General features: G+C 42.5%; 1 long non-coding RNA gene across 1 annotated transcript; it reads right to left on the minus strand.

Annotated features, from left to right (window-relative positions):
* Positions 1-39,464: 39,464 nt before the first annotated feature.
* LOC147362730 (uncharacterized) lies at positions 39,465-42,432 on the minus strand. The gene is made up of 4 exons (XR_015135777.1): positions 41,534-42,432; positions 40,780-40,885; positions 39,860-39,939; positions 39,465-39,743 (listed from the first exon to the last, which is right to left on the minus strand). It is a non-coding gene; the product is annotated as an uncharacterized LOC147362730 (long non-coding RNA).
* Between the last annotated feature and the right edge of the window lie 29,657 nt (positions 42,433-72,089).

Here is a 72,089-nt window from a genome sequence, read left to right on the forward strand (position 1 = left end):
GAGCAAACCAGGGAAGACCCTGTTGGAAGACCTAGTATTGCTAGAAGTGAGCATTTTGATGAATGCACGCTGGTGTTTGAAGGAACTATTTCTAACTATAGCAGGAATGAGCTAACTGAGGAAAGACCAGTGAATGACTCCTACCTGGACCTTGAAAGCAGGGAGAATGGAGGACCCTGCAACCTTCACTGCATGTCTTTTCCTGCAAGCCCCTCATCTCCATGCTGACAAAAAGGCTTTTTGTGGCCCCCAGGCACATGCCTGTCATCTATGCAGGAGAGACCGGTCCTGCTTCCCTTCCTCCCACCCCACTGCCCACTTACACTCACCCAGCCCTGGTCTCAGCCAGCCAAACTGTGGAAGGCGTCCCGCAGTGGAACATTGTCAGTAGCAAACCCACGAGGGGCAGCAGTGAATTCGAAGCACAGGGCTCTGAGGAGCGCATTTTCACACGCTTATAGAAACAGCAAGAAGTACAGAGTCTTTCAAACCACAGAACAGAGGATGGGAACAGGAAACATTTTTGAAAGAATTTTATTGCAATAACAATAAACTTGCAGTTACAAGTTAATGTACAATATTGTGTTAATTTCTATGGAACAGCAAAGTGATTCAATTATACATATATAGTCTTGATTCTATTCTTTTCCATTATGGTTTATCCCATTGAATACAGTTCCCTGTGCTATACAGTAGGACTTGTTTATTCATCCTCTGCATAATAGTTTGCATCTGCCAACCCAAACTCCCAATCCTTCTCTCTCGCATCCCCCTTCTTGGCAGTCTGTAAGAAGGGGGTGAGCTCACATCCTTCTCTCCTGCCATCATGACCATAAACCTATTCTCTGTGTTTCTGAGTCTGTTCCATAGATAAGTTCATTTGCGTCATATTTTAGATTCCACATATAAGTAACACCACATGGTATTTGTCTTTCTCTGTCTGATTTACTGAAAACAGTATGACGATCTCTGGGTCCCACCCATGTGGCTGTAAATGGATTTATTTCATTCTTCTTATGGCTGAGTAATATTCCACTGTGTGTGTGTGTGTGTGTATGTACATATATATGGTATCTTCTTCGTCCATTCAACTGTCAATGGACACTTAGCCTGTCTCCATGTCTTGGCTGTTGTAAATACTGCTGCTATGCATAGGGGTGCATGTATCTTTTTGAATTATAGTTTTGTCTGGATATGTGCCCAGGAGTGGGATAGTGGATCATATAGCAACTCAATTTTTAATTTTTGGAGGAACCTCCATACTGGTTTTCATAATGGTTGCATCAATTTACATTCCTACCTACAGCATAGGAGCATTCCCTTGAGGAGAAATACTTCTGATAGTCAGAACACCATAGCAAGGGGATCAAGGGGAAAAAAAAATCCTGCCTTTAATAAAGCAGCATTAGATACAGTTCTGCCAGATACTAGACATGAGGTTACGGATGGTGCTTAAAACACAGTTTAAGATGTGAGAGAAATATCAGTGGACCCAAGTGGACAATAAAAAAGATGAAAGCAAACACGCAGACACATACAGATCTCACTTCATAGAGCAGAAACTAAAAGACAGCAACAGAAATGACAATATGGGCTGTAGGAAAAGATTCTGACTCATACAAAAGTAAGTCTTAGCCATAAAGATTCAGAGAAAAGGTGCACTTATGAAAATAATTCAATACAAATGGCAGAAAAATAATTAGACTGCTCTGCTTTCTGCTCTTAGCTTGTAAGAATATATTAGTGCCATGGAATTTGTGCTGGTAGATAAGATTTTAAAGGAGCTGGCAGAGTTAGAGAAAAACTACAATTAAATCAAAATACAATATAGAATATTAAAATATATAATGGAGGCAGTAAAAGGCTGGATCAATACTTGTGGAATCAATGATGTAGTACAAGGTTTGGCAGATAATGGTCCAAAAGCTAAATTTGGCCACCTCTGCTTTTGTATTTCCCTTGAGCTAAGAATGATTTTTACATTTTTAAATGGTTAAGAAAAAAAAATCCAAGAAGAATAAAATGTTGTGATCTATAAAACATTTGAAATTTTAATTTCAACATCATATATAAAGTTTTATTAGCATATATTTATTTACATATGACCTACAGCTGATACAGAGGCAGTATTTGGGCAGAAATCCAATAGCTCATAGAGCCTAAAATATTTACTATCTGGTCCTTTCTAGAGAAAATTTGCCAGCATCTGATGTAAAGGACTAGTTAACAAGATAAACCTGTGTCTCTAGAGGAAAAGGAAAAACCATTAAAATTATGGGAGAGAAGAGAAAACTTAGCAAGAATTTTGACCTGATTAGTTGAAAGATGAAATTGTTCGCTACACAGAAGGGGAAGGCTCTGAAAGAGTCTTGTTCACTGAGCAACCATCTCAGGATCTAAAGTCTTTCCTAAATATAATTTATATCAGTGGCTCATAGTTGTGGGGCTTCCCAGGTGGCACGAGTGACAGAGAGCCTGCCTTCCATGCAGGAGACATGAGTCGTGGGTCCAATCCCTGGGTCGGGGAATCTCCTGAAGAAGGAAATGTCAACTCATTCTGGTATTCTTGCCTGGAGAATGCCTACAGACAGAGGAGCCTGGTGGGCTACAGCCCATAGGGTCGCAAAGAATCAGACTTGATTGAAGTGACTTACCAAAAAAAAAAGTCCTAGTTGTTTACTGACACCACAATTCCGTTTCGTTCAGTTCAGCAGCTAAGTCTGATTCTTTGTGACCCCATGAACCACAGCACATCAGGCCTCCCTGTATATCACCAACTCCCGAAGTTTACCCAAACTCATGTCCATTGAGTTGGTGATGCCTTCCAACCATCTCATCCTCTGTCGTCCCCTTCTCCTTCCACCTTCAACCTTTCCCAGCATCAGGGTCTTTTCCAATGAGTCAGTTCTTCCCATCAGGTGGCCAAAGTATTGGAGTTTCAGCTTCAACATCAGTCCTTCCAATGAACATTCAGGACTGATCTTTAGGATAGACTGGTTGGATCTCCTTGCAGTCCAAGGGACTCTCAAAAGTATTCTCCAACACCACAGTTCAAAAGCATCAATTCTTCGGCACTCAGGTTTCTTTATAATCCAACTCTCACATCCATACACAACTATTGGAAAAACCATAGCCTTGACAAGATGGACCTTTGTTGGCCAAGTAATGTCTCTGCTTTTTAATATGCAGTCTAAGTTGGTCATAACTTTCCTTCCAAGGAGTAAGCGTCTTTTAATTTCATGGCTGCAGTCACCATCTGCAGTAATTTTGGAGGCCCCCAAAATAAAAAGGAGGCCTTAAAAACATGTTTTGACCCTTGGGATGCACTAGCAGATATTCTGACTTAGTTGGTTAAGGGAATGAGCTGAGTGTTGTTTCAAAGCTCCTCGGGTGATTATATGAACAGCCACATAGGAACTACTGGACTAGAGTATAAGGAAGCTTGTGGGTGAATATAATCGGCTCCACTGGTGGCAGAGAGGGAAACATATAGAAGCTTGAATTATACTGATATACTGAAAGTAAAGTCAGGATTTCCCAGCAGAATTAGTGCACACTGGTATATACTTACGTGTTCAGTTTGTGTCTACTGAATGAAGAACAAATAAATAAATGAATTGTGTTTAGGAGCTGATTTTTCACAGTGTTGCCTTCTCTAAAAATAGCCAGAAGAGACTGCAGGAAGGTTTTGCAGAGAGCATCTTTGTTAAACTTCATGGTGTCTATCTAGTGTCTTGCATGCTTTTAGTGCTCAGTAGACACGGGTCTTCGTTCTGCTCTGTTGTGGAAGCAGAGATAAGAGCATGTAACTGCTGGAAATTACTTTTGGGCTGAACGTGTTGCTGTGTAACCAGTTGCCACTCACTTAGTGGCTGAACACAACATGGACATCTTTGCCTCGCAATTTCTGTGGATCAGAAGTCCAGAGATAGTTTAATTGGTTCTCTGCTCAGGCAAAGACAATAGAGGATGAGATGGTTGGATGGCATCACCCATTCAATGGACATGAGTTTGAGTAGACTCCGGGAGTTGGTGATGGGCAGGGAGGCCTGGTGTACTGCAGTCCACGGGGTTGCAAAGAGTCGGACATGAATGAGCGACTGAATTGAACTGCTCAGGCAGTTAAAGTTGTTGACCAGGGCTGGGGCCTCATATGTGGCTCAAAGTTCTCCTCCAAGCTCACTGGTTATTCAAAGAATTCAGCTCCTTGTGGTTGTGAGACTGAGACTCTCAGCTCCTGGAGGCTGTTCATCATCCTCTGCCACATGGCTACTTCTACAACAAGACAGTTTGCTTCTTGAGACCAGTGGAAGAGAGTGCCTACTGCTCTCGCCAACCTTCTGGGTCTAATGCCTGATGATCTAAGGTGGAGCTGATGTAAAAATAATAGAAATAAATTGTGCAATAAATGCAGTGCCCTTGAATCATCCCCAAACCCTCCTACTCCCCCATCTGTGGAAAAATTGTCTTCTAAGAAACTGCTCCCTGGTGCCCAGACCACTGCTCTAACCCCTTGTAAAAGGTTCACTGGATTAGGTCAGACCCACCCAGGATATCACTCTTTAGGTTGCCTCACAGTCAACTGATTTGGGCTTCCCTTGCTGCTCAGCTGAAAGAATCTGCCTATAATGCAGGAGACCTGGGTTCGATCCCTGGGTTGGGAACATCCCCTGAAGAAGGGAAAGGCTACCCACTCCAGTATTCTGGCCTGGAGAACTCCATGAACTATATAGCCCATGGGGTCACAAAGAGTTGGACACGAATGAGCAACTTTCACTTTCACAATCAACTGATTAGGGACCTTAATTATATCTTCAATATCTCTTTACTTTTACCCAACCTAATTGGGCTTCCCTGGTGGCTCAGATGGTGAAGAATCTGCCTGCAATGTGGGATACCTAGGTTTGATCATAAACTAATTATAGACATGATACCCCCATATGCACTCCCTGCATTTGAAGAGAAGGGATTTTATAAGGGTATGGGTCATTGGGGGTCATGTTAAAGTTCTAACTACCACATGGGTTCATCCCTCATTGTGTGGCCCCTTGGGTTCACATGCTGTCAAGGGAGCCACTGATTCCACAGAAAAGCCTCACATAGTGGAGGGAGGGCAATGTACATAACCTTCCCAGGACATGAGCAGACCTTGTCAGCTTTGTGAATGCAAGCAAATCACTTCAAGTATGTTTGCTTATCCTGTTGGGAGACTATTCTTCACTGAGTTCTCTGATTTTAGCACCTATTGCAAGCTGAAGCATGAACAATTTTGTTTCAATCTATTTTATCAACAGCCTTGGAGATGGTGTCACCCTTTGGAATGGAGAACAGATTTGTTTACTGTCCAGTAAAATAAAGATTGCATCTCTCTCCAGGGCAAAAGTTGCACATGTAGGCTTGCCATCCAAGTGTAAGCTTTCCATTGCTCTGAGCTTGAGATTTTTGATCTGTGATGCAGACCTACTGTGTGTACAGTGACTCCTGGGTCGGCTTTCATGTTGGCTCCAGGAAAACTGAGGGACAAGGAGAACCCATGTGACTGTGAAGTTCATGCTGCTCACTGGGTTATAAACAATAAAATCCAAGGATAAACCCTTCTCCCTTTCATGGTTCTTAGCCATGCTGCGTCTCACAGCCATGCCTCTGTATGAGGGATTTTTCCCCAACTGAATTTCCTTAGCATCTTATCCTCTGGTTCCTCCACATCACCCTCAGGCATCACTTCTTCCTTGGAAATTTTGTAACTCATCCACTCTGTCCCCTAGAACAAGTCAATCACACTTTCCCCTTTGTCACCTTTTAATTTATACTTATTACTACAAATGCCAGATTTAAAGGCCAAATACCTCCCTCAAAAAATATCCTTCTGAAGACAGGAAGTTCTATGCTATCTGATTCCATTAAAGTCTATTACAGGGGCCTCTTTTCCCCCAATATTTTGTTTTTCAAGTCAGAATAGTATTTGGAGAAGAGACATTAGCATGAAGCAACCTCAGCAAATGTTGGTATTGGATCCCCATAGTAGTCACCTAATGGAATTATTAACAAATGGGGCAAAGAAATTTAATTTAGGTGTAATTATTCCTCTGGGTGGGGGGAGGTTATGACCTCTTAAGTTCTTTCCTGGCATGTGGTCACCAACAAGGCTTTAAAAAATATCACTTTCCAAAAGCACTAGAGAAAGAGATTCATGCTGAGAAGCTCATAAAGAGTGAATGGAACTTGCAGCTTTAGAGAAAATTTCCTGTGACAACATCAATTCGAGCAGAGCAACCTCTCACACAGGGAAGTAAAGATGCCAAGTGTCAGATGATTCAAAAAACAGTTCTCCCGACAAGGGGATACTGACACTGAGGGGTATGTGGAGAACTTGAATATACTTACATCATAAAAATGAGAGTAGAAAGACTTAGCATTGCTTATAAATTTCGTAATTTGAAATGTACAACCAATTTAAAATTTAGATATTTTACGAAGCCTTTGGCCAACTTACATACATATTGGGCATGATTTTCCGTGTGTGTGTGCACAGCTCTATTTTGGAATTTCTAATTTTGAAAATGGGGCTCTCACTGCATTCACAGCTATTTTGCATTTGGTCATAAATGATACATTCATAAATGGAACATTTTTGGTACCAAGTCCATGACTGACAGTCTCTTCTGAATGAGCTGAAGTTAGGTATTCAGCTGCATCCTCAGCATTTGGCATGTTGTCTGACACATGGTAGACAAAAATTCATTTTGCAAGCGAAAATCCTCACCTGAGGTGTCAGTTTCCTTCTCTATAAAATAAGGTGGTTTGACTCACGCATTTCTGCTGTCCTTCTGGGCTACGATGCTCCAAGAGGCCCTCCCGCAGTGGCCTCTGGGATCGGATGCTGTAACTGCCTTCGTTTCTGTGTAGAGACTCCGTTATGTCTCCCCTGGGAGGCCTGATCAAGACGGCCTTGCCAGAGCTGAATGGCGCCTTTGTGACAGCACCCCCTCCCCTGCCGTGGGGCCCAGTCTGTGGGAAGAGGGAAGCATGTGCTTTATGGCGTGTTTTGCTAATGTGAGAATCAAAGGCTTTCCAGGTGTTAATGGTGGCCACAGTGCAGAGAGCCCAGAGTGACATAACTTGGTTCTGGGCTGTGTGGGTGAGATTGCCTTTCTTGGCTCAGCTAACTCTTCGTTTCCTTTCACCTTTCAGTTGGAAGGGACCTGGTGAGCTGAGGCAAAGTTTCCTAAGGATTAGGATGTAAACCTGATCTTCCTGAACCCCAGATCCCAGGGTTGGGAGTCAGCTGGCTGACATGGGGAAGGGGACCATTCCCTCCGTGGACAATGCTGCTCTCCATGCTCAAAAGATGCTGGAGAAGGAGTGTTCACAGGGTCCATTAATTAAGACCCGAGGAGCCCATCTTGCCTCTGCCACATCAGTGAACACCGTTGTCTTGCCCTGCCTGCACAGGAGTTAAATGTCTTATTCTGCCTTGTTCATTAAATTCTGTTTTAAGAGCTCAACCCACCTACCTATGGTGCCTGGCGGCTTGGGGACAGCCCTTCCCAATTATCACCTCCAGAATAAACCTATTCAGGCCCCTGCAAAAACAAATGACATCACCAACAGTAACCTAGCCATCACGTGCCACTGACTTTTTGGGGAGGATTTCTACCTGAGACACGTTCCCTCTAATTCCAAACAGTCCAGGGAGGTGGGCAGGGAAGGGATTCCTGTTTGCACTGGCCAATCAGGAGCAGGAAGACACACAGAGGTGAAGCAGTTAGCTTTCTCGGGATGACAAAGTGCCTCAGGCCCCCTTGACCCAGGTCCTGGCCCTCGGACTCTCAGCAGGAAGAGTGCCTTCAGAAAACCACTTCATGCAGGGGTCACCCCAGAATGGATCTTTCTTCCACGGCTGCAGAGCTGCTGTATGTGGCCTCAGAAAGAAAGTAAAGTATTCAAAGTGAGTTCATGCTGTCTGCACACCTGGGTTCTGTAGTTTACTGTGTTATTCAACAGCTTTGTGTCATTTAACAGATTAATTTTATTTATAAAGTGGTAATCATCTCATGGGATTTCTGGAAGATAAAAATGTCTGAATATAAGTATGGTACTTAAGTTCCCAACAAATCTGAGTTCCTCTCTCTTGTTCTTTAAAGATACATCCCTTCTTCACCATCAGGAATTTTACTTGAAGTCAGTTCAGTCGTGTTTGACCCTTTGCGACCCCATGAACTGCAGCATGCCAGGCCTGCCTGTCCATCACCAACTCCCGGAGTTTACTCAAACTCATGTCGATTGAATCGGTGACACCATCCAACCATCTCATCCTCTGTCGCCCCCTTCTCCTCCTATCTTCAATCTTTCCCAGCATCAAGGTCTTTTCCAGTGAGTAGGTTCTTCAAATCAGGTGGCCAAAGTATTGGAGTTTCAGCTTTAGCATCAGTCCTTCCATGAATATTCAGGACTGATTTTCTTTAGGATGGACTGGTTGGATCTCCTTGCTCTCCAAGGGACTCTCAAGAGTCTTCTCCAACACCACAGTTTAAAAGCATCAATTCTTCAGCACTCAGATTTCTTTATAGTCCAACTCTCACATCCGTACATGACCACTGGAAAAACCATAGCTTTCACTAGATGGATTTTTGTTGGCAAAGTAATGTCTCCACTTTTTAATATGCTGTCTAGGTTGGTCATAACTTTTCTTCCAAGGAGCAAGCGTCTTTTAACTTCATGGCTGCAGTCACCATCTACAGTGATTTGGAAGCCCCCCAAAATAAAGTCTTTCATTGTTTCTACTGTCTCCCCATCTATTTGCCATGAACTGATGGAACCAGATGCCATGATCTTAGTCTTCTGAATGCTGGGTTTTAAGCCAACTTTTTCACTCTCCTCTTTTACTTTCATCAAGAGGCTCTTTAGTTTTTATTCACTTTCTGCCATAAGAGTGGTGTCATCTGCATATCTGAAGTTTTTGATATTTTTCCCGGTAATCTTGATTCCAGCTTGTGCTTCATCCAGCCCAGTGTTTCTCATGATGTACTCTGCATATAAGTTAAATAAGTAAGGTGACAATATACAGCCTTGACGTCCTCCTTTTCCTATTTGGAACCAGTCTGTTGCTCCATGTCCAGTTCTAACTGTTGCTTCCTGACCTGCATACAGGTTTCTCAAGAGGCAGGTCAGGTGATCTGGTATTCTGATCTCTGTCAGAATTTTCCACACTTTATTGTGATCCACACAGTCAAAGGCTTTGGCATAGTCAATAAAGCAGAAATAGATGTTTTTCTGGAATTTTCTTGCTTTTTTGATGATCCAGCAGATGTTGGCAATTTGGTCTCTGCTTCTTCTGCCTTTCCTAAAACCAGCTTAAACATCTGGAAGTTCACGGTTCACATATTGCTGAAGCCTGGCTTGGAGAATTTTAAGCATTACTTCACTAGCTTGTGAAATGAGTGCAATTGTGTGGTAGTTAGAGCATTCTTTGGCATTGCCTTTCTTTGGGATTGGAATGAAAACTGACCTTTTCCAGTCCTGTGGCCACTGCTGAGTTTTCCAAATTTGCTGGCATATTAAGTGCAGCACTTTCACAGCATCATCTTTCAGGATTTGGAATAGCTCAACTGGAATTCCATCACTTCCACTAGCTATGTTCGTAGTGATGCTTTCTAAGGCCCACTTGACTTCACATTCCAGGATGTCTGGCTCTAGGTGAGTGATCACACTATCATGATTATCTGGGTCATGAAGCTCTTTTTTGTACAGTTCTTCTGTGTATTCTTACCACCTCTTCTTAATATCTTCTGCTTCTGTTAGGTCCATACCATTTCTGTCCTTTATCAAGCCCCTCTTGGCATGAAATGTTCCCTTGTTATGTCTAATTTTCTTGAAGAGATCTCTAGTCTTTCCCATTCTGTTGTTTTCCTCTGTTTCTTTGCACTGATTGCTGAGGAAGGCTTTCTTATCTCTTCTTGCTATTCTTTGGAACTCTGCATTCAGATGCTTATATCTTTCCTTTTCTCCTTTGCTTTTCCCTTCTCTTCTTTTCACAGCTATTTGTAAGGCCTCCTCAGACAGCCATTTTGCTTTTTTGCATTTCTTTTCCATGGGTATGATCTTGATCCCTGTCTCCTGTACAATGTCATGAACCTCATTCCATAGTTCATCAGGCACTCTGTCTATCAGATGTAGGCCCTTAAATCTATTTCTCACTTCCACTGTATAATCATAAGGGATTTGATTTAGGTCATACCTGAATGGTCTAGTGGTTTTCCCTACTTTCTTCAATTTAAGTCTGAATTTGGCAATAAGAAGTTCATGATCTGAGCCACAGTCAGCCCCTGGTTTTGTTTTTGCTGACTGTATAGAGCTTCTCCATCTTCAGGGCATAGACTTGGATTACTGTGATATTGAATGGTTTGCCTCGGAAATGAACAGAGATCATTCTGTCATTTTTGAGACTGCACCCAAGTACTGCATTTCAGACTTTTTTGTTGACTATGAGGGTTACTCCATTTCTTCTAAGGGATTCTTACTGTAAAATAAACAAACAAGCAAAATTCTCAGCTTGAGAAGCAAGCCTGAATGTCAGGGCTACAGAAAGACATGAGAAAAAAAATAGATTAAAATATGAGGCCAACATCATCACATCATCAAAGAGGTTTCATGGCAGGGAGGACTAAGCAATTTGGAGTTTTCAGCCCAATCACCCTAGGTGTGGGATGAGTCCCTCTTGACAGATGTCAGCTTCCCTGCTACTGTCAGCCCTGCTGTCCCAGGTGCAGCCCCACTCCTCTGAGAGCAGGACCTCAGACACCAAAATACTCACTGGTTGTTGCTCTAAGTCTCTCTAACAAAATGGTCTATGAGGTCGATGACAAGAGTCCCAAGGCCACATTTCTATTCTTCCAGATTCGAGTGCAAACTTGGACTTAGATATCCAGAAACTTCCTCTGGACTGAGGGGGCCCCAGTTCCCAGCTTTGACTCTTTTTATTTCCTTAGTCTCTGAGCAGAATACCTGCCCTGGTTAATAATGTTCTCTGGACTCACTATAAAGCTACTGTGTTGAAGATATCAGTTTATTTTGAAGCAAACATTTCCAGCTGAAGAAGTCAGTTTCTGTCTGAAATAAACCAGAAAGAGAAAGACAGATAGTGTGTGATATCACTTACACGTGGTATCTAAAGAACGCAACAAAGGAGTGAATGTAACAAAAGGGAAGCAGACAGGCATATAGAGAATGAGCTAGTGGGCTGCAGGGTGGAGGTGGGCGGGGCAATGTGAGCGACCGAGAGGAGGAGGCGAAAGCTATTAGGTGTAAGATACACTCAGGGATGTATTTGTACAACACGGGGAAGATAGCTGACGTTTTTTAATAACTGTAAATGGAATGCAACCTTTAAAAACTATAAAATAAAATATAGTGTAGATAAACAACAAGTTCCTACTATATGGCACTGGGAACTATCTTCAATAGTCTGTGGTAAACCATAATGGAAGAGAATATGAAAAAGAATATTTTTTCTTGTGTGTGCGTGAGCATAACTGAATCACTTTGTTGTACAAAGGAAATTCACACAACATTGTAAATCAACTATACTTCGATAAAATTTGAAAAGCTGCAAAATAAACAAACAAGTAAAATTCTCAGCTTGAGATGCAAGGAGCATACTCACTTCATAAATGGAAATGCTGGGCTAAGTTATTCAGAATCTAAAGCCAGAGCGATAGAGGAGTAACAGAACAACTCTGGAGCAACATTTTCGAATTTTTTCGAGTGTGTTTGTTCATGAACTTTAAGCACTTTTATACAGGTTCCTCTTTTACCTCCATTTTCTTAAGCTCAAACAGAGTCAGTGTTAAAACATGTTTCTGATTCAGCCCCACTTCACTCCTCAGCATGCTGTCTTGTCTAAGGAAGTTAATTTTGAAAAAAGTCCTCCAGTACCCTGAGTCTTTTTTGGAAAAGGAAAAGACACAGAACTAGCAACATGATTTTCCAGGCCCAGTGCAAATGGGCAACTCTTATTCAAAGGCTGCTAAGAATTTCCAAAGGGTGAGAGAAGAGAATTAAACCAAGCATGAGACCTTTCTAAGGCCAGAATCTTGTAAGAATGCACAGGTCACAGGCCCAGGAAACCACCCTAAAGAGACATTTCAAAGAGCTTAATTGCAAGTGTTAAAGGCCTTCAGGCTGGGCATTTTCCTCAGATTCTGTAAAATATGAATTCAAAGTTGACTAATTGGGAATCTCTAAATGCAGTGGAGTCAACAGTTGGAAGAAATTTCCTGTATGTGCATCCATTCAGTCCTCACAGTCTCCTGGGGGTTTACTGAGTACTATGCATCCCTGCTTGAGGCTGAGGGTGCAAAGATCTGTAAGACAGACCCTGCTTTTTATTTCTGTATCCCCAGCATGGCAAGTTTCCCTGGTGGCTCACATGGTAAAGAATCTGCCTACTAATGCAGGAGATGCAGGCTCGATCCTTCAGTTGGGAAGATCCCCTGGAGAAGGAAATGGCAACCCACTCCAGTATTCTTGCCTGGGAAATCACGTGGATAGAGGAACCTGGTGGTCTACAGTCCAAGGGATTGCAAGAGTTGGATACAACTTAGCGACTAAGCAACAGTGGTCAGATTTAGGAACTCTGGGTAGAGACAAAGTAGATAGTACATAATCCAGGCTGACAACTGCTCTGGTCTAGGCATCTGGGAAGAAAAGTTATTCTCATCCCTTGACAGCATCATGATGGCCACATGGCCTCAACCCCAACCTTGACTCTCCTCTAGCTGCTAATTCCACAGGCAGAGTTCCCAGGCTCTGGCTTGGACACTAACACAGTGACACAAAGAAAGTATGAGTAATAATGCCCCAGGAATATGCTGGAAGGAAGAGGCAGCCTGCTCAGATCTGCTGACACGACCCATTGCTCAGCCCACTACAGGCAGAAGCCCTGCTGTCCTAGAGACAAAGGCCATTCCTCTCCAGGTACATCCCGATCCATCATCCCTATGAGTAGGATCTTTTTCATTATGTGGAGGCCATGACTTGCTCTCAATGAACAGCATCATGCATGGAAAAGATCCAGCCAGGCCTAAGTTCCAGACAAGTTCCTTGTCTCCATGTGTGACAAATCCCATGTGAGTCAGGGAGGTTTCTGCCCGTCTGTGTGTGGGTGATGACTCCAGCATGGTGCTTTGATTCTCTAATTAGTGCTTCTCTCTTGATTTAACTGACAAGGACACTGTGGCCGAGAGACATCAGCTGCCCTTCCCAGGTGGGCACTCAACCCAAGATGCCCAGGCCCCAACTCTTTTCCTACTGCATGTGGCTGGGGCCTTTGCACCCTTGTCTGTGAAAAGCAAACCTCTCTGCTAGTTATGTCAAGGATGGTTGAAGGTCCCATAAGGGGACATTAAAATCACCTCGAAAGCTAGGAGACATTGCATTGAATACGTAAATGACTATTGTTATTTTTCAGCAGTAGAAATGCACATTTTATATAAATAGCATTATGAAAAGATGGTTATATATGTATTGCTTTTAAGTCTTCACTAAGTCATAGGACAATTATTTTGATTTTTATTACCTGATTATAAAAATCATATATGGTCGTTGTGGAAAATACAGGTGATACAGACAAAAAAAAATAATAAGAGAAAATATGCCTATAATCCCAGACCCTAATGGTAAATAATCATAGCCTGTGTTTTCTGTGTGTGGGAGCCCCAAAAATGTATTGTTGAGAGAAGATTATATAACTCAGGCATACACATACCATTTATATCCCATTTTGAAAATTTAACATTCATCCTTTCATTCAACGTGGCTGAATTTCTACTGTTTGAAGCATATGCTAGGTCCTGGGGGAAACGAAGATAAGCAATGCAGAGAGTAAAACCTAGCGAGGCAGGTAGAATCAGACAAAGCAATTACGAAAATGAACCTGAGCTAATTTCAAGAAGATGTTGGAAGGAAGAACATGAGAAACAAAAGTAGAAGAGAGACAGGAGTTATAAGATGAAGGGGGTTTGGTTGGGAGAGGAGCAGCCAATGACTGGGACCAGGAAAGAACACAGCACACAGTAGGGACACAGAACAAAAATGAGATAACTATGGCCAAGGCTGAAAGAACAAATGATATGCAGTATAGTGTATGGAACTGCTCACGATGTTTAAACTTCCTGTGAAGTTTCATTTTGAAAGTCTGATGCACTTTAAATGTCTTCACTTTAAAACATGAGGTTGCAGGCTGCAAACAGTCCGTCTCACCTCTGGCTTACAGGCTGGGAAGATTTCTCTCCCTGGAGCAAGATTTGGTCCAAGAGTCTAAGGAGCTTCCTTATTCTTGTCATCATTATCCATCTCAGGAAAATCAGAAGATGCTATCTACAACTGTTGTGCTAAAATATATTTATACTACATTCTTTGATTACTCTGCATGTGTGTCTGACTCGTCTGCAGAAATCTCAGTGTTTTTTTTTAATTAATTTATTTTAATGGAGGCTAATTAAAATTGTAGTAGTTTTTGCCGTACATTGACATGAATCAGCCGTGGGTGTACATGTGTTAAGGATTTCTCAGTATTTCCTCATGATGCGGACCTTTGAATCCATGCAGCTTGTAGATCCGGGCTTGGCCTGGACGGAAGCTCATGGTTCACCTCCTCCTCCGTCTTAGAAGATTCTGTCTTGGGTTCTTAAAGGAGGATGAGACGGTGGCGACGACTTTGATGTGAAGTCCATAGGTGTCTGTGGGCTGCCCCTGGCACTTGGTTTGGGACATCACTTCACCTCTCTGGGTCTCAGTTTCCTCTCTGGTGAAGGAGGGTGAGTGGAGGTGGCAAGGGCTGATGTAAGATGGGTGAGGACCATGGGTGAGGACGTGGCAGACCTGGCGCTCAGGGGCTGACCTGTACAAGGGCGTTGTTGTGAAGAAACCCCAGACCTGGAGTCTGCAGGGAAAGGCCTCAGGGGAGGAAATGGCAGGGCCCAGTTTGTGGACAGGCATTTCCTGACAGGACTAGATCTAACAACGTTGAGTGGATGGATTCTTTGATACACTATCCTTTCAGTGGAGGCTGGGTCTATATATCAGGGTAATTGGTGTTTTCATTCTGCACGTGCTCCCTAACACAGCCTCATATTTTATAGGGAAGCCTCCAGTAAACGATGAATGAAAACCCCTTAGTACAGGACTTCTGAAATCCATTTATTATTCTACAATGGAGCCTAAGAAGTTCATGCTCTGTTTGTAGATCACGACACGCTTGGAATCAATGAATTTATTTATTTGTGTTCATTGCAGCCCCATATCTCATCATCAGCAATGTGTCTGAGCTATGCTGGGCATGGGGACAAGACAGGGGTGAGGGAGACAATCTAGCTTATGTGGAGGGCTTACCAATTCTTAACATTGCTGTTCTCGCTCTTGTGATTTGAGGAAGTGTTGGGATCCCCAACTTTATAGAAAAAGAAACTGACACCCAGATTTCTAGATGGAATCCACAAGGTTGCTTGGCCAGGAAATGTTGGAACTGAGACCTAAAGCAGGTATATGTGGTTCAAAATCTCTGTCTTAGCTCACCTATATGCTGTATCCAAAGATGAGTGGAAAGTGTACCCTGTCCGCAGTTACACTAAACTTAAGGGAATCTGAACAAGGCCATAAACAGCCTGAGCTGCTTCCAGTTTGAGTCCTTATGCTTAAAGATGGATGGATGGCACTGGCTTGGGACTCCTGGATGGGTCCATTCTCTGCATGGCCAATCAGTATGAGCAAGGGGGGCATGGGTGGTCGGGAGAGGCAACAGAACCGCTCTCTAGGAAGGATGCTGGCATGGAGAGGTGGGTGCTTTTCAGAACCTCAATCAACCTAAACCCATTAACAAGCTACTCACAATGGGTACAAATCCAGAGATCAAGTCAAAGTCTGGAATATAAGTTTAAATAATCCCCTTCTATTCAATCCTTTGTCCATTTTTTTAATTGAGTTGCTACTATTATTATTTTTTGCCACTGAGTTGTTTAGTTCAGTTCAACCGCTCAGTTGTGTCTGACTCTTTGAGACCCCATGAACTGCAGCACGCCAGGCCTCCCTGTCCATCACTAACTCCTGGAGTTTACTCAGACTCATGTCCATTGAGTTGGTGATGCCATCCAACCATCTCATCCTCTGGCATCCCCTTCTCCTCCTGCCTTCAATCTTTCTCAGCGTCAGGGTCTTTTCAAATGAGTTAGCTCTTTGCATCAGGTGGCCAAAGTATTGGAGTTTCAGCTTCAGCATCAGTCCTTCCAATGAACATTCAGGACTAATTTCATTTAGGATGGACTGGTTGGATCTCCTTGCAGTCCAAGGGACTCTCAAGAGTGTTCTCCAACACCACACTTCAAAAGCATCAATTCTTTGGCACTCAGCTTTCTTTAGAGTCCAACTCTCACATCCATACATGACTCCTGGAAAAACTGAGTTGAAGGAGCTCTTTATATATTTTTGATATTATTAACCCCTTATCAGATATGTGGTTTACAAATATACTCCCTGTTTCATGTTTCCCATCCACTATGTTGATATTTTCCTGTGCTGTGCAGAAGCTCCTAAGTGTATAATGTAGTCTAATTTATCCACTTATTTTTTTCTTGCTTGTGCTTTTGGTGTAATTAAGAATCATTGCCTAGACTAATGTCATGAAACTTTCCCCCTGGTTTCATCTGGGAGTTTTACAGTTTTGGGTCTTATGTTTAAACCTTTAACTCATTTTAGTCAATATTTGTGTGAGATTAAGGGTCAAATTTCCAAAAACATAGCAATGGCTAACAAGTACATGAAAAGGTGTATAGGATCACTAATCATCATAAAAATGCAAACCAACAATGAAGTATTGCTTCACACCTGTAAGGATGACCATTATTACAGAAAAGAAACAAACAAACAAACAAAAAAAAAAAAACAAGTACTGTCAAGGATGTGGAGAAATTGGAATTCTTATATACTGTTAGCAGGAATGTAAAATGGTGCAACCACAATGGGAAATAGTATGGAGATTCCTTAAAAAATTAAATTAGAACTATCATATAATTCACAACTCAGGAGATCAAACCCAGCACTCTGTGGCAACCTAGAGGGGTGGGATGGAGTGGGAAGTGGGAGGGAGTTTCAGGAGGGTGGGGACATATGTATACCTCTGGCTGATTCATATTGATGTATGGCAGAAATTAACACAATATTGTAAGGCAATTATCCTCCAATAAAAATTCTGTTGAAAAAAAGAATTGTCGTACAATTCAGCAATCTGAATATACTCAAAGGAATTAAAATCAGGATCTCAATGAAATATTTGTATTCCCATGTTCTCTGGAGGACTGCTTACAATAGTCAAAATATGGAAACAATCAAAGTAATGAATGGATAAATAAAATATTGTGCATTCATATGATCACACATACACCAACATACAAAGGAACACTATTTATCCTTGAAAAAGAAGGGAATTCTGCCATATGCATTAACATGGATAAGTCTGGAGGACATTATACTAAATAAAGTAAGCTGGTCACAAAAGGACAGATATTGTATGATTCTACTTTTATGAGGTTTCTAAAATAATCAAATATATAGAAGTGGAAAGTAGAATGATGGTTGCCAGCTGCTCGGGGAGGGGGAAATGGAAAATTGCTATTCATAGGGTATAAAGTCTCAGATATAAGAGAGGAGCGCAAGTAAAGTTCTGCTGTGCAATACTGTGTCCACAGTTAACAATGCTGCACTGTGCACTTAAAAACGTAGGAGGGTTCTCTGTGTCTGTCTCGGATTCTGCTTTGTGAGTGAGTTCATCTGGTGCCGTTTCCCTGGATTCCATGTGCACGTGTTAGTGTGCAACGTTTTCTTTCTCGCTTGCTTCACTCAGTGTGTCAATCTCTGGGTTCATCCACGTCTCTGCAAATGACACAATTCCAATTTTTGAAAAGTGGGATATATATGTAAATAAAAAGATTGTATTTCATATTCTTCTCTTATTTAGGAGATAACTCATAGTTTAAAAGCAAAAATTATAACATTGAATTTTGTGGTTTATAATATATGCAGAGATAAAGTCTTATGCAAAATACTACATGCAATTCCTTCTAAAAGTTAAACTCAAGAAAAGGCAAAATGAAGTAACAGAATGCAGATCAGTTGTTCCCAGGGGCCAAGGGAGGGTAGAGGACAGACTGAGCATGGGTTTGGGGGAACTTGAGGGGGTGACAGAAAATTCTGTATCTGGAGTTTTATGATTATTACATGATTTCATGCATTTATCAAAACTCTTCAATCATAAACACTTTTAAAATTAACAAATTTTATTGTGCAAAACTTTATCTCAATAAAGCCAAAAAAAAACTGAAAAAAATGTAAGAGGATAGATCTCATATTGTTTTTCCACAATAACAGTAAATGATCCTAAAAGAGAAAGTGAAAGTGAAAGTGGCTCAGTCATGTCTGACTCTTTGCAACCCAGTCCATGGAATTCTCCAGGCCAGAATACTGGAGTGGGTAGCCTTTCCCTTCTCCAGGAGATCTTCCCAACCCAGGGATCGAACCCAGCTTTCCCACATTGCAGGCAGATTCTTTACCAGCTGAGCCACCAGGGAAGCCCAAATGATTCTAAGCTTCCACTAAAAAGTAGGTGGGTCTTCCCATCCTCACCAAATTGAGGTTTTCCATCATTGGTTCTCCCCCTGGCCTGAACATTAAAATAATTTGGAGCAATTTTAACAAATACTTGATACTTTGGTTTCACCCCCCAAATCTACTTCAATGTCTAGGGTGCATCCCAGGCATTCACATTTTTTAAAATCTTCACAAATGACTTTAACAGACAGGCAAGTTTGAAATCAATGACTTGGAGAATTCTCTCATCTTCCCTAAGACCCATTTGCACAATGTCAGGGATGAATCATGTGGTGTCAGCTTTCCCTCTCAGTTTCACTGACTTTTACTACTTGACATTCAGTGTTCCCTTCCCTCAGCTTCCTATACCTGCTAATGGTGCATGCTAATTCAGCCCAGGGCACTAACTCTTTGGATTCCCCAGCTCAGAGAGCACTTCTATTTAAAAAGGGACTTAGATGCCTTCTGCGCTTCCCAGGTGGTTCAAATAGAAAAGAACCGGCCTGCTAATGCAGGAGCCACAGGAGATGCAGGTTCTGCCCCTAGGTCAGGAAGACACCCCTGGGGAGGAACTGGCAACCCACTCCAGTATTCTTGCCTGGAAAATCCCATAGGCAGAGGAGCCGGGTGAGCTACAGTCCATAGGGTCGCAAAGCGTCAGACGCGAGTGAGTCCGCATGCATTGCTGACTTAACAACAACAGAAATCACAGAAGATCTAAGGTGCCTTTTGAAGGCTTCTAAATAATAGTATTTAGAACAATTTGGGCCTTTCCCAGTGGCTCAGTGGTAAAGAATCTGCCTGCAATACAGGAGCTACAGGAGACACAGGTTCGATCTCTGGGTCAGGAAGAGCCCCTGGAGAAGGGCATAGCAACCAACTCCAGTATTCTTGCCTGGAGAATTCCATGGACAGAGGAGCCTGGTGGGCTACAGTCCATGGGGTCGTACAGAGTCAGACATGACTGAAGCAACTTAGCACACACATGCAAAGAAGACTGCATGGGAAGCTCTGTGCTGTCATCGAGTTCAAGCCAATCGAAACCAGAATACAAACATCCCTTAGAAAAGCATCATCTGATTATTAACTGAAGCCCACTCCTGAACCTTTGAATTAATTTTTCTTTGGAGTTAATGAAGGATTCGTTTTTCTTTAGAGGTAAATCCTAGTTGACCACGGCATTCCCAAAATTCCAGAGGATTTGTCTGGCAGGTGGGTAAACAGATCCAGGACTCTTGGGGTCACATCATGGAGTTCAACACACACAGTCATACATGGACCCCGTACCATGCTCCGCAGCACCCTGGACCCTGCCTTTCAGAGGATGGACGAGAATATGGGACTACGATTACAGGATAGTGAGATGAGTGTTGTAAGGGCCCAGAGAATGGATTCATTGCTCAACCTGGAACTAGTGTGAGGGTCAGGGAAGACTTCCTGGAGGGGATAAGGATTGAGCTGAGGCTTTAAGTCACACCGCACCAGGAGAGAGGCATTCTAGATAGAGGGGCCCTGGGGACACAGGTCTGGGAGGTAAACTTGGAGGAACTGGGACAATCCCTGCACTGAGAGTCTTGGATAACCCCCCTTCCAACAGTTTGAAATTCTCTATGTGCAGCTAAGTGGATGGATTTTCCTTCTCTGAGCCCCTCTTTCCAGCTGTAAAATGGAGCAGTGAGCGGTCCTCTCTCTCCCCAGTTTCCCATGGTTCCCAGGTCAAGGCCACCATCCTGTGCGAAGCAGATCCTTCCATCTGCTTGGGGTGATTTTAATTCTCCTTTTAGTAAGTGCCAGGCAACAACCTCTCCTTTCACTCACCACTGACCAGCCAGCAGAAGAGGCCAAAGAAATGAAAGTAAGTCTTGTGTAACACACCAAACAGCATGAGTATCTGCGTCTACAGGTCAGGATGCAGTATGGCGCCTCCATCTGGCCTTGCCAGGTCTCTCCTGGGCAACACGTTCAGTTGCATTTGTACTGGAAAATGATAGCCAAGCGGAGGCTCCAGGACTGCCTCCAAACCCAGTCCCAGGCGTGAACTAACCGTTCCCTTGACTGTGGGTTGGCTGGCTTTGGTTTATGGTCCCCCAAGAGAAGGCTGAAGGGTCTGTAGAGCTGTTTTTCTTTGATTTCCTGCCTCTTCTTTCTTCTGGAAAAATCAATCAATAAATAAAAATGTGTCCAGAATTCAAAGGCACCAGTATCTGTGGCTGGTACAGAGCAGCTCTCCCTCTCCTGGCTGTCCTATCTTTCACTGCAGACTCTACTGAATTTATTTATTTTTGACTATATGAAGCCCTCTCCAGTATGGCTGTGCCTGCTTAAGGCATCAGGGAGCCACCAGTCAGCACTGTCTCCCAGGCTACAGTTCTCTGCTCCCTGACTCACTGCCTGGCTTTGAGAAAGGCCAAGGCTGACTCTTACTATCTTCGTGCTTATGTCAGTTCCTTCAGAGGAAGCAAATGCTCTCGCCCATCATGTGGTCTAAGCATTGTTATTACTGTTATCATGACATCATTCCCACTTTACAGATGGAAAGCCAGCAGCTCTATCCTAACAGTTGGCTTCGATTGCCGGACTCCAGGACTTATGTCCTCTTCCTTTCTTTCTCCTTGCTTATGATGGTACCTCTAGCTAAGTTATCTTCACTTAAGTTTTCTCATCTGTAATTAAAGACGATTGCACCAATCATTGGGCTTCCCAGGTGGCACCAGTGGTAAAGAACCCAACTGTCAATGTAGGAGACATAAGAGATGCAAGTTTGGTCCCTGGGTCGAGATCCCCTGGAGGAGGATATGGCAACCCACTCCAGGATTCTTGCCTGGAGAATCCCATGAAAGAGGATCCTTGTGGGCTTTGGTCCATGGGGTTGCAAAGAATCGGACACAACTGAGCGACTTCACTTTCACTTTCACTTTCACTTACAAAGCACTTAACAGAGTCCTGGACATATAGTATGTGCTCAGCTAATGCTGATTTCTTTCCCGTTTTAATCCCATCTCCTCTGAGAGTCTCTGTGAGAAGGGAATCTTAAGTACCATCAAGCTTATCATATTTGCTTGTGGCCCTCCTATAACAGAGCATCACAGACTGGCTGGCTTCAACAACAGAATGTATCATCTCACCATCTAGAGGTCAAAAGTTCTAGGTCAAGGCGTCATTGGATTGGTTCCTTTTAAGGTCCATAAGGGAGAATCTGTTCCATCCAGGTGACGGTCAGTGTGATGTCCACTTGCCTGTCCCAGAGGTGCCCGAATTAAACATGATTTCTGGGTGTGTCTGCGAGGGTGTTTGGGACCAGATTAGCATTTGAGTCAGTGGACTCAGGAAAACAGATTGTCCTCCCTGTGTGGGTGGCCGGAATAGAACAACAGGCGGAGGAAGGAGGAATTCTTTCCCATGTTTTTCTTCTGCCTCACTATGGAGCTAGGACATCTCATCTCTTTTTCTCCTGCCCTCAGACGTAGATTTACACTGTTGACTCTCCGGGTGTTCAGCCCTGCAGACTCAGACTGAAATGACCGTCCCCAGGCTCTTCCTAGGTCTCCAGCTTGCAGATAATGGGATTTCTCAGCCTCTATAATTGTGTGAGCCAATTGCTTATAATAAATCTTCTTTAAGAAACATATATCTGTAAATGTATATATACATGTGTGTGTGTGTGTAGAGAACATATACACATTTCCTATTGATTCTGCTTCTCCAGAGAACCTGGGTAATAGAATGCCTTTCTCTTAGCTGCTGGTTGGTTGCTGCAATCTCTATTATTCTTTGGCTTGCAGAAGCATCACCCGAATCTCAGGCTTCATCTTCACATCATGTTCGCTCTGTGCACATGCCTGTTTGTCCAAACTTTCCCTTTTCCATATAGAAACCAGTCATATTGGATTGGGGCTCACCCTAATGACATCATCTTAATTTATTATTCTGGAAAAAAAAAAAAAAAACAAACCCTATCTGCAAATAAAATCACATTCTGAGGTACCAGGAGCTAGATTTTCAGTATTTGAGTTTTCAGAGGATGCAGTAAACCCTTAACACTTATTTTCCAACTGATGCTAGAATCCCATGTATGACCTCTCTGTGCCTATCTTTGCACTAAGCAATGAAAGCTCACTACCTTCCCAGGCAAACTGTCCATGAACATCTTGAAGCGCCTATATTTTCCTATGATTCTAGCCCTCATAGACACAGCACATATCAACTTAAGTTTCCTTCTGATTCATCTAGAGAATTTGAAGAAAAATGCTTTTTCCTTTTGAAAATCATGGCCTCCTTGGAGTCCTCCATCGGTCAACTTTCGCTGCTCATCAGAATCACCTGAAAAATGTAAAATAAAACCTGATGCCAGGATCCACCACAGACCAATTCCATAGAATTTTGGGGAGATGAACCAAAGGCTTATTTGCATTTTCACAGCTTTCCAGGTCATTCCGATGTATAGCCAAGGTTGAAAACGCTGATCTGTCAGAATGTGTGTGCTTGCTCAATCACACAGTCATGTTCGACTCTTTAAGACCCTCTGAACTGTGGTCTGCCAGGCTCCTCTATCCATGGAATATTCCAAGCAAGAATACTGGAGAGTGTTGCCATTTCTTATTCCAGGGAATCTTCCTGACCCAGGAATTGAACTTGTGTCTCCTGTGTTTCTCCTGCATTGGCAGGCAAATTGTTTACCACAGTGCCACTTGGGAAGATCTGTTGGAATACCGGGAGCTTATCTCATCTCTACAGGTGAGGAGATGGACTGTTGAACGTGTTTGGGTCTTTGGATTCAACTAAATATGACACACTGGTACCCTAATCCTTAAAATATTGAGATCCTTCATGAGCTTATCTCAGATATTCCTTCCTTTAGTTTTTAGATATGTATATATGAGAGAATGTGAACCATCTGTTTCTAATTAAATGACACAAGTCATCATTGGAATGCTATTTTGTAAAAATATGCTGATGGCTCAGGACTCTATTTGCAAAGACCTGGTTGCTCAAACTGGAAACAAAGTGGCATGGGCTGGGTCCAGCAGGCATCAGAGTGGAAAGCCCAAAGGATCCAGCCAGTGTCCAAATGTGCCCTCTGTGAATGGGAACCCCAGAAGAGCTGAAGTGTTTATTATCAGGACCAGAGGTGGTGCTGATGGTCACATGTTTGAAGGAAGTGGAAGACTCTGAGTCTCCTGTATCTTTTGTCTCAATCCCATGGGTACCTCCTGGAAGTTTCAGAATTTTGTTATCCCTCTCTCTTTCTCCCCCACTTACCATGAAGCCTTTAACCCACTTATCAAACTAAACCAATTTGTACCAGACTCTGTCTTCTAGAAAACAGACAAAAATGACTAGTCGTGATAAAATCTGAGCTGGAAGTAGCTCAACAGCAGAGCAAAATAAATGCTTCCAGGTAAGGAGTAAGTTCAAGGAACACAGATAGCTCTGAGGGAAGTGCTAACTAATGCAGATCATCATAAAACTTTGTAACTAGTATATAAGAAATTAATCCAGTTCCTTCATTTTATAGGTGGAGAAACTGAGGCCAAGAGAGAAAGAAAGAGAGTAACTTACTCAAGATCACACAAGACTGTTTATATATCCAGCGAAGAAATTAGGTCTCTTCTCTTCAAGACTAGAGTTTTTCAAAATACCATCCTGCTGGGAAGTGCCCAGATTAAAAAAAATTAAAAAAATATGAGCATGATTCATTTAGACTAGATGGCTTGCACCCCCTAGCAATTGATATCAAGCACAATTTTCAAGGGGCGTCCCTGCTGGCTCAGCAGTAAAGAATCTGCCTGCCAATGCAGGAGGTGCTGGTTTGATCCCTATATCAGGGAGATTCCCCTGGAGAAAGAAATGGCAACCCACTCCAGTATTCTTGTCTGGGAAATCCCATGGATGGTGGAGCCTGGCGGGCTACAGTCCATGGGGTCGCTAAAGAGCTGGATACAACTTACCAACTAAACAACAAGGACAGTTTTCAAGATAGAGGGAAGATTCTGTTTAAAAGCAGATGAGGGCATGGTGACATGGCATGAGAGAATGGTAAAGGACACCATGATGCGTGCCCAGGTCGGATCCTTGTTTCAAGGTCAGGTAAGAACGGAAGAAGGCTGCTCAAACATGGGAGTGAGGAAGAGGATCAGATCTGTTATTGAACAATGGTTTCCAGCCTTGGCTTAGAATGATCCTAGAAGATTGGAAAAAATATATATGTATACTGGTGCCCAGACTCCACCCCTCTCCCAGTAATTCTAACTGATCAGAAATGGGACCCAGAAGTTGTTACGATTGTAAAACTTTCCTTGTGAAAGGACATGCTCTAGTAGTCTGAGTAAGAAATGATGAAGGGAAGTACTGGCATGATGACGGTTAGGATATGCAGAGGAGATGACTGTAGGGAAGAAATATGCAAGATATATATAATTCAGTGAAACTTAGGGACAAGTTAGGTAAGCAGTGAGGGAAGGGGAGGTTTTTGGCTTTGGTGACTGGGCAGATCATGGGTCTAATCTCAGGCTGTAGAGAACATGACATTTGAGGCTGGTTTGATGGGATGGTGGTAAATTCACCTTTAGACTTGTTGATTTTGAGATGTCCATGAAGCATCCAGGTAGAATTCAGAGAAGCTAATTAGATGAAAATGCCTGGAACTCAGCTGGTTCTGCCTTGGAGATCGCTGCATGTTAATTCGTATGCACACTACTTCTATTCAAGGCAAGAAATGAATCTTCTCTCTAGAAGAAGGGCAGTAACCAGGTCACTGAAAACCCTGGAAACCTGAACGTACTCACTGTCACACCTATCTTGCTCTCTGTCACAACTCTCAGACACACCTACCCCACTCCAGCGTCTTGCCATTCCAGGGTCATTGTCCTCAGAGTTAGCTGTGATGTGGGACAAGTCAGTTAGCTAGAAACATGCCACTTTTCATCAGTGAGGGCTTTTCCTATCCCACAAATCTGAATGTGTGGGCAAGGGTGAGAAATGAAGGGGTATGGCAAGGGAGTAGGCAGTGGGGAGAGGGTGCGGAGAACTTATATAAGAGCATTCCACAGCACGTAGCTGACTCTAGAGAGAGGAGAGATAGACCAGCAGCAGAGACATCAGGGGCCAGAGAAAGATACAAGCAGAGACTTAGATACTCATCTCACCAAAAGGTCAAGCAAACAATTCAGTCTTACGTCATGGCCTAGATATTGGCAAATATGACTGAAGTCAGATCACCAGTGGGGGCTCCCCAAGGCTCTGGTTGGTTGCCCTCCTGCACTCTGTGGAGAAGCTGTCCTGTTTAGTGCCGGATGTGTGGCTCTGGACGAGAACAGGGAAGCCAGCTCAGGCAACATCTTCTGAGTCCTTTGGGTAGAAGAGATAGCCATTTACTAGGAAAGGCACAAGGCTGCTTTTTTTGTTTTTTAATATTTATTGCAGTATAGTTGCTTTACATTGTATTCGTTTCTACTGTGCAGCAAAGAGAATCAGCCATATGTATACATAAATGTAAAAGTATTAGTCGCTCAGTTGTGCTGACTCTTTCTGATCCCATGGACAATAGCCCACCAGGCTCCTCTGTCCACAGAATTCTCCCAGGCAAGAATACTGGAGTGGGCTGCTATGTCCTTCGCCAGGGGATCTTCCTGACCCAGGGATCAAACCCAGGTCTTCTTGTACACTGCAGGTGGATTCTTTACCATCTGAGCCATCTGGGAAGCCCTTACATAAACATATATCCCCTTTTTTGGATTACCTTTCCATTTAGGTCACCACAGATCACCGAGTAGAGTTCCCTGTGCTATCCAGAAGGTTCTCATTGGTTATTTGTTTTATACATGGCAGTGTTACATATGTAGATCCCAGTCTCCCGTTTAATCCCACGCTGGTATCCATATGTTTGTTCTCGATGTCTGTGTCTCTATTTCTGCTTTGCAAATAGGTTCATCTGTATCATTTTGCTAGATTCCATATATCTGCTTTAAGATATGATATTCGTGTTTCTCTTTCTGACTTATTTACTCTGTCTGACAGTCTCTAGGTCTTTGCAATTCAGTTTCCCCAGGCATGGCTGCAAGAGACACAGGTCCCTGATGACGCTTGATCTCCACACATCTCAGATGAAAGTTCACAAAAAGGCTCCCAAACAAGCTTCCTTGGTGGTTCAGTGGTAAAGAATCCGCCTGCTGGTGCAGGAGATGCCAGTTCAATTCCTGATTCAGGAAGACCCCACTTGCCTCAGAGCAGCTGAGCCTGTGGACCACAATGACTGAGCCTGTGTTCTAAAACCTGGGAGCCACAACTTCTGATCCCAGGTGCCACAAATACTGACACGGGCACACCTAGACCCTGTGCTCCACAATAAGAGAAGCCCTCTCAGTGAGAAGCCCATGCGCTGCAGTTAGAGAGTAGCCCCTGCTCACAGCAACTCAAGAAAAACCCTTGAAGCAACAAAGACCCAGCACAGTTGAAATAAATAAATACATTTTTTAAAAGTTTCCCAAAGAATGAGGACTTCCCCAAGATCAGAGTCCTTCTGAAATTATGCATGATCTAAAATTCAGATCTTACCACATATGAGCACCATGCAAGGCAACTGACATACACTTTCCTACTCAATCCCCATATAAATTTTGCCAAGGTTTTGTTTTTCTACCTCGACTATGCTAGCCTAACCAATCAATGGTGAATAGGGTCTGTCTAGATCACTTCTGGTCACTATCCACTGCTTGTATAAAAACATGGATACATCTATAGACTAATACATTTCCAGGACTGGGAGGGCAGTCCACTCTGATTCAAGTATTGACCTTGACCTTATTAAGGGATATTGCTGGTTTGTCCAAGGATGTAAAAAGTGATTTACTAAATGCTAGGAACCCCCAATTTAAGTTTAAGCTTTAATGTTCTTGAGCTATTCTTATAATTACAAACCATGCCCTGCACCCTTGAATAGTAGTTTCCTCATATTGTATTCTGGAGAAGACAATGGCACCCCACTCCAGTACTCTTGCCTGGAAAATCCCATGGACAGAGGAGCCTGGTAGGCTGCAGTCCATGGGGTCGCTAGGAGTCAGGAACGACTGAGCGACTTCACTTTCACTTTTCACTTTCATGCATTGGAGAAGGAAATGGCAACCCACTCCAGTGTTCTTGCCTGGAGAATCCCAGGGATGGGGAGGCCTGGTGGGCTGCCGTCTCTGGAGTTGCACAGAGTTGGACACGACTGAAGCGACTTAGCAGCAGCAGCAGCATATTGTATTCTTGCCTGGAGAATCCCATGGACAGAGGAGCCTGGTGGGCTATAGTCCATGTGGTCGCAGAGAGTCAGACACGACTGAGCGACTTCACTCACTCACTCACTCACTCACTCACTCATATTGTAATAGAGATAATAATACCTAACATGAATTTTTTAGATTAAACATTGAAAATGTTCCCAATAGGTTACATTTGCTAGCTTGGTCTCACTATTTTTAAGGTCAACTGCTGCTACTGCTAAGTTGCTTCAGTCGTGTGCAACCCTATAGATGGCAGCCCACCAGGCTCCTCTGTCCCTGGGATTCTCCAGGCAAGAATACCTGAGTGGGTTGCCATTTCCTTCTCCAATGCATGCATAGATGCTAAGTCGCTTCAGTCATGTCTGAATCTGTGTGACCTTATGGACAGCAGCCCTCCAGGTCTTCAGTCCACAGGATTCTCCAGGCAAGAATGCCGGAGTGGGTTACCATTTCCTTCTCCCACAGGTCAACTAGGGAGTGACGAAAGCACCCAAATATTGGGCTCTAGCCCCAAACTACATGTTACCTTTGTGTTGATTTTGATGAGATGCACTTGGAATCATCACATTTGAATATCTCTAAGCTTGAACAATCTAATTCAATAGAACTTTTGCTCCAATGGAAAAATAAGATTATCCTTCTAAAATTGAGCCTTGATTAAGTCAAAGATCTCCCTTGGTAATTGTCACACTGCACTTGAAAATATGTGGGTTATATTCAAATATCTTTTGACTGACCCCTAACATAATTTTACAAGAATAAGAGAACAGACTCTGTATGATTTCAATACCTTTACACCTTGAATTTCTGCACCGGGTTTTATGTCTCTGGATATGTTCCTGTGTCTCCTAGTTTACAGTCTATGGGAACTTGAACAGAATTTATATCCTACTGCTGTGTGGAAATTGTATAAATCTTAATTATATCCAATTGGTTCATAATGCTTTTCAGGTCTGTTATATTCTTCTGCTTCTCGACTTCTACATTCATTCTATTCATCTTTGAGAATTAGATGTTGAAACTCCAATGAAAAATCTCAATTTATCTACTTAAACAATTGGAATGGGATTCCATTCCATTCCATTCCATGTCCATGGGATTTCCCAGGTAAGAATACTGGAGTGGGTTGCCATTTCCTCCAACAGAGGATCTTCCCAACCCAGGGACAGAACCCATATCATCTGTGACTACTGCATTGCAAGTGGATTCTTTACTGCTAAGCCACCAGGGAATCCCAAATTAAGTAGCAAGGATATTTAGGGATAGGGACAGCCCTGATTTGATCTTAAAAGGTGCAGGGCCTTTAAAACCAGACTTTTCTGCATCTGTGTCAGGCAAGGCAGAGCGAAGTTGGTTTGGAGCCCAATCCCTGCTGACTCACAGTGTGGGCACTCTTAACGCGCAGAGAACTGTCCGCTCCAGAGAACAATGTCCCCCTTGTGAAGATCGCTGCATTCCAGAGCCTGGGCTTCCTCCACCACAGGGCTCAGCGTGCCCGGGTGAGGAGGCTGAAGCATTCATGCAAGTGAGACTGTACGTTCCAGTGTTTTCTGTGGCTCCTCTCCCTTCCTGTCTGAAGGAGTCTAATTGGATGCAGCTGGACCATCCCAGCGCTCTGTGCTTGCAAGCTTGAGAAGGAGGAGTGGGAAAAGCAGTTCCCACCATGCTCTGAGCCCACAGGCCACCGGAGACCCCTGAGATAAGGGCTCAGCATCGCATTCAAGTCACTGCATGTGTTTTCCCAACTGCCAAGACCTGCTACACAAACTGAAGTCACTCTTTAAGAATGCTTGCAGATTAAATTTATCTCCAGCTTGAGACACTGGGAATAAAAATTAATAACAAGAAGAATAGTAATAGTTTGTAGCATTACTTACCTCCCCAAATGGTTTCCCTGGTGCGATCAGCTGATGGACTACAGTAACTTTGTTCTGAAAACAAGACATTTGCAGACCAGGGTACAAAGAAAAGGTAGGTAGTGTGATGGGAAGAGCATGATTTGGGTTCCAGATCCAGCTCTGTGAATTACCAATTGCGTCACCTCGGGCACATCACTTAAGACTGAAATCCGAATCTCTGTTTCCCCAGGTTACAAATGAGCACACGTAAAAGCACTTTACCAACTGAAATGAAGACTTATAAAAAGTGTGATCAGATAACCACAAAACTGGGCTTTTTTCATTTCTTTACTTTTTTTTTTTTTTGAAAGAGCAGAAGGTATATATCTATATGAATGTATTTCCTTTCAAGAGTTTGTGGAGAGCTTATTCTTATGGTATAGTAATCCTCAGAACACTTTTTGACTCCCAAACTGGAAGTTGATAGAGTGCTTGCTTATGAAACACTTGGCTTTGTATGACATGATTTTAATCACATCCTTTTGTACTTAGTTATTTTTATCTCCATTGATAAGTCACTCCATTTATTTCCTTGCCTTGTCTCTGAGTGCCTTTTGGCTCTTTATAAAAATCAAATGCTTTCTCAAAATTCAAAGATTTGACAGCAGTGAAGAAATCTCTAAGTTTGTTCCTCCACTTTTTTTTTTTTGTTTCTTTAAAATTTATTTATTTTCAATTGGAGGATAATTGCTTTACATTGTTGTGTTGGTTTCTGCCATACATCAACATGAATAAGCCATAGGTATATATACATCCCCTCCCTCTTGAACCTACCTCCCACCTTCCACCCCATCACACTCATCTAGGTTGTCACAGAGTACCGTGTTCCTCCACTTCTTAAATAAATCTTTTGCATATTGTGAGCAACCATGCACAGGGTCTACCTTTCCCTGCTGGCTGCTTTGCAAGAGAGAAACTTACATGAATTGGATGCTTACTGTATGCCATGCTCTCTCCATGTTAGGTGTGTCTCATGCACATCTGACTTTCTCTTCATAATAGTATTGCAAAATAGATAATGTTATCTCTAAAGATAAAAGACTCTGAAACACGGCTATTTTAACTTGTTTTAGTCTCTCTGTTTTGCTAACTCTAATGTATGTGTCTGGAGAAGAAAATGGCAACGCACTCCAGTGTTCTTGCCTGGAGAATCCCAGAGACTGGAGAGCCTGGTGGGCTGCTGTCTATGGGGTCGCACAGAGTCAGACACGACTGAAGTGACCTAGGAGCAGCAGCAACGTATGTGTCAATTCTGAGTCAAACATTTTTGAAACACAGGAAAGCTAAATTAGACCTCAGTTCTCTTGGAAACCAGAGTCTGGGTCCTTTTACCTCCACACCAGGTTTCTTCTTCATCCATGAAGACATCCACACCAAATAACCAGTCTCATCATTTTATAGTCACACCTTCTCCCCTTATTTGTTCATTCAACCATATTTGTGGAGCACCTTTTGCTAATATGGTCCTAAAGGGGACCTGTGAGACATCCAAGTGTGTATGAGACTCAGACTTTTCTGACTCTGTATGTTCAAAGTGTTCCATTTCCCCAGAGACACAAAGTATCTCAATAGAATCATGTTTAATAATTACTAGAAATGAATATGATACAAAATTAATCCTTTACATACCCTACTACAAACTGATAATGCTTTGTTGTCAGGACAATCATAAGAATATTTTAGCTGGATTCAGGTAAGATAAAAAGGAGGTTTACATATACACAATGGAATATTACTTAGCTATTAAAAAGAAGACATTTGAATCAGTTCTAATGAGGTGGATGAAACTGGAGTCTATTATACAGAGCTAAGTAAGTCAGAAAGAAAAACACCAATACAGTATATTGGTGTTATATATATATAACACATATATATGAAATTTAGAAAGATGCTAACGATGATCCTATATGCGAGACAGCAAAAGAGACTCAGATATAAAGAACAGCTTTTGGACTCTGGGAGAAGGTGAGGGTGGGATGATTTTGAAACATGTATATCACCATGTGTGAAATAGATGACCAGTCCAAGTTCGATGCATGAAACAGGGCACTCAAAGCCGGTGTACTGGGACAACGCAGAGGGATGGGATGGGGAGGGAGGCGGGAGGGGGATTCAGGATGGGGGACATATGTACACCCGTGGCTGATTCAGGTCAATGTGTGGCAAAACCACCACAATATTGTAAAGTAATTAGCCTCCAATTAAAATAAATTATTTAAAAACAAACAAAAAATTTACTCTAAAATAATTAAATGTTAAAATAAAATAAAATAATAAAATAATTAAACCTTAAAATAAAAAATAAAGATACATCTAAAAAAGGGGAGGTTTAGAATAGAAATATATATATACACAAATAAATATACATGTAAATATATATTGAGTTATATTTGCCCTTTGACTTTCATTATACTATTGGCAATACAATTCTGTGAATCAAAAATAATATAATATATCTCCCACATTGAGCCAGGTTGTAACAACAGGGCTAGCTTTAGCATCCCACTTGAAAAAAAAGTCAAACTAATGAAACATATGAGGTTTTCAAGGCACTGAACATAAAGCAACTAAAGACAGTGATCAATGACAGAAAACAACTGAGGTGTGCCCTACAATTGTTCCGGTTTACCGCCTTGAGACAGTTTACCAACTACGCTGCAAGAAGAGGGAACCTAGGCAGAACGTGGTGAACTTCTTGGGTAAAGAAACAAAGATGAGATTTCAGGGAAACCATGGAAGCCAGCATTTGCAGGAAGAGTATTAAAGAGGTAAATATGCAGACAAATACAAAGGAGCTTCCTTAGGTTTCCACCAGGATACTGATACAGACAAGCATGTGAACAAATTACCCAAGACTGGAGAAAAGAACCATCCAAAGGGAACAGGGCTCAGCTCTCACACATGGCTGGAAATAGTACCTGTTTCCACCAGCCAGAATGGAAAAACTCGATGTACCCTCTGCTTTGGGTAGAATACGCAGGAGTCTTGGCTCAGTAATGGAGGAGAAACCATAAATTTCTCTTATCTGCCTAATGAATGATTAAAAATAAGAATCTGAAGGATCAAACGTCTTCTAAATAAGTGCATTACAGAATCTGTGGTGGTGGTTTAGTTGTGCCTGACTCTTGCAACTTCATGGACTAAAGTCTGGCCAACTCCTCTGTCCATGGGATTTCCCAGGCAAGAATACTTGAGTGGGTTGCCATTTCCTTCTTGAAGGGATCTTTTCCACCCAGGGATTGAACTTGCATCCCCTGCATTTCAAGCAGATTCTTTACCAACTGAGCCACGAGGGAAGTCTTAAAGATCAAGAGCATTTATGTTTTATACATATATATATTTAACAAGATAATAGCTATATTGTCTTGTATCCAATCAAAGGTTTTGACCCAGAACTGACACCTATGTTATTTTTTTTTGACACCTATGTTAGAATCAGCAAACAGAGAGACTAAAATAGTTATTATAAATGCATTTCAAGTATTCATGAAGTTAAGTAGAGACATGAAAGAATTTTTTTAAGGCTGAATTGAATTCCTAGAGAGAGAAATTGCAACACTGGATAGGATTAATGTCCTATTAGACATTTCAGAAGAAAAGATAATGAACCTAAAGGCAGAGAAATAGAAACAACTGAAACGAACCACTGATAGAATAATAATTTTAAAATGAAAAAGAAGCATAACATCAATGAACTGTAAAAGCCTGTAAACATCTCTGTATGTATTTTGTAGTCCTTGAATTAGAGAAGAAAAAAAGGGCACAAAAAAAATTTTGAAAAAAATGGCCAAAAATTTTTTTAATTTAACGAAGCTCTAAACTACAGATCTAAAATGTATAAAGAAAATTACACCATGGCACAATAATCAAATTGCTCAAAACCAGCAATAAAGACAAGTTCATAAAAAAACAATCATAACAAAGAAGATATATTTTATACAAAGGAAAGAGATAAGGATGACAGGAACATCTCCTCCAAAACAATGCAAGCAAGCAGACAGGGCAAGAACATCTTTAAAGTACTGATGGAAACAAAATGCAAACCTTGAATTCTATTAGTTTTTTTTAGTGTTGGTCACTCAGTTGTGTCCAATTCTTTGCAACCCCATGAACTGTAGCCCACCAGGCTCCTCTGTCCATGGGATTTCCCAGGCAACAATACTGGAGTAGGTTGCCATTCCCTTCTCCAGGGGATCTTCCCAACCAACGAATCAAACCCGCATCTCCTACGTCTCCTGCATTGCAGGCAGATTCTTTACCATCTGAGCCATACCCACAAAAATATCTTCAAAAACCAAAAGAGAAATTAAGACATTTTGAAAAAACAAAAGCTGAAAGCCTCATCACCAACAGATAAGTTCTCTGAAAATGTTAAAGGAAGTCTTTCAGGCTTCCTTTCAATCTTTCAGGAAAAGAATCTTTCAGGAAAAAGATATCAAATGGAAATATGAATTTGGGCAAAGGAATAAAAGGCAATAAAAATGATACTGCATAAAGAAGTAGATTTTTTTTTAATTATGGAAATCATTTCCCATGATAACTGATTGTAAATGAAAATAACAACATGTATAAGTAAAACATATGACAGCAATAACATGGAGTCTGTGAGAGGAGGAATGTAAACATCGTATTAAAGTTCTAACACCATATGCAAAGTGGCATATCACTTATATGTAGACTGTGATAAGTTAAAGATGTGCTTTGTAAATCCTATAAAACCACAAAAATAAGAAAACAAAGAGCTGTAGCTGGGAAAAACCAAAAGAGAAGACAAAATGAAATTATGAAAAAATGTACAATTAACCCAAAGTGAAGACAAAAAAGAAGAAAATGGGAACAATAACAGTTGGAATTCTTTTAAATTTTAAATAAGACGATAGACTTAAACCATATAAACACCTTAAATTTAAATAGTCTAGAAACTTCAATTAAAAGATAGAAGTCATAATTTACAAAAAAGAACTGTCCAATTATATGCTGACTATAGAAACACATTTTAAATATAAAGATACAAATAGGTTAATTGTAAAAGGATATAAGAAGATACAACATACTAATGTTACTCAAAATAAAACTACATTGGCTATATTACTATCAAAATATATATTTAAAGGAAAGATTATTACTTGGAATAAAGAAAATAATTTCATAATGATAATGATAAAATGCATGAAAGTCTTGTACATTGCAAACTATATACATTGTATAGAAGAATTAAAGGTGGCCTAAAAATCAGAGAGATATACTCTGTTCCTGGATCAGAAAACTCAACATTGTTAAGATATAAATTATAATCAAGTTAGCTTATCAGTTCAGTGAAATACCAATAAAAATTTCAACAGGCATTTCACTAGTAATCAACTCATGATTCTAAAATCCATGTGAAATTATACAGGACCTAAAACAGCCAAAATAAATTTAAAAAAGAATAACAAACATAATAACAAACTTATAACAAACAAATAACACCCTGATTTTGAGTTATTATAAATCTGCAGTGTGGTATTAGTGTAAGAAATTGGATCAGTAGAAGAGAATAGAGTCCAGAAACCAACCCATATGCATTTGGATAATGGATTTTCAACAAAGATGCAAAAGCAATTCCGTGGAAAAGGGATAACATTGTCAATAAATGATGTTGCAACAATTTGATATCCATATGCAAAAAATAAACTTAAATCCATGTCTTGCATCATATACAAAAATAACTCAAAATATCAATAGATGATCAATTTACATGTATAAACTAAAACTATGAAACTTCTTGTAGAATACTTTTGTGAGTTTGAGTTAGGGAGAGATAACACACTAAAAACAGGATCCACAAAAAAGTAAATCGGTAAGTTGGACTTCATCCAAATTAAAAATTTCTGCTCTTTGAAAGACATAAAATAATGAAAATAAAAACCCAAGAAAAGGGGAAAATATTTACCAAGCATGTATCTGACAAAAGACTTGCATCCAGAATACATAACAAATCTTCAAAATTCAGTAACAAGAAAACAAAACTCAAAAAACAACAACAAAATAAAAACAGAAAACTATCTGAAAAGACATATGACTAATGAAGTTGCAAGCACATGGAAAATAAGAACATGAAAATAATATCTCTATGACTAATCAATAGGGAAATGCAAATTAAAACCACAATGAGACACCACTGCATACTTTAGAATTGCTAAAATTAAAAAGAATGACCTTTTCAAGTGCTGGTGAGGCTATGCAACTCTAAATCACCTCTGATGTGATATAAAATGGTGCAACCACTCCAGGAGCCAGGTTCTTAAAAAGTTAAACAGGGATCTACCATATGGCCCATTCTATCCCTAATTTATCTAGTCAAGAGAAAATAAAACATGTGCCCATAAAAAGATGTGTCCAAACATGCTCACAGTGGTTTGAATTATAATAGACCAGACCTGGAAATAACCCAAAGGCCAATAGCAGGTGAATGAATAAACAAACCATAGTATACCCAAACAATGGAATAAGAAGGACCATGATATTGCTGTACTATGAACGAATCTGAAAATAATTATGCTGAGTGAAAGAACATACTGTATGATTGCATTTAGATAAAATCCCAGGAAATGTGAATTCATATATAGTGAGAGGAAGCACACTGGTGTGGGTGGAGGGAGGGAACAAAGAGCAGCAGGAAGGAGCGATTACAAAGGGGCAGAGGGAGTTTCAAGGTGATAGGTATTTTCATTGGTTGCAGTGATCGTTTCACAAGTTATATATGTATGTATATACATATGACAACAAATTCCCTGTTTTAACTGTGTGTGCTTAGTCACTTAGTCCTGTCCAACTTTTTGCAATCCCATGGACTGTAGCCCACCAGGCTCGTCTGTCCGTGGGGATTCTCCAGGCAAGAATATTGGAGTGGGTTCCCATGCCCTCCTCCTAACCCAGGGATCACATCCAGGTCTTCTGCATTGCAGGCAATTTACTGTCTGAGCCACCAGGGAAGCCCTTAACTACGTTTAATTTTTTGTAAATAAAAATAATTAGTATGGTTTCTAAGAACAATTCTACTTAAAAAAATGAAATCACCTTTGAAAAATCACATTTCCAGCAGACTCGAAAAAAACAATTTTCTGATGAAATATTGATTAAATTGTCCAAAATAAGCCACAGGATATGAATGTTAAACAGTTATGCTAGTTCTGGTTGGCGTAACAGCTAGACAGTCTGAAGGAAAAACAATGACAGCTTCACTGGACAGAACTCGGCAGAGCAAGAAGCCTCTCCAGAGCTAACAGGGTCCTTCAGAGCTATGTTACAAGTGGGAGGAAATTGCAGCTCTTTCTAGTGGCTTGGTGTGTATTCCTGGGCCCCGCTGGCTTCCAGAAAAGCGCAGGAGGAACTTGCCTGAAGGAAGACGGGGAGGGCGGGAAGCTGCAAAAACAGAAAAGCTCCCATAAACCCAACCAGAAAGTCAACACAGAGAAAAAGCAGATGGAAAAGTTACACAATTCTGTGGTCCCCGTAGAATGTGCAGAAGGGCTTCGAGGTGTGACAGACAGTGAGATGGGACATTTAGTTCGTGAAAGGCTGGGAGGCCTGGAATCCTCACCAGATCAACCCCACCCCATGGCAGAAGAAAAGCCCAGAACTGGTGCTAGTTCCTCTCCTGTGTTCTTGCACAGGCAGCAAGAGCCTTGTGGAGCGGTGACCGGGGCTGACCCCAGGACACTGGGTCCTTGTCTTCAACTTTTATGACTCCTCAATTCTGCTTCCTGACTCTCCTTCTATGTTGCTGTTTCTGTCTCTCTCTTCCCTTGAATCTCCTCCTTCCTTTCAATCTGCTTTAAATGATATCTGAACAAAGCAGGAAATACATCAATGAAGTATGTGAAAAACACTTTTCCAGCAAATGTGTACTAAAGAGCATCGATGTCCCAGAAACTGTGGTGGGTACCAGAGTGAGCCAAGGAAGAATGAACAACTCAATGTGAAACCAAAGTGGTCAAAGGAAAATGATGCTTCGCAAATGATCCATGTGTGTGCGGAGCACAGGGAATCAATGACAGAGGGAGCCTGGGGAAAGGACAGCCAGCCTTGCCCCGCAGAGGTCAGGGCAGAAGTGATTAAGCATATGAAGAGGTGTTTGTCAGTCCAATAAGTAAGGGGGCGGCCAGAAAAATGTGGGCATTCCATGCAGCAACCCAAGTGAAAAAAGCAAATAGTGCAAAAGGGAAATTTCTATGATTGCCAAGCAGAAACCCAGTAGAGTTAGAATGAGGATGAATTTATGGCTAAAGCAGATGCCAGTTAAATATTTCCTAGAGCTAGGCTTGTGCAAGCTGCTAGCTCAGGGCCATTAATTTTTTTCCTCCAGAAAATGCGGAGTTTTACTAAATTATCACTAACTGTGGCTTTAATTTTGTGACCCCATGACACTCCCATGTGTTTGCTTTAGAGCCTCTGGTCTCTCCCTGCACCTGTCAGCCTGACATATCCATTGTACTTTCCAGAGTGTGGAAGATGAACAGTATCTCATATAAATGAAATCCACAAGCAAATCTCTCCTTTGAAGTCAGAGCAGGTTTTGCCCCAAAGTCTGGTCTTTAGATGTAGTCACAGACAAAGCAGGGTGATCTGAAAGTTAATATTTTCAACAAGCAGTGCAAAGGAAGTAGTAGATTTGACATCTGCACAAGTTTGCCAGCACTTATATATATATGCGACTCACAAAGCAATGGTCATATCAGTTCAGTTGCTCAGTCGTGATCGACTCTTAACAACCCCATGGATTACAGCACATCAGGCTTCCCTGTCCATCACAAACTCCCAGAGCTTGCTCAAACTCATGTCTGTCAAGTCAATGATGCCATCCATCCATCTCATCCTCTATCATTCCCTTCTTCCCCTGCCTTCAATCTTTCCCAGAATCAAGGTCTTTTCCAATGAGTCAGTTTTTCCTATTAGGTGGCCAAAGTATTGGAGTTTCCGCTTCAGCATCAGTCCTTCCAATGAATATTCAGGACTGATTTCCTTTAGGATGCACTGGTTGGATCTCCTTGCAGTCCAAGGGACTCTCGAGAGTTTTTATAGCATGGATAACTACTCACTCTGTGTCCTCCATCACCCTTGTTCTCAGGAAATTACAGAAGATTCAGCAGAAGACCTGCAAAGGACTGTATGCTGGACAAGAACATTCTGTCTGGTTTGTTCCTACTTCTGCTGACCTTGTGATCCCACACTCCTTGTCTGCCCTGCTGAAATGTAGAATTGTACATAGGAGTTCCAAATTCTTATACTACGAAGAGAAATCTTAGGAGACCTAAGAAATGAATTCCAGATTGAGTCATGGGGCAAACTGCAGCCCCTTAGTCTAGCTTCTTCTAGGAATCAATGTGAAAAAGATTTAAAAAAAGGCATGGATCATGCACCCAGGTCAGACCCAGCTTGTATTCCAGTTCTGCCCTTTCCTGGTTGAACAATGCTTAGCAGGATAGTGGCTTTCTCTGCATTTCCTTGTCAAGTGGGAGTAATAACATCTAGTGCAAAGGATTGCTGAAAGGATTGGAGTTAATGCCTGTGAAGGGCTTGGCGTGGTGCCTGGGAGGTTTTAAGCGCTCACTAAGTGAGTCTAAGATAATATATCCACTGCAGGAGGCCTCGTCTGTGTCTCTCTGGTGACATATAATAAAAGCTGGGGTTATGAAGTTAATATAAGTGGAAAATGAAATATAGTCCAGCTGCCCTTGAAAATCACTTAAAAAGGTGCCATGGCAGAAACCAACATATTCTTACTCCAACACAGCGCAGTAGTTTTCTTTTCCAACCCAGCAATGTTACAGATTACCTTTTTTGGTTACCCATAAGATAAAGTAATTAGTTTGTGTTTAAAGACAGCATTCTACCCAGGTTCTAGAGTCGTGCAGTTAAGGCAGCCGGCAGAAGAAATAGCGGGATGCTCTGTTTCCTCATTTGCCTAAAAAAATAATAATAACAATGCATTAGGTGTCTGTCCTCCTTACAGCTTTATCATGAGGGTCAAAATAAGAAAATGCAGGGAAAAAAACCTATATTTGGCTCTAAGATACTTACAAGCTAAAAATATTGAGTATATCTGACTTCGTGCAGTTGACAACAAAGCATCCGGAAATTCCTGATCACAATAAAGAAGCCTGAAATAAAGAAGATTTAAAATGTAAAGATTGATACCAATCACCTCTAGTTGTAGCCCAAACTTAGTTCTATAAACAAAAGGCAAGGGGAGTTAGAGATGCCCAGCTTGATCATAGATAGCAAGTGTGATTTTACCCAAAGAAACTGAACTGTGTGTATTGCTACCTTCTGTACAGGCAGAACAGAGAAGGATCTTCCAGGAGGTCAGACTCAGGGAGAATCCAAGAACAAGGTGAAGTCAGTGTAACACAAATTCTCCTTAGCTGATGGGAATCTGAAAAAGCTGTTCCCATCTTTTGAAGTTTCCCTTTTCCATCAGGTCTAATATGCATATTTTAAAGCATTTATCGATTGTAAAATCAGATGTACCTGAAGTAAGAGAGTCTTAGAATTACTGGCAGTAATATATTGTAGTTGTCACTGACTGCATGCATGAACTTGGACTTGGCTTTTCATATCATTTTCATTTCTGTGTCTGCTGCTGCTAACAGCAGTTGTGTTTTGTCCTGTTTCAGTTTCACAACATTTCAGTTGTGTCCGACTCTGTGCGACCCCAGAGACGGCAGCCCACCAGGCTCCCCCATCCCTGGGATTCTCCAGACAAGAACACTGGAGTGGGTTGCCATATCCTTCTCCAATGCATGAAAGTGAAAAGTGAAGTCGCTCAGTCTTGTCTGACTCTTAGTGACCTCATGGACTGCAGTCTACCAGGCTCCTCCGTCCATGAGATTTTCCAGGCAAGAGTACTGGAGTGGGTTGCCATTGCTAAAACACTATAAATCAGCTCTTTCAATGAGTGTAAAATAAAAATTTTAAGTGGTATCAAAGTGATGGATCACCATGTGATGGCAGAATTCTTGTCTTCTTCCTCCTTCTCTTCCTCCTGCTCCCTGGTGGTTCTTCTTGCATTTGAGGACTTCTGAAGTGAGATGAAATGCAGTGATTCTACAGAAGAGACATTGCTGAATTACACTCAATTTTAAGATTCTTCAATTTTCTCCTTATCCTCGTTCTAGACTCATGAAATCACTTCCAATTATAAATTAGCTTCCCAAGTATCTAGACACATGTTAGACATGAGGATCCCAGGAAAGATACTCCTTCTTGTACATCAGTAATAAAGTCTGGTTTTTCACTTCCATTGCCTGAAGCTTTGACAGGCAAGTTGAGAACCCCTGAGTCTGAGCATTTTGGCCAAACACAGACTCTCAACTGGAAAATCTTCAGGGAAGATGCCAAACCATGGTGATCTCATCACATTTCTGTCCCCCTTCAAGGCTCTGCCTGGGCAGCCAGCTGGACTCCTACAGGACATCACTGTCCTCTCTCTCCCTGCACAACTTGGTCTTAACACTTAGTGCAGCCTCTCGCATTAAATCTCCCTCATGTGTCAGTCCTAACATTCGCCTTCATGTTGGATCTTGCCCTCGCCTTGCCCTGCTCTCTGGGGCAGGACAGCTGATCTCATTCCGCCTGCACTTTCCAGGTCCTCGTGCAGATGCTTTAGCTTGGATTCTCTCAATGTGAGGGAAGGACAAGCAATGAAAAAGGGAAAGAAAGGGCAAAGCCAGAACTTCCCTTCTGTTCCTTTACCTCAAAGGGGCTGGCAGCTGCTGGCTCTGTCTGCTCCGTCTCCAGCTCCCCAGGAAAACTTGTGGTTTCAGCTTGCTCCAGGGGACCCCAGCTCCTTGGCTCTGGTCACTCCACCTCCTTCCTCTGTCCTTCCTGCTGAGCAGTGGGAGCTTTTCACTGCTGTCCTGGATTTCTCTATTGCCCTCCGCTCCCTGCCTTCCAATCCTGCATAAGCCATTTCCTGCAACAGCTGGCCTGGTTTGTTTCCCTGGTCGCATCATGACTAATACCTACAGGTCTGTATCCTCAACGTGATTATGAGCTGCTGGAAGTCAAGAACCCCACCCCATGTCTCTGTACACTTACATTTGAGTGAGTACGTGATAAATTGTTGTCCAGTTGAAACTATGTCACATGAAGTTTAAGCTGACAAATCTGACGGACACGAAGTGTCATTTTTTCCCTTTTTTGACTGCACCACACAGATTGAATTGAACCTGGGCCATGGCAGTGAAAGCCCAAAATCCTAACCATTAGGCCAGAGGGAACTCTTGCTGTTCATTTTAAATGGAGACATTTGTTGCTATAGTTAAAATATGAGTTGATTTAAGAAAATCACATGTACACATTCATGCACTTTCTGGGAGCATGGGTACCTGTAAAATAATTTCCTTTGAAATAATCACTGAACATTAACTGAGCATCTAGTAGGCACCTTAAAGAGATGATTTATAATTCTCATCATTAAGATCTGTGATGTGCAGTACTGGCCCCATTTAACAGATGAGGAAACTGAGGTTCAGAGATATTGAGTAACTATTCCAAGTTCACACACTTGGCTTGTAACTTGGTCTAAACAGACTCCACTAATGCTCAAACTTTAAGCACTGCAAAAATCAAATATTTGTAAAAAAAAAAAAGCAAAATTAAGGTCCATACCCAGAGAATCTAATTTAGCAAGTCAGAGGTGTGACCATTTATAACATGCATGATTTGGATATTCATTTATAACATTCCCACCTGATTTGGATGCATTTTCAATCACTGCTGCTGCTAAGTCACTTCAGTCGTGTCCAACTCTGTGCGACCCCATAGACAGCAGCCCACCAGGCTCCCCTGTCCCTGGGATTCTCCAGGCAAGAACACTGGAGTAGGTTGCCATTTCCTTCTCCAATGCATGAAAGTGAAAAGTGAAAGTGAAGTCACTCAGTCATGTCTGACTCTTTGCAACCCCACGGATTGCAGCCCACCAGGCTCCTCTGCCCATGGGATTTTCCAGGCAAGAGTACTGGAGTGGAATGCCATTGCCTTCTCCAATTTTCAATCACATCCTGAGAAATACTGAACTACAGCACAAGGAAAATATATCTGTGTTAAATTAGCTCGCTTATACACCCCAAGAGCCTAGTCAAGGGCCTGGTACTTAGCCAATGATCAATAAATTATGGTAGAATTAATAAAAAAATGAATAGCTTAATCATTTTTGATTGAGTTCAAATCCTGAATATTTTCTATTACTATTCACTAGCTCTTATTTTGGATACCATTCCAAAGCTTATTCATTTATTAACTCATTCAATCAACACTGGCTTAACCCAACCATACTCTTGATCTCCTCTTACTGAAATTTATATTATATTCCTTATTTTTTAGATGGGGAAATGAAAACCCAGAGAGGTAAAATGATTTGTGCAGAACCACCCAGCTCACCTCTCTGATGACAGAATTTGAACTACTTATAATTTTTTTATTTTCCTGCTGCTCTTCTAGATTGAGTCTGGAACATCCAGATAATGATGAAAATGCATGCATTTGTTGACCAACTATAACCACAAAGTAATTTAGCATCATCTCATTTCCCTCCACAATAATATGCATTATCCTCATCTTATAGTAAGGTTATTGAAAATTAAATCTATCAGTAATTTAGCAAGCCACACAGCCATGTAATGGTTGGGTCATTTAACCTAACTTACCTCTTATTTGAGCCTGAAATTTCCATATTTGGAGCAAATTCATTTGTTTCTGGATTGTCCTCATTTTCCCAGAATCATTTTTAAAGTATAACTATTTATATGCAAAATTATTACTATTCACTCTGGAAATAAAGAGGGGGAGAGGGGTGCAGAGAGGGCACTTGGTGGATGGCATATGAGTTCAGATATAATCCAGGATCTAATTTTATTTCCTTAACTGATAAACAGATCACTAATTCAAGACAGATTTGACTTTTGTTGAAGCACAAAAATATATAAAATGACCACAAGATTAAACTTTCCAAATAGCTGCAGCAACATTTCTTTATAAGTTTTGGTATTACTCTTGAGTATTATCACATTTGACATAATTATACCTTATAAATACCTCAAACTTGTAATGACATCCTTTCAAGAATTATTACTAATTATTGTACTTGACATGACAAATTAAACATGTTGTTTGACGTAATTACACTAAATAATTCAAAATGCTAATTATGCTTAGAAATAGCAATTAGCATAATTAAAGAGAAAAAAACTGCTGGAAATTTCAATACTGATTCAGTATCACAAACTGGAATTTTTCAGAAGATTTTAATAAAGATTGACAGATGTGATTTATAAAATTGTAACTTTAATCAAAAATGATGAAACATTATTAAAGACTTTATATGTCCTGGAAGAGACAATAAGAAAATAAAAGGGAAGAACTTGATCTCGTGTAAAGGGCTAAGTCTGCAGAGGTAGCCAGACTTGAGTGTGAATCTGACCTGGCCATTGCTGGTTGAGTAACTCTAGTTTGGAGATGGAATCTTTCCAGCATTTGTCCTCTGCCAACGGGGATTATATTTGCCTCAAGGCCTAATGTAGAAATCGGTCTTGGAGAGATTTTAGTGCTCCTATGTTCATTGCAACACTATTCACAAGAACCAAGATATGGAAACAACCTAAGTGTCCAAGAAAGGATGAATGGATAAAGAAAGTGTGCTTTACACACACAGTGGAATATGATTCAGCCATTAAAAGGAAGGAAACTCTGCCATTTGCAACAACAGAGATGAATCTTGAGGACATACTAAGTGAAATAAGTCAGTCGGAGGAAGACAAATGAGCTTCCCTGGTGGCTCAGCTGTGAAGAATCTGCCTGCAATGCAGGAGACTCAGGAGATGCAGATTCAATCCCTGGGTAGGAGAGATCTCCTGAAGGAAGAAATGGCAACCCACTCCAGTCCTCTTGCCTGGAGAATCCCACGGACACAGAAGCCTGATGGGCTACAGTCCATTGGGTTGCAAAGAGTCAGATGGGACTGAGCATGTGCACATGCACAGAGAGACAAATATGGCATCATTCTGATAGGGGAAGCAGGCTGATTGAAACCGCCCACCCTGGCCAGGCACCATAGTAACCATTTGCATGAGTTGTTTTACTGCAGGAGGTCCTGGTAAGGAACAGGGAACTAATAAGCCACCACCAACCAGAAGAGTTCAGGAAAGGTCAAAAAGAGACACCACCTGTCCAACCACCTCCCAGAATCCCTCTCTCTGGCATCCATCTTGGCTGAACAAGGTGTGCACCACCAGGAAGAACTCTGAGTCAGAATGATTGGCTAAAGACAACCCAGAAATTAGTCCCATCACCATAAAACCCGGGACTGCAAGCCATGTGACAGAGCAGTTCTGCTGGGTTCCCTCACCCTCCTGCTCTCCACACAGGTGCCCTTTCCCAATAAAATCTCTTGCTTTGTCAGCCCATGTGTCTCCTTGGACAATTCATTTCCAAGTGTTAGACAAGAGCCCAGTTTCGGGCCCTGGAAGGGGTCCCCCTTCCTGCAACAATTCCACATATATCAATAGTCTAAAATAGCCAAATATATACAATCAAAGAATGGAATGGTGGTTGTCAGAGGCTGAGGGGAGGGGAAAGTATGGTCACTGTTACTGATCTACATGCATGAAGTTTCAACTCAGCGAAATGCATAAGCTCTGGAAGTCTACTGTACGACTTCAAGCCTATGGTCAACAACAGTGTGTTGTGCACTTAAAAACAGGTTAAGAGGGTCGATCTCATGTTGTGTTCTTAGCAGAATAAAACAGTTTGGTTTTTTTTTTTTTTTTTTTTTTATGAATAAGCTAATGCTTATTCCCTTGTGGCTCAGCTGGTAAAGAATCTGACTGTGATGTGGGAGACCTGGGTTTGATCCCTGGATTGGGAAGAAACCCTGGAGAAGGGAAAGGCTACCCACTCCAGTATTCTGGCCTGGAGAATTCCAAGGACTGTATAGTCCATGGGGTCGCAAAGAGTCAGACACTACTGAGCGACTTTGAGTTTTTCACCACTTTCAAGGACATAAAATGCCTGACATAGCACATGCCCCCTAGGAAGAGCTCAAAAAATTCAGGTTCCATGTATCCTATTCATTAAACATAGAAATATATTGGATGTGAAATTCTAGGCTACTTGGAGAAAAAAGAAGGGAGGTAGAAGGTAGTTAAAAAAATAAATGATCTAAGAAGGAGGGGAAATGATCTCTAACAAATATGCTTTCAAGGATAAAATGAGGTGGTATTTGAGAAGATAACTACCAGGGTGCCTGGCACAGTCAGCTCTTCATAAGTGATTGTTTCTTTTCCCATTTATAAAAACAGATTTTAAAAAAATTGAAGTATAGTTGATATGTTAATTTCTACTATACAGCAAAGTGACTCAGTTATACACATATACACCTTCTTTTTTATATTCTTTTCTATCATGGTTTATCACAGGCTATTGAGTAGCATTCCCTGTGCTGTACAGTAGAGCCTAGTTGTTTATCCATCCTATATATAATAGCTTGCATCTACTAAGTCCAACCTCCAAGCCCAACCCTCCCCAGTGCGCGCATGCTAAGTTGCTTCTATGGACCGTAGCCCTCCAGGCTCTCTCCAGCCCTCCATGGGCTTCTCCAGGCAAGAATACTGGAGTGAGTTGCTATGACCTCCTCCAGGGAATCTTCCCAACCTAGGGACTGAACCATGTCTCCTATGTCTCCTGCTCTGGCAGGCGGATTCTCTACCACAAGGGCAACCTGGGAAATCCATTATTTAACATACTCTACAAAGAAAGGGTCAAGATGTTAAGTTCAGGTATTTTAAACTCCCTTCACCTATAAACTCTCAGAGAGTAGGGAGAGTATCTTTCTAACCTTGGTATCCTTGGCTGGCTCTCATACCACTGCTCCACCTGGGAAACTTGAAAAATTTAGATGTGTCCAAAATGAATTAGTTGAATGGGGATTTGAACGCAAGTCTGAGACTGAAGTAGTCTTTTTGCATTGTGTTTCTCTGTCTTAGGGAGCAGGTCTACCCCAGTCAAGGCCCCTCCTTACCTGGCTCCTGTGGGTGTGTTCTCTCATCCTCCACGAGGGCTGCAGCCACCTCTGCTTCTCCTTTCCAGAGATACAGCTCTGCGGGACTCTCCAGGGGAATGTCAGGACTAGAGAGGCAGAGCTAAGAACTAATGTTAGTTGCTCAGTAGCATCCGACTCTTTTCGACTCCATGGACTGTAGCCCGATAGGCTCCTCTGTCCATGGAATTCTCCAGGCAAGAATACTGGAGTGGGTTTCCATTCCCTTCTCCAGGGGATCTTCCTGACCCAGGAATTGAACTCAGATCTCCCCCACATTCCAGGCAAATTCTTTACTGTCTGAGCACCACCTTTATTTGGATCTTGACAGTTTTCCTCTTATCTGTAAAACACTGTGATACAGCAACTTTTTGTCTAGGAAAGGCAGCCTATCAGACATCTCATCAGGGAAGAATTACTGTCAAAGACACTCATTTTTTTTTTTTTTTTCAAGATAAAAAGACAGACAGACCCTTATTACAATGTAAATGAGCTGACTGGCAGGCACTCACTCCCCCGGGGAGGTTGGGGAAAGGCTTTGACTATGGGGCTCAGGAGCCCTGTGGAGGCAGCAGACACAGGTCTGTCAACCCAGCTCGTGATTACAGACTGAACCTCCCATCCTCAGACCTCAAACTCCACAGCACAAATGAGTTCTTGCAGCCAAAATGAGAGAAGAACAAAACGAAGTGGGTCCTCAGTTTTAAAGCCCTACTGTATGCAAGTAACTTTGCTAAGCCCTTTGGGGGCGGCAGATAGGGTAGAGTTGGGGTGGGAGAATAAGGTAAGGTTATTATAATCATGTAGAAAAGACACGTTTCCTTAGCATTTTACCCTGGGAACTCAGGCATGATACAAAGAACATGGTTCATAGAATCAGGAGAAACGATTTAGGTGCGAAGATAGAGAGGCGATGATTTAATCCATGGATTGTGTGGTGTGAACAGGTCCCAGTTTTTAAGGAGGATGTGTGGCTGGGGAGAAATGTCTTCTCGAGACAAAGAGGGTGAGACACCAGTCTGCCACTTACTAGCTGGGTGACCTGGGGAAAGTTCCTTAATTTCTCTGGTCTGAAGTTACTCAGATATAAAATAGGTGAGGGTCACAGAGTGGCTAGAATCAAACTTGAAGGGCCTCTTTCTCCTGCACTTCATGTCTCCGAGAGGAGTCACGCTGAGATGCTTTTCTGCAAGTCTCAGCTTCATTCCTTTCCTCTTAAGCCACCATCATTTATTCGACAACCTAAGTGAATACACTGAGGATTAATTCCCCATCTATTTCAAGTGTACAGGTCCTCACCTTTTCTGGGGTTGGTACATACTACAGGAAACGTCTCAATTGCAGAAATGTTAACTATTCTAGCCAACTTCCCATGTAAGTTTAGGAGCCAAGTTGTCGCCATTTTGTCCTCCTGGGTCCATTCTCCCCTGGCTTCTTAGCCTAGCATGGAAGGCGTCTCCAGCTTCCTCCCCTTCTGGCTCCTTCAGATTTATCTTCTGGCCTTTTGTATCATGGCTTTCCTTACCATCTCCAGGGCAAAAAGATTCCAGATGGTGCTTCTTTCAGGTCTGAGCTGGAAAGGTGGCAGATGTACACCAATCTATCTTCAGTGCAGTGAAGAATCCAGTACAGAAGTTTAGGGATGAGTGTGAAATGACCCTCAGAGGATGTGTAAGAAGACTGCGTTGCTCCAGACAGAATGGCCAGAGAGAAAAACCTAGCCCAGAGGCAGAAGCCTCTGTTAGAAATGCTGGTTTGTTTTGATTTGTGTTTTCTAAATTGGAGGAAACATGAGTGTGTAATAAGGTGAAGAAGAAAAAAAAAGTAAGAGGAAATACAGAGTTTAAATGTATTAGAGAACTGGAGAGAGAGTGAGCATGCAGACAGCCTGGGAGAACACAGCTGTGGAAGGTCTGGCAAGAGGAAACCCCATCTTGTAGGAGGTGGTAAATGCCAACTGTCCCCCAGGGATTGCTAATGGAAGGCTGAGAGAGAAAGCTCTCAGATGCAGGAGGAAGTTAGGATCCTTCAGCTTCAGCTTGGGAATCTGGGATACATCATATACGGCAGAAATAAGGGAGAGTGGGAGGGCAGGAAGAAGGCACAAAGTTTCATGAACACTTCCCACATTGGTGTCTATTAACGTATTGAGTTATCATGGCATTAACCCGGGTGAGCTCTCACAGCTGAGAGACGTTAGATAACTGTCCTCGATGTTAGATTTTCATCTGTGGTCCAGCTAAGATTTGAAACTGGGTCTATCCAACGGCACAGATTATGTTTGTCCTTTTTTTTTTTCCCTCTCCCCTATTTACCCATGCTTCTTCCTGCTGCTGTTAACATTTTTTTTTTGTTAATGAATTTATATAAGGTCAAGTGTTCTTTTATGGTCTTCTGAGCTACCAGCCAAGAAAAGTCTTTGTATACCAATAAATGAATAAGAAACTGATTTTATTTCTTAGAATCAAAAGAAAATAGAAATCAAAAAGTCTCTTCTTGGATTTCCTTTCTCAGCTGAGTACCATTATGCTAACAGTAGGTCAAATTGGAAATCTACAGAGTTGTCCAGGACTCCTTTCCCCTGGGACATGTCCTATGACTTTACTTCCTAAGCAACTTACTCTCCCTTCTGGGTTCTGATTCCTCACTTCACTTCCCCAGAAGGCCTTTATCTGCCTCTTCAGCTTTTCTTCTTGTCCATCCTCATCTCCCCTTCCATTCCTTATGACCCTATACCCCCTCAGACATTGGGGTCTGTTTCTTATCACCTCAATTATTCTGTACACTCATGGCCATGATCGCAGGTGTCCTACTTTCTGGGGGACCATCTAACTCCCGCTTCTGTCCTGGTACACCTGTCTCACAAACATCTATTTGGCTTGCAAAGCCTTCTAAGGAGCCTTCTTGACCTATTTTCTTCTCCCGTCCCCTCAAGAGCATTTTATTCAAGTCTTTGTACAGAATTCCAGGAAAGAATCACCTTCGCACCTACTTGCTCGTACATCTCTTACTAGCCTGTGAGCACCTTGAGTGCAGAAGCGTTCCAATTCATCTTTACATCCCAGGATCTGGCACATGTGCGCTGGATGAAGAAATGAATGAATGAATCGATCAGTCAATCACAGTTGACCTTTGGCTTGTTGTTGTTCAGTTGCTCTGTCATGTCTGGCTCTTTGCAACCACATGGACAGCGGCACATCAGGTTTTCCTGTCCATCACCATCTCCCAGAGCTTGCTCAAACTCATGTCCATTGAGTTGGTGATGTCATCCAACCATCTGAACCTCTGTTGTCCCCTTCTCCTCCTGCCTTCAGTTTTTCTGAGCATCAGAAACTTTTCCAATGAGTTGGGTCATCAGGTGGCCAAAGTATTGGAGCCTCAGCTTCAGCATCAGTTCTTCCAATGAATATCCAGGGTTGATTTTCTTTAGGACTAACTAGTTTGATCTCCTTGAAGTGTCCCTTGGATTCTCAAGAGTCTTCTCCAACACCACAGTTCAAAAGTGTCAAAAGCATTAGCTGCTGCTGCTGAGTCACTTCAGTCATGTCTGACTCTGTGCAACCCCATAAACAGCAGCCCACCAGGCTCCTCTGTCCCTGGGATTCTCCAGGCAAGAATACTGGAGTGGGTTGCCATTTCCTTCTCCAATGCATGCATGCATGCTAAGTCACTTCAGTCATGTCCAGCTCTGTGCGACCCTATGGACAGCAGCCCACCAGGCTCCTCTGTCCACAGGATTCTCTAGGCAAGAATACTGGATGGGTTGCCATTTCCTTCTCCACAAAAGCATTAGACCTTTGGCTAAACAACCATGTATTTTTCTGGCCTATGTTGAAATTTGTCATGATGTCGATTGGAAGGAAAAGCCTTTATAAATATAAACCTAAAACTCACAAAAACTCCTTTTTGTCTTCTTTTATTTTTCAGAGGCTTTGAGCTGCCCATCAGAAGCTTGAGTGGGCAATTAGGATGACAGCCCCAGTGATTATGACCAGATTCTGCAACCCCTAAGTGGTAGGAAATTGGGGCCTTGTGTAGACTTGAACATATTTCCTTATTAAGAAATCACAATGATTTTATGAAAGTCACAAAGGAAATGTTTTTACTGAGAAATTACATGCTGTAACTAATGAGGAGAGGAAAAAAAAATATATTTTCAAAGCTCACATACTAACAGATTGCCTAACAATAAAATAATGTACTCAGGAAATTCTAAGCTTACACCTGACCTAGCTGAACAGAAAGATGGTAATGATCTGAACCCCCAGTGGATAAAAATGCATTCGACATGTTAACAGCTTGCATTCGTATGTCTCTTGTCAGTGTCAGAGGCGCTTTCTCATCCCTTCAATGGGTAGGTAGCTTTCACACACTTAGTAGGTATGGAAACGGAGGCTCTGATCTGTCAAGTGACTTATCTGAGAACACACAATGATGCAGAAAGAGCCAAGACATCAGCCCAAGTCTGATTCTCACTGCTCCAGAGCCATACCTCTTGGTGATGTGTATGTATACCATGTATTGAAATCCAAATAAATAAACTTAGAGGTTAGTACTGTCAGCCACAAATTGGCACTGGCCAGGGGTACTTGCCCTCTACCTCTACAAGGACTAGTCATGTGCTGCTGTGGCTGCTGACCTCCAACACCCCCTGAAGGAGTTCAAGATGGAGAGCAGAAATGAGGCACTCTGTGCTCCAGGAAAATTGTCAGGACAGGTCTTCAGACAGTTGGATATTCTCAGGAAATTATTTTATGAGCCCAATTCTTACATCTGCTCATATGTAGAAAAGCACTAGAATCCTTCATGGTGACAACTGTTTCTTATGACTAGCAGAAAGCTCACAAGACCAGTAGAAACTTTCTAAAGAATGTGCTTTATTTCGTGTATTCCCCCTTCCCTAAAATTGCATATATACTGTCCTTCCCCACCTCCCTCTTTGGAACAGTTTCTCAGAACTGTCTGAGGCGCTGTCTCCCTGGCTGCGGTCTTCATATGGCCCCAAATAAAACTTAACTTGCAGCTCTCACGCTGTGCACTCTGTTCTAGTCGGCAGTAAGAAATCATTTCAACCACTACTAAAAAATTTTATAGAAGCTCCTTGACTCTTCTTGAAACTCTTTTCAACAAATCCTTCAAAAAATAGTTTTAAATGAAGGGGGAAAGGAGGAAAATAAAACTTAGAACTGAAGATACTCTGGTCTTAGTCCTGGCTTTGGTGATAAATGCACTGTTGACCTTGAGTGAGTCAATTTAGCAGACTTGACCCCAGTGAAATAAGGTTTGTGAACTTAATTTCAAAAATACACCTGTCTCTGACTGGCTTCTGTTATGGGAAAGCAGATGGCAAAACTCAAGTTAAAAAAAAAAAAATTCAGGGTATCTTTTCAATGGCCAGTTCTTAGAATGGAAAGAATCCAGAGACAGGGATGGGGTCAGCTGGTCAGCACCCAGCACCCCTCAATATTCATTTTCAAATCAATTCATGAATTCATGAATCAGTTTTCCATTCTTGTATTTTAAGTAGGGTTTGAGTTTCCAAGTGTGTCTTCCTGTGGATGCTCCTTACACATTTTATGTGTCCTGTTGTCTACCAATATGGGCAACATAAACTGCCAGCATCAGGATAACATTAAAACAAGTAGCTGTACAAAAAGAGAACAGAATTAGCAGTAGATATCAGAAAGTGACACAACTAAGGCAGAATGACAAGGTTCCAGGGGGTTATTATGAATCCCTGACTGAAGGAGAGTTGATACCTTTTTATGATATGTTTTACTTACAATGAAATCTCATCCTTTAATTGCAAGGATGTTGTGAATGTGACTTTTCTTCTTGGCAACCGTAAAGAAAAAGTGAATCCACATGGTTTAGGAGTTCAGTGGAAAAGTCCCTCTGAATGCCAAAGTCTCATATTGACTCTAATATATCATGTACAGAAATCTTCCCTCAGTATTATACACCATAATTACTACTGGAAAATGCCAAGCTCTGTTTATTTCTATAATGCCTACCTTTCTGATCTTAACTGCATGCTCAACATGTCTTTCTGATCTTAGTTATTGATAATAATCTCTTCGATGGCTATTAATTCAATTGATCAGTATCAAGCAAGATTTGTGGGTCAAGAGATTGATTCAAAACATTTAGACATGTTCCAAATGGCACTGTGTTCTGGGCACTGGAGGAAAACTGGTAAACAAGCACACAATCTCTTGCCCTGGAGGGCTTGTCGAACTAACAGGGAAGACAAGTATGTAAAATCAAATGCCATTTAATGTGATAAGCACTGTAATAAAAATAGAGTACATGGCACAGTGAGTCCTAAAACAAGGGTCACCTAATTCAGAATGAGAGAGGGTTTAGTCAGCACAGACTATTATGTGGTAATCACCAGCAACCCTAAAATTTTAACAGTGTACAATAAACCCCTTCACACAATGATCACAGTTTGATTTGGGGTTGATTCCACACAACACCTTTATTCTGGAATTCAGGCTAAAGAAGTCACCCCTGCCTGGAACATATGAATCAGAAGACAAAGAGGGCCTGTGGTAGGACATCTTGACAGGTTAGAAGTGCCACTTGCCACTTCCTGTTTCATTTCACTGGCCAAAGCAGATCACCTGGGCAAGGGCTGGCTTTGTTTAATGCCCCACATAGAGGTGTCCAGTAAGGAGTGGTACTGAATATTTTAAACAATAATACAACCTACCACAGAGGAAATGCCTGCCATCTATAAAGGCTTGAGCATGAGTTAAGATGGGGGGTCAGTGAGAAATGATATGAACGCAGAAAACAGATAATGGGGATTTTAGGTTACTAAGAAGCTTGTCCTTAACCCTATGAAAAATCATACAATTGATAGGTTTTCACCTGAGGGGAGAAGGAAATAGCATAGTCAGATTTTCAGTTTAAACACAGCATCCTGTCTATGTTGTGGGAAATGGTTTGTAGGCAACACACTGATGGCAGGAGCAGAGGAAGAGAATGCTCTTGAAGAGTTGATGGAAAGATGAGCTCAGGCAATGAGATGGGGATGGAGAGGAAAGAGAGAGATGAGAGGCTTTGGCTGTACCTTATCTGGACTCGATCCACTCATAGGATGTGCTTTGTCCATGAAATGATACATGAATACTAGTAAAATGTCTGTTTTATTTGCAAAGTGCAACAGAGGAGCTGCATAAATACTTGCTGTCAGGCTCTGTGTGGTTTCTGAGATCTGTGAGAGATTTTGACGGCTTCATGGAGGCTCCTGCAGGTGCAGCTTTGATGAGAGATGAGAACCACGGCCAGATGTGCTCAGCGCACAGGACCCACTGAAAGAGGGCCCACTTGTTTGTGTAGCACATCACAACTCACTGACTGGAGTTGTGCCAGATGTAGAGGCTTTGCAGGGAGATAGACCTGAAATCCGGGCTTCCCTGTGGCTCAGACAGTCAAGAATACGCCTGAAATGCAGGAGACCTGGGCTCAATCTCTGGATCAGGAAGATCCCCTGGAGGAGGGCATGGCAACTCATTCCAGTATTTTTGCTTGGACAATCCCACGGACAGAGGAGCCTGGCGGGCTACAGTCCAGAGGGTCACAAAGAGTCAGACACGACTGAAATGACTTAGCACACATGCAGAACTAAAGTTCAGGCCCCATATGGCTACTCACAAGCCAGTGGAACATTTTCAATTTACATCATTTCCATGAACTGGTTTTCTCATCTGTATGGGAGGGAGGAGATGGGTTGGAAAATAAAGAATAAAGAAAAGGATATTAGTCAGAGTTCACCAGAGAAATAGACCAAAAGCAGAGAGAGAGAGAGAGATTTACTTTGAGGAAATGGCTTATGCTACTGTGGAGACTTGGCAAGTCCAAAATCTAATGGAGTGGGACTATAGGCTGGAGATTTGGAAGAGCTGGAATTCAATTTCAAAGGCCATTTGTTGGCAGGATTTTTTTCTTGTTCAGTGGGATCAGACCTTTGGTCTATTCAAGCCATCAACTGATTGGCTGAGGCCCACCTAATTATGGGGAGAGAGCAATCTGCCTTACTCCAATTAAATGTTACTCATCCAGAAAAAGAACACTTCATAGAAACATCCAGAATAACATGTGACCAAGTATCTGAGCCAATGTGACATATAAAAATAACTTTCTAGAAGGAAAAGGAGAAAAAAAGAGGGAAAAGAAAAGTTTTAAAGCATAATGTTCTCTGTTAAAAGTCCAGGACCTTGTAGTCACTCATCAAATTATAATTTATTTTAGTATTGTTATTATTATATTATTTTTACTGTCCATCCTTCTTTCACAGACAAAGAGACTGAGATTTTGAGATGTGAAATCCCCCTCCCAGATATATGCAGGTTCTTTCTTTCCTCTGTTGAAGTCATTCAATCAATCACTGGATGTTCTTGATCATTTTTCCATCTGTGGCTCATTCTGAGAAGGGCACAATACTTAGGTTTTGTGTCTAACTGACTTGATTTCCCATTCAGCAGGCACCAATCAGAACGATCAACTGAGAGGACAATTGAATTCATTTGTAAATAACAGAAACAAAAACTGACCTAATTTACATTGTTGAGTCAGGCTCCAGGGCGCCCAGCTCTGCTTAAAGGGAGCTAAGTTTGCCAATGGGCTTTGTTTCACGTGGACATCATCTATTCATTTACTGATTCAACAGGACATTATGCACATATACTGTAATGTTATATGCCTAACACAGGGCTTAACTTTGAAGGAACCCAGAAAAGTGGAGAACATTAATGAGGGTTGAGTTCTTACATTCACCTCATTATATTCACATGTATGACCTCATTTTATCCTCGTTTTATTTTAAGCTGGGCTCAACTTTGGGAGATATGAGTCTTCCTGGTTTTGTTTATTTGTCTTCACTGATGAGTAGGTTGTAAAAGGGCAGGCTGCTGCCCTCCTGTCTCATGATTACACGAATGGAAAGTGGAAACATTGGCATAAGTGTTCAATTGCTGCCCTGGACGAGCAGTGAGGGGTGGGAGATGCAGGCGGGTCAGGGGACCAAGCACCCAAGAAAGTGGTGAGAAGAGGGCAGTGCAGAATTGTATAGATCCATAAAGCCAGATTCACAAGAACCAGCCCCTTTGGAGGGCCAGAGAGGTCCAGGAACTAGCCCGATTCATCCTGCACGTGAGTAGCAAAGGCAGAGCAGAGCAACCGCAGACACCGATAGGATGCACTTCCTCTGGCTAATGCCCTAACATCCCTCCAGCCAAAGGCAGCTGTACCCTGCCCTGTATCTGTACCCTGAAGACAGAGGAACAGACCTCTGGCTGAAGAGTAAGCTCTGAGTCGGAAAAGAAAAAGGCCTTGAGTCCCAGCCCTGCTGTGGGCTCTTAGGTAAGCAACTTGCCCATCCTCTAGAGCAAGGCTAAGCATGCTGGCTTTGCAAAACTTGCCCGAGGAAATGATGGCATGACTATAGACAATAAATCGCTCAGCGCAGTGCCCAGGACATCCTAGGTCTGGTACCTCCTCACCTCAATCACGGATGGTATTCTTAGGGAGTTCTGGAAATGAAATTTCTGCTTTATGAAGAATTCAGCTATTATTACCTCTCTCTCTGAAGAAAGCCATCATCTTTGATCTGAGGCTGACAAAGAGGCCACAATGAGAAGGACTAATCACAGAACACATGCAGTGAGTGCCCCTCTTTAGCCCACACACTGTTGTTGGAGCCATGATGTGACAAGCAGCGTGGCCCCAAACCTAGGGTACCTGTTGGCAATGGTTGCCCATAGCAACAGCCAGCTGGAGGAGGGGAGCTGTGAGGATGGAAGTCACTTATTGTGTCCGTGTTTGGTTTTCTTCATAAATTCTTTTGTTCTTTATATGTATACAAGTGAAGAAAGGTGTAGTTGAAAGTGGGGGAAGTCACATGGGGAGCAGTGGTGGGGGGGTATTTCCTGTTTGTGCTAATTGTAATGAATAACTTCTAAAAAACAAAAACGTCCAGCTGGAAACTGCTCATGCCATTTATTTGCGAATATGGGTGTAAGGAGTGAAGAGCCTTGTTTCGTTTCACCCCAAGTCAGGCTATTCCTTTCCAGAGGATAGTTCTGGGATTCTCTGAGCCTTCAGGAAGGTGGACTTGGAGAGAAGCAAAGCTGAAACAAGGAAGATGGAAGAAGCTCGTTCCCAGTCCTGTGCTGTGCTTAGCCGCTCAGTCCTGTCAGACTCTTTGGACTCCATGGACCGTAGCCCTCCAGGCTCCTCTTTCCCAGCCCAGTAACAATTAAATTATAAGTGTTCATTGGCCTAATTATTCAACAGGAATGTATTTTAGTATATGGCATGTGGTAAGAATTCATTGTAATTAGAGAAAAATTCTTAGCCACATTTCTAAGCCTATCTTATTGAATAACACATCCCTTTTCTGGGTTTATTATATCCTTGATTACATACTAGAGTCTTCCATGCAGCAGGAGTCATTTGACTGCTATACTTTTTTGTGCCCTACCTTTTATAGCCAGTTTTGTGCAGCTACTCTTTAATTTTGTAGCTGTATAACACATTATTGCATATGATAAAGTTCTACATTTTCACTTGCTTTCCAATTTCTCTCCTGCTCTTGTTAATTTTTTAAGATGAAATTCAGAAACACTTTGCCTTTTAAAAACTCTAGAATTTCAATATAAATTGTAAGTCTATAAATTAACCTGAAAAGATTGATGTTTTTGCATCACTTACTACTATATTATTGCTGCATTGTGGGTCTCGATCACCTGATGCTCTCTTCTCTTTAGTACTCTGAGCAGTATCCATTCCTGGCTGTTGTTATATAGTTGCTAGGTCACGTTCAAGTCTTTATGCCTCCATGGACTATAGCCCCCCAGGCTCCTCTGTCCAAGAATACCAGAGTGGGTTGCCATGCCATGCCCTCCTCCAGGGGATTTTCCCAACTCAGGGATCAAACCTGCATCTCCTGCTTGGTAGGCAGGACTTTACCACTGAGTCACCTGGGCAGTCCATCCATTCCTCTTATCCTTCTTCAAATCAGTGCTCAGTATCTACCCCCATGGCTCTCATTCAGTAAGTGGTCATTACATATGAGACAAGAGAGCTCCAGGAATACGACTTTTCTGGCCATAGTTCTACTAGAGTCCATATGTCTAGAATTGTCTAACCCCATAATCCATGATCATTTTAAAACTGTGCGTATTTTTTTCAGTGTGAGTTGATTGATTTTATTTACCCTGAGGAAAAAGTATGAACATATCAAAGTTTCAAGAAAATTATCCAGAAGCACCTCCCTCTCCCCGCCCCAGAATATCACACATAGCACAGATAACACACGGCACATTGCAGCCATAAAAGCTCTTACTATGGCTGCTTTTTATATTTGTGAGTGGATTAGTTCTGAATCCATAAAAAACTTTTGAATGAAATTTCATAGATACATTATATTTATCTGAACCCAATAGTTCAGAAACTGACATGGGGAATTCTTACTCCAGCACACTAAATTCCAATGATATTTAACAATTTAGATGACCAAGCAAATAGCATTGTGCTAACCAAGACCTAGCTGGAAGCCATATCCATTTTCCTGGAGCCTCAGTTTCTTCAATAGGAAATGCTGAGATTGGATCCAAAAATTTTCACTGAAGTATCTCAGGCCAGTTATTTCTCCAGAGCTGTTTCCACACCTATGCGTGTGTGCCTGCCTGCACACTCAGTCGCATCTGACTCTTGGCAGCCCCATGAACTGTAGCCCGCCAGGCTCCTCTGTCCAAACGGTTTTCCAGGGCAAGAATACTGGAGTGGGTTACCATTTCCTCCTCCAGGGGATCTTCTCTGACCCAGGGATCGAACCCACGTGCCCTGCATTGCAGGCAGATTCTTTTATCACTGCACCACTTGGGAAGCCTCCCTCACCTATGAACTGAAGTTAATCTCTAAGGGGACCTTCCAACTCCAGCATTGATGAGATTATATCTAAAGCTCGGGCAGAGCCCTCAGGGGACCTCCCACTTCCTGTCCTGGTGGCAGCTGCGTAGAGATAAACCCAACATCGCAACAATCCACAAAGACATGCCAAATCTTAGGGCCACCCAAACAAAACCCAGAACAATTCGAAGTCACTTCTTAAAGTTTTGAAGACAGTCTCAGACTGACATTGTATTTTCCTTGTTAAAAGAAAAAAGAATACATATGTAAATCACAAAAGCCAAATGGCTTATTATTGTCAAGAAAACAAAGATGGAATGATGCTGAAGCTGAAGCTCTAATAATTTGGGCCACCTGATGCAAGGAACTGACTCATTGGAAAAGACCCTGATGCAGGGAACGATTGAGTGCAGGAGAAGGGGGTAACAGAGGATGAGATGTTTGGACGGCATCACCAACTCAATGGACATGAATCTGAGCAAATTCCGGGAAACGGTGAAGGACAGGGAAGCCTGGTGTGCTGCAATCCATGGGGTCACAAAGAGTCGGACATGACTTAGCAACTAAACAAGTTATCTGAATCCACACGGGTGAAGGAGAGGTACACATGGTGCTACCTCTCTCTCTCTGCCATCCCTTTCTGCTTCAATAGGCACTGAAGTACAAGCAGTACTGCACACACTGAGTGCCTACTGTGTGCAGACCTGGAGATTGTAGAGACAAAGATGAACCATCCCCCGAGCAGTCCTGCTCCCCGAGCAGACTGGCAGTTGAGATGGAACTGAAATTCAAAGTAGATGGTGAGAGAGATTTACACAGTTCAGGGTCATGGGAGGTGCAGGCTCTTTGGGAGCAGAGGTTAGAGTGATTACCTATACCTGGAAATTTTTTAAAAGGATACAGGGATTTACCAGAAGGCAGGGGTAGAAGGAAAAGATCATGTCAGGCAGAGTGTATGATATGAGTAAGTGCACAGTAAACTTTCCTGTAAAGAGGCAATTCTGGTTAAGCATGTCAAAAAGGATTTCCATTCTCAGAAAAGGATTGAGTTATCTTTGTAATGATCAAATATCAAGGCAATCATAGTACCTATTAAATGATCACCATCCTTATGTGGATTTGAATTGAATCTTACACTTTATTCAAAACACTTTGGGACATATAGCTTCAGGGGGAGCAAAGAACACAGGCTAGGAATTCTTTCCACCCCTTACCAGCCCCGTGATTATGGTCGAGTTAACCTCTCTGACTCCATTTATTTACTGCTCAGTAGGAATGAGCCAGAGGATGCTTCCCTGGTTGCTCAGCAGTAAAGAATCTGCCTGCAATGCAGGAGACACGGGTTTGATCCCTGGGTCAGGAAGATCCCTTGGAGAAGGAAACAGCAACCCACTCCAGGATTCTTGCCTGGGAAATCCCATGGACAGAGAAGCCTGGTGGGCTACAGTTCATGGGGTCGCAAAGAGTCAGACACGACTGAGCAACTAAACAACAACAAAGGAATGATCCAAAGCATCCATTTAAGGGCTGCTGTCAAGGTCACGGGTGATGTAGAGTCAGAGGACAGTATGTGGCCCACCATGGAGGCAGTCCCACGCCTTCATACAATACACGACACACAGCGTGAGCAGGACAAAGCGCCAATGCCAATTTCAGAGACATATCAGCAGGTTATGGCTAAACGATCTCCATCCAAATGCTGCCTGAGCTCCGCTCCTTACTATAGAACAGTCAATTTCACCGCCTTCTACAGCAGCACTGCTTTCCCAAGGAGATTATTCTTCAATTGATTTCACAGTCCTCTCTGGTATATAACCCTCCTGGCAGTGACAGCAAGCAAGCTCTTATAAAGACATTGGACATTGCCATCAAATGAAACTGTATCATTTGTATCCAAAGGTGAAATAAGCACAGTTTTGAGTAGCGAAAAAAATGGAGCCCCCAGAAGAAAGCTACAGTCAGCTGGAACTATAGCCTTTAATTGTCTGGAAAGGTGAGCAGCATTCTTTAAAATGAAACACTAAATAGTTACTATCATCCATAGGAGCATAGTCCCTCAGGCAAAGTCCCCAAGACAAAGATGTGCGTGTTTATTATTTATGACAGAAAACATCAGAGCTTGTGGTTGACACCTCTTTTCTTCTCTTAGTTTACTCTTGCTGATAGATATCTTAAAAATTGTCATGGTGTTTCCTGGGTGTAGGGGACACTGGAGTGATTGAGTGATACTCACTTAATCGTGTCCAACTCTTAGCGACCCCATGGACTGTAGCCCGCCAGGCTCCTGTCCATGGAATTCTCCAGGCAAGAATACTGGAGTGGGTTGCCAATTACTTCTTCAGGGGAGAGGACACTGGGGTATGCTATTAATATATATATATATACACTGGCCCCAGAGGGAAGAAAGCTTTTCCAGCAGAGACTGGTTCACTCTCCTTAAGGGTTTATGATTTGGACAATAGATTATAACAACAGCAGGTCTGTATGTTTGCAGGGATCAGCACTTTGGACTTTGATGGTGTTGAGTATTGTGTGCGTGAGTTAGTCTCTCAGTCGTGTCTGACTCCCCAACCCAGTGGACTACAGTCCACCAGGCTCCTCTGTTCATGGAATTCTCCAGAATACTAGAGTCAGTTGCCATTTCCTTCTCCAGATGTTGGTTATTATTGATCATATATTTCTTAATTTTTCTGTCTAAACTGAGTTGCTCACGTCTCCTCATTATCTGTACTGTGAGCTCCCAAAGGGTGGGAGCTATGTCTTATTTTATTTTTCAGGATCTTTTTTTTCTTTTTTCCCTTCTTTTAATCTTCTCAGCAAACCAATGGATAGGTGCCGATACTGTCCCCATTTTACAGATGAAGAAATTCAAGCTCTAGAGGCAGTCAGCTAGTAAGTGGAATACACTGCACCAGGTCTCCTTGACTGCCAACCTCTGAATTTTTATTGGTTCTTCTGCTGAGAATATTCTTTTTCTGCACATCTACCCAGTTGCTACTTCTTATCCTCCGGGACACAATTCCAAAGATATTTCTTCAGAAGTGGAGGATGTGGACCTGGACCAACCTGCTAAGGCAAAGCCAAGTTTCCCCTTCCAAGTTATCCACTCACTCAGTCATGTCCGACTCTTTGCGACCCCACGGACTGCAGCACACCATGCTTCCCCATCCTTCACCATCTCCTGGAGCTTGCTCAAATTCCTGTTCATTGAATCGGTGATGCCATCCAACCATCTTGTCCTCTGTCGTCCCCTTCTCCTCCTGCTTTAGTTTCCTGGTCTCATCTGTATGCAGTATCACCTTATTCATTTGGGGATTTATCTCCCATCACAGGAATCAAATCTCTATCTGCAGAAAGACTCCATCTCATTTTTTGCTAACCCAGGTGCCTCGATCAGGTGAGATACACTACGAGGGTCTGATAAATCCTCAAAGATTGACCACCTCTGTTTGCTGCTCCAGGAGATCTCTTTTCTTTTTGCAGCAAGACTTTTGTCTCCTGGGCTTCAAGGATCCATGTGGTATAAAGGGACCTGAAGAGGTTGCAAAGTTAAAGCCTCAGCTTCTTTGACGCAGAGGAAACTGGCTCTGATTTTCTCATCCTCCGAAGATGAAAATTACAACTCTGCTCAAGAACGTGTCCTATTGTCTCACTGCCGTGCCAGGAAATTCTTCTGCAGATCTGACCTAAATTTGTCCAGCTGTGGCTGAAGCTGACTTTGTCCTGGGTGGTCCTCAGTGGGGGCAGCTGATGAAAGAGCTCTTTGTGTCAAGTGACACATCAGCCCCCTCAGACCCTGAGAAGGAGGATGGGCTTAATGCACAGTTACAGCCTAATGGAGTTATCCAGCTCCAGGGAGGCAGCCAGAAGGTTGTCGACGAGGCCCCAGAGGCAATCTGGGGAGAGCTGAACTTGGCTCCAGCTCTCTGCCTATACGCTGGGTGACCTGGGCTAAGTTATTAACCTCCAGGAGATTCCTTTGGTCCTTAGAAACATGCATCTTAACACCTACCTGACAGGTATGTGAGATGACGGAGGGGAGTGGTCGGTTGTTTCTTCATTTATTTAAAAGAGGCTACTAACTCACACCCGGAGAAGGGCATGGCAAACCACTCCAGTAGTCTTGCCTGGAGAATTCCATGGACAGAGGAGCCTGGTGGGCTACAGTCCACGGGGTTGCAAAGAGTCGGACACGACTGAAGCACTAACTCATAAGGGCAATGAGTCCAGAAAAAAAAAAAAAACCTCTCCAAGCTCGCTGAGCAAATTAAAGGTCCTGTTCAGAACATCTCTGTCTTCAAAGTCACGACATTATTTTTGTGATTCTCCCTCACCCCTCATACAGGTTTCAAGCTCCCTTTGGCATTTTCAAAACAATAAGAGGAGAGGGTTTTGTTAAATAGAGGGAGGACTTTAAAGCAAGATCACTGTCAAGCCACTGGCAGCTGCACCCAGGACTGCAGGCTCTGGGGCTACCTGGCTGACACCTGTCGGGCTCCTTCCATCTCCCAACAAACCCAGAGCTCCACTAGCTGAACTTGCCTCAAGTCCTCTCGTCCCCATGGCTCCATGGAAACTGACAGCGTGGGAGCTGATGATGCAAAGGATCCAAATGGGCAAGGCTTCAAATGTGGGCTGTCTTGGCCTCCGTTGTGGGTTTATGCAGTCATTTCAGATCCTTCCAGCAGCTAAGCACCCTCAGCTGTGACTGGCATTGTCACTGTTTCTGTCAAAAATACACACACTTTTCAACATTTCTCCCTACAGGCAACAGACGCAGAATAAATCCTTAGTGCCAGAAGGCACCTTAGCATGTCATACAGATGGGGAATCTGAGGCAGGGAGCGATCGGCTCCTTGATTTTATGACAGGGTGGGGCCAGATCCCAGATCCCTGATGTCCAGCTCTGAATCCTCCCCACAACACTGCACTCAGGCCACTAGATGAATCTGACTCAGCAAATCTCAAAGGACTATTGTACTTCCCTGCTTCCCTTTAGTTTGGAATCACGGAATTCTTGAACCGTTGGATTCTAGCCCTTGGTGTGGCATTTTCCTAAAGGCTTATTTATTACCTGTTGCTAATACCCTGTGTTTTAAGAGTGCGGGCTCTAGGGACCATTGACAGGGTTTGTAATCTGGTCATAACACTTACCTGCTGTGTGTCCTTAGATGAACTACTTCATCTTTTCTGCCCCAATGTCCTCATCTACAAAATAGTGATAATAACCATAATTGCCCTCATAAAGTTGATGTATTAGATGAGTTACTAGACATTCAATGGTTAGAATGCCCAGCTTTAGTAAGCACTGAGTAAATGTTAACTACCGTTTCTATTCTCTAGATAAGGAAACTGAGATGCCCAGAGGCAATGTCAGAAGGTGAATTAATGAAAATGCAGAAATTAGCATCAGGCTTTCCGATTCCGGCTGCCACGCCTTTTCCTCCACACCAAATAAATTGAAAGAATCACAAACCAACTGTCAAGGAGAGAAATGGTTTACACTCTTTTGTGCCCAATTTCGCTGTTGTGCAGCAGGAGAACTAACACCCAGAAAGAAGTACTCCTGGCTGTTCACTCTGAACTTAAGCACTTTCCAGAAGTGGCACCTGAAATTTTGTGTTTTGAATATTCATTTTCACAAAGCCAAATCAAAGCAGATTCATAGAAAGATGTTTGAGAGTCACTGGATTAGAGTATTCCACCCTGGCTTAGAATACTCGGTTGACTAGATTTGTATCTCTAGACTAGAAATATATAAATGGTCTTATTTTTACCTCTTTAATACATATATTTGTTTACAAATTATATACTCCCAACTACTGTACTCAAAATGTCCTGTTCATTATTGAACTGAAACAAAAAAAGAGTAAAAATGTCAAAAAGGAGGGGGTACAAGATCAACATAAGTGAAGGTTCCAGTATCATCATTCCATTAATAATGGGTCATCTTGAGCATCGCCTGGCTGAGCGTGGCCTGTTTTTCCAGACTACAGCTCTACAAACAAGATATTGCTTGTTACGAGGCCCCAAGGAGCACATAATCAAACCCCTGCTTCCCAGTCTCCTGACCTATTCCATCATTTCCGAATGCGCGGTTGTGAAGGAGAACCTGCCTTGTTACCCTCATCGTTCTGGCTTCTCCAACTGAAGGAATCACCAGACTGGTCATTGGGACCCAGTGTGACTTGGGGAAGCTCTGCAAACCCCCCACTCCCTGTGGCTTCCCCCAGGGAGCGGCACTAATCTAATTGGTCACGCATTGAGTCACATCTGCAAGTGGGTAGGTCACTGTGCCTGCAAAGGTCAGACACATGGGCGTGGTTCTTCCTGCTTTGTCCACATCTAGCTAGAGGGGAAACTGACCTCAGGACAGACCAACCCTATGCCCTTGGCCCTTCTTTCTTTAATTCCAGATATTCAGACTTACCTTTTGAGATTTAAAGGCGTTTATCTTCAGCCAGAGTTAACTTGAGCTCTGACTAGAGCTGTACCCAGCAGAGCGGACCCTGCATCTTGACAGAGGCACTTGGCTGTGCCCCCTGGGTAGCTGACTCAGGGAGACTTTGCTTCCAGTCCCACCATCAGTCCTTCCCTTTGCATCATCCAGAAGGATCTCTGCTACTGCGTATTCTATATCCACCGCAGAACAGCCCGATTCCAGTAACATTTTCCTAGTATACTTTTTGCCAGGCATCTTAAGTTCCAGACTTGGCTAGTACAAATTCTGCTGGCTTTGAGTCAGATAATGTGGGTTTCACCACTGAATGCTTGGGTGACCCTGGGTAAGTCAATTGATCTAACTGGGTCAATGTTCTCATCTGTGAAATGAAGATGCTAATAACCTCCCTGCCTACCTCATTTGAATGGTATGTGAGATGAATGTGTAAATGTGTTTTGTAAATAATCCCTTCCAAATGAAAGGGATATGAGGCCCCCAATGGGCGGCGGGGGTGGGGGGGTGCGAAATAACACCACGACTTTTGTTTTTAATGCAATGCAATCTGAAACTCTGGGCTTTTTCTCTTTAAACAAATCCTTGTTGGAATGAACATATTAAGAAAATTTGGTAAAGACTTTGAGAGAGAGGGAAATTTGATATTAGGAGAAATCATGCACTCTTCATTTTGTGGTAAACGTATTCTGAACTCCTATTTGATGTCACACACGCTCTGTGAAGTACTGGAGGAAGAAAGGGGAGTGAGACAAGGTTCTGGCCCTCAGTGAGCTCACAGTCTAACAGGAGAAAGAGAGAGATAACTGTGAAATCCCAGTCCAGGGTGCTAATTTCTGTGATGGAGTGTGAACCCAGAGCTGGTGAAAGTAAACAGCAAGACCACCAAACTTTGCCTGTGATGAGCGAGGACTCACCTGAAATAGACACTGACACACCCAGAGGAGTAAGCCGAACTAAAGGCGGGGAGGGGAGAGTCTGAATAGACGGCAGGGCAGTGTGAATTTGAGGTAAGAGAAGGTGTTGCACCTCTCAGGGGTCCTGCGTGGCCATGGCACCCTCTGCACGTGGAGTGTCCAGAGGGAGGTTAAGAGGGACGGGGAGCAGTGGAAAACTGAACCTGAGAAGGGACGTGCTATTGATCTGTGTTCTAGAAAGACTATTCTGGAGATTTCTTAAATTAATGATGTACTGGTCTAAGATCGAGGCAGGGTTTCCCAAATTATGAGATTCATTCAGGGAGAACGTGCTAAATTCAGATTCCTGGACTCCGTGTCTTCTAACCTGAGTCAAGAGATGCATCTTTTGGAGATGCTTACAGGTGATTCAGGTGAAGCTGCTATTAACTGAAGTTGACTTCATGGTGGCCCCTGAAATGACATGTCTGTATCCTGAACCCCTGGCCCACAAATGTTGCCTTATTTGAAGAAAGGATCATTGCACCTCATCCTGCATTATATGGGTGGGCCCTAAAAGCAGCTACATATATCTGAAAGACAGAAGATCAGGAGGATGTGATGTAACCTTGACAGCAGAGATTGGAGTGATAGAGCACAAGGCAAGGACCGCCTAGTCCACCTGCAACAAGGACTGTGTCCCCTCAAGCATTCCCACAGCCTAAGGTCCTGCAGGCTCCCTGATCTTACACTCGGGCCTCTGGAGTTCTGAGCGAATTCATTTCCAGTCTTTTAAAACACTCAGCTTGTGGGCATTTGTTCCAGTAGCCCTGGGAAACTGATATTTCAACTAGTATCAATTTCGTTTTCTTAGTTTCATGAAGGAGGGAAAAATGTGGCCCAGACTGAGAAAAAAACCTAATAAACTGTTAGAGTTTGTTGAGAAAGAACATAGCAAACTATATCACTAAAACAGAACTTCAGTCTGAGCTACAGTGCAAGCCTGACCTAGGCTGAGCTTTGTGTTGTTTCAGTTTGGGCCGCACGGCATGCAGAATCTTCCCCGACCAGGGATCGAACCCTTGCCCTCTGCCCTGGGAATGCAGAGTGTTAACCACTGGACCACCAGGGAAGTCCAAGGCTAAGCTTTGAACAGAGCACTCCTCTCCCTTCCCCTCCACCCTGCGCCTCAGTCCTATGTGTCCTGCTTTTTGTCTATGGGCCCGAAAGTGGCTAAGCGGGTAGACAACCTTAAATCCAAACCAACCTATTTTGGTCTTGCTGGAAGCCACACTCACCAATGTTCAGGGGGAAACTCCCGGTTATTGTATGAAAACAGACCTTGGGGACACAGTGGGCTGACTGGGCAGCTTCATCAGTGCTGGGACTTGAAGCCATCAAAGGTGTGGAACAGGTCAGAAACCACGTCACTGAGTCACTGGGGATCTTTTGGACAATCATCAAGGACTGTCTCCATTCATTATGTTAGGTTACTTGAGAAAAAATTTCCTAAATGGGCTATGTGTGTGTGTGTGTTTGTATCACTGTGTTTCTGCTTCTGGGTGTAGTTCTCTGTGTGTGTACCTGGGTATGTGTGTGTGTTTGTGTCTGTGTGTGTGTGTGTGTGTGTGTGTGTGTGTGTTTGCCTCCCTGTATCCATGTGTCATTTGAGCTCAGTCCCTTCCTGGGAGCCATATGTTTCAGAAGCACCTTTCATGATGCTAAAGACATTTCCTGAGCACCTAGTATAGCTCTGTTGAAGGCAGTGAAGACACAGAAGTAAATTACACTCCATATCTTCCCTGAAAAATGTTCACATTTCTCTAGTGGGAAGAGACACAATGCCATGTAAACATGGAGGAAAGCAACTCTGGATCCAGCCAACCCTCCATTCAGGCTCTGCCTTTCAATGGAGGGATTATTAGCACACTTCCTAAGCCCTGGAAGCTTTAGATACGTAAAATGAAAATAATAATAAGGAGATCAGCCTTGGGTTTTCTTTGGAAGGAATGATGCTAAAGCTGAAACTCCAGTACTTTGGCCACCTCATGCGAAGAGTTGACTCATTGGAAAAGACTCTGATGCTGGAAGGGACTGGGGGCAGGAGGAGAAGGGGACAACAGAGGATGAGATGGCTGGATGGCATCACTGACTCGATGGACGTGAGTCTGAGTGAATTCCGGGAGTTGGTGATGGACAGGGAGGCCTGGCGTGCTGCGATTCATGGGGTCGCAAAGAGTCGGACACAACTGAGCGACTGAACTGAACTGAACTGAACTTGGTTAAGGTCGTTGAAAGAATGTCACGAGTCAATATAGAGCCTGTGAAGTGGTGTCTGCTACATCCTGCTGCTGCTGCTGCTCTGTGCGACCCCAGAGACGGCAGCCCACCAGGCTCCCCATCCCTGGGATTCTCCAGGCAAGAACACTGGAGTGGGTTGCCATTTCCTTCTCCAATGCATGAAAGGGAAAAGGGAAAGTGGCACGACTCTTAGAGACACCATGGACTGCAGCCTACTAGAGTCCTCCGTCCATGGGATTTTCCAGGCAAGAGTACTGGAGTGGGTTGCCAGTGCCTTCTCCTCATAAAAGCACAGTGAACACGAATTAAGCAGTTGAAGAATTAAGGTATTACTCCTCATCTCAGGAAGGAGCCACTACACTGAAGAAAAGTTCCTAAAAACTGATTTTTATCTTGTTTAGGGTTAAAGCATGAATAGAAGAATAAATGAAGCATATTAAAAACAATTTAAACCCAGCTTTTAAATAACACTCCCCTGGTGAATTCCACACGTCTTACTTTTTGCTTAAAAAAAAAAACAAAAAACATATTATCACATTTCTGAATGACACAGATTACTCATCACACACATGGGTTATGTTGTGGTGCCATTGGTGCAGGGGGTTTCAGCCATTTGATACTTGTGAAGCATCCCTGACGACACAGCTCTTACACAGGCCACATCTCCTCTAATTTGATCATAATATTCTTCTTTATCCCTTTTAACCAGGGCTCAAAAAGTGTTTTATTTTGTCTAATCTTAATCCACATAACAGTATCAGGAAGCAAGTTCCATCGTCCTCATTTTAAGGAATAGAAATCCACCGAAAGAGATGAAAGTAACTCAACCAAGTATCCACAGCTAAGAAATGGTAGATCGAAGCTCAGTCTATTTGACTCAAAATCCAATCTCTCCGCACCAAAGCCTCTTCCATTTATGTTCATCTGTTTATTCACTGAACAAATATTTATTGGATCCAGCTGTGGGGACCAAGCTGGATGCTGATGCTTACCTTTTGTGGTCTTCTTGCATCTTTCACGCTTTTCAGTCCTCATTTTACCTCCTGTGATTTAGCAGATTGTCTCCTCTTTCAGATTCCTGAACTTGAACCCTGGAGGCACACCATCTTGCTCTTCAACAGCATCTCCTATAACTAGGTTTCCAGTTGCCACCCAATCCTGGTACCTTTTCTCTGAATAATCTACTCTTCAAGCTCCTGCAGAGCACAGTGCTCAGATTCACATGCACTCATCCACAGTCTTGGAGACCGATACAGACCCAAGCAACCTGTTGCTGCCTCAGTCTGGGGCAACGGTCCCTAACTCAGGCCAAGAAGATACCAGGAAGATGGATTTTTAGTCTAAAGTGGCCTTCTTCTTCTGTCTCCAGTTACCTCCCTGACACTCATGGGGCCCCACAGGGAGAATGAGGCATATCGAAATGGAGGAGACTCATCAGATGTGAAATTCATTCCCAGCTTCGGAACCCACAGACCTCTGAATGTTTTTTCCATCAGCTCAGTGCACTGAGTTGCAGATTCCACAGTCTACCATATTATTAGAACTTTCTCCAAACATTTCAGTAAATCTCAATGGACTGCTCTTCTGAAAAGCCCAAATGCTCATGGCAGAGGTGTTTAATCATGGCACTCCATGTTTTTAAATGAGGCGAGTGAAAGTAAGTATTCCATAATTCATGGTGTGCACCCTTTCAGAAAACTTTTTTATTAAGAATTTGATGAATAGTCTAATCATACTGCATATACAGATGACTCAGAATAGAAGATACATGGCAGGAAAAAAAGTTCAGAATATTTTCAGAGGCCTTTTCCCCATCTAGAATGAGATGGCCTGGGACTCAGATTGAAAAGGCAGGCTGTGGACACTCATTTATTGCCCTCAGGGAGAAGAGTGTTTAGAAACATGAATGGGTCTGTTCAGCTAGTTACTTTCCTAGTGTAAGAGAGGCTGGCACATCACAGGGGGTAGGCAGTCCAGTCCCGGAGGGGCTCCAGGCTCTGCCACTCTGAGCTCACCCAAAGGGTTGAGTTTAACTGCACCTCAGTTTCTAATCTTACAGTTGTGAGGATTCAGTCAGACAATACCTGCAGAATTCCATCTTCATGTCAATTGCTCCATAAACGGCAGCTGCTTGTAGGTTCAACATTAACTGAATTATCTAGGCAGAAATTATCTAGGCACTTTCCACTTTTAAAGAAAAATAGGTCACTCTAGATCTCCTCCAGAGTAACAAAAGAAAAAGCTACACAACAAGAAAATGTAGGATAATCCAACAGACACTGAACTGGGAACCAGAAGACCTGGGAGTTGCCAGATGTAGCAAATTCTTATGTGATTCAGAGATAATCATTAACTTTCTCCTGGATGCCATTTTCCTCACCAGAAAATGTTGCAGCCGGAATCCATTATGTCTACTCGGTCTTCCAATGAGATACCAAAGAACTACTTGAAGGGACATTTCTTGCACACACCTGGAGCCCAGATTTTGCACTAAGTTGTAGTTTGTTTCTATGACTACGTCGTCCAGTCACTGACTCTTCGTTCAAAGTCCAAACAAAACTTTAAAAATATCATTCAACAAAAGATTTAACTAGATACAGAATCTAGGTCCATCTTGAACCTGAGCAATCAAGGAGAGATTAGTTTTCCAGATAACAATTTGTTCTCTACTATAAGCAAGTTCTTCCTGTACAGATCATCCCTGACATTGGCCATCGCTTTGCAACTAACAAAGCAGCTCAGACGGTAAAGCGTCTGCCCGCAGTGCAGGAGACCCAGGTTTAATCCCTGGGTTGGGAAGATCCCCTGGAGAAGGAAACGGCAACCCACTCCAGTACTCTTGCCTGGAAAATTCCATGGACTGAGAAGCCTGGTAGGCTACAGTCCACGGGGCCACAAGGAGTCAGACACAACTGAGTAACTTAACTTTCTAACTTTGCAACTAACAAAATGCTGCCATACACATATGGTGTCCATGGTCAGGGTGTCCATGGTCACACTGCTGGTAGAGATTAGACCAGGATGGAACCCACGCCCTCCAGGAGACAAAAGTTTTCTTCTTTCCATGTATTTAGTTGCTGCTGATGACATAGCCCTAGCAACATCATAACACCATCCATGTTTTGATGGCATGAATTGAGAAGAGGCACACAAGCTTGCACTCAATGTCTATTATTTAATAAGCGACAATAACAATTTGTCTTTGAAGGGAATAACTTCATTTTACTTTCCCAGCACTTGGGTGACACTTCCAGAATTTTAATGAACAAATAAAAGATAAAAATCAATTCCTTAATTTGGGAGTGGAAGTCCAGAGAGAGAAAGCCAGGTGACCAGAGTGGCTCTGGCAGTAGTGCCAGGCCAGGATTCACTTCCAGATGCCCCACTGTGAGGACAATGTTTAACCAAATCTCTTTTTTAAAGTTTTCTTCAGTTACATTAAGTGGTATGAAATGTATCTTGTATAAGGACCTGGACAGTTTTAAATTATTAAATTTTATAATATAAATAAAATATGTGTGGCAGAAGCTCAAAATCACCGTGTTTGTAGTCTGGGAAGAAGGTAGTGGAGTATGACAGAAAACTGAGTTTGCATAAGCTGGAAAGTTTCCTATGTTTGTGCTGTGCTGTGATGCTGGGTCCACG

This window comes from Bos grunniens, chromosome 11, assembly GCF_055505025.1.
Source record: "Bos grunniens cultivar Pamir isolate PY7600 chromosome 11, Bosgru_T2T1.0, whole genome shotgun sequence".
NCBI classification, from domain to species: Eukaryota; Metazoa; Chordata; class Mammalia; order Artiodactyla; family Bovidae; genus Bos; species Bos grunniens.